The 62,900-nt window shown below is 44.6% G+C and overlaps 1 pseudogene; it reads right to left on the bottom strand.

Annotated features, from left to right (window-relative positions):
* Positions 1-11,037: 11,037 nt before the first annotated feature.
* Positions 11,038-54,989, bottom strand: LOC124094430 (stathmin-4-like; annotated as a pseudogene).
* Positions 54,990-62,900: the final 7,911 nt, after the last annotated feature.

Consider the following 62,900-nt stretch of genomic DNA (forward strand, 5'->3'; position numbering starts at 1 on the left):
TCGTGGATCCATCCAGATAATCTGAACCTATGACCAAATGCCACACACCCCATTAGATATAGGTCATTGATATTGTAAAGGACAGCTCCCGTGAAATCTCCTAAAACTTACAAAAGAGACATCCTCAGACTTCCTAGCTCTAAATCATATATTATTCTCTCTCCGTCTTACACCATATAGTAAATCAGTCCCTTTATAAATAAGACTGCTTCATATGTGGCCCAATGGATGATCAACCTATATCAGCCATTTTCCTATCCAATGTGGCCATACCCATCAACTCTAGTATCCCCATTTTACAAAAATTCACTGACAGCTGCCCTTTCATACAGCAGGGCTAAACAGATCTTGCTGGAACACCCCAACTAACACCCACACCAGCCCCCTTGCTCTCTACACCATATCATCATGGGGTCAGACTCTTCCATGAGCCCCCCAGGAACTCACTTCTTATGCCAAAATAGTTCCCTCACAATATGCATCAATACTTCCATCCCAGGCCTTTGCGTCTTGATTGTTCTTTCTTCCAGCTCACTCTCTATACTTCGTCAGAGATGGCTGTGTTCATTTTCCCTCCATCCGTGATAACACAATCTAAGTGGGCAGTCATCCTTACAGTCCTCCTAGGCATTAGTAACCCTGGGGACAGAAGAGGAAGCTCTTGGACATAGCCTTAACTTGGCCTCCCAACTTGACCAACTTGGCGAGGAAGTAGTCAGATCCACGGACACTTCAACTGAGGCTATCTGCCTCCTACAGGTTCAGCTCCTGTTCCTGGCAGAAGTCACCCTACAAAACAGGAGGGCAATAGACCTAATAATAGCCAAAAAGGGAGGCACCAGGTTTTTCCTTGGAGAACAATGTTGTCACTATGTCAACCAATCAGGAAAAGTGGAACAAAACAGAAACCTTACAGAATCTAACAGCTATGCTCAAACTCGAGTTCTCAGGCCACTCCCTGCTTCTTCTCTCACCAGCCTAGGGAACCCATCCATCCTTGGGGCTTACCCCTTCTGGGATCTCTCTCTGCCATTTCTCTGCCTGATGTTTTTATTTTATCATGTGTTTTTAAGTGTTTACAGGAATCCATCATGAAAAGAACAAAGACCTTGACCAACCAAGTGGTCAACGAGACACTTCTGAGGGAATATACTCTCCTGATAGAAGAAACCCCTCTAGGACCTGCCTCTGCCCCTGTCGCCCACCCCCATGCCAGCAGGAAGTAGCCAAAGAAGAAGAAACCTCCATCCATAAGCCACCCTAAACCCCAATATTAAAACCAAAAGGAAGCTGTTGGCATGACTACAGCCATCCTCCTTTCCCCACCCCCACTTTATGAATACTGTTCTTATCCTCAAGAAATATAAACTTGCCCATCCTTGAGATAGAAGCTTGCCAGTCTTTGGTCTTGTTCTCTCCCTGAGAGATAAAGACTTGCCCATCTCTGTTCCCAAGAAACAGAAACTTGCCTTCTGCAAAATCAGGTGAAGCTTGTTATGCCAATCACAAGGGCAACATCTGCCCCTAATGGGCAGCCATTATTCTGGCCTGTAAAAAGTAACACTTGTGAGAGATTCTGCTGCTCTCCCTCACTGTCTGCTAGTGTAGCCTTATCAGGTGCCTAACAATAATTATGTTTTCTGCCTCTGTCCTTGGTGTGTGTGTGAGCAGTCCTGAGCCAGTTTTTTTTCCAGAAGCAATGAAGTTATTATTTCTGAATGACTTTATTGAAAATCCAAAAGTGTCCAATAAATATATTCCCTATTTCTTTAGGAACTTTCTTTTTGAAAAGCTTTGTAGTTTGTGGTTTTGGACAAATGGAACTTGTTTATTTTATCAATTCTCTCAAATTTATTGGCATCAAGTTAGTCATGATAGTCTCTTATTGTCCTTTCAATAATGTCTGTGGTCATATTCTTTCTTTCACTTCTGATATTGGTAATTTGTGTCTTCTGCTTTACATGTTCAACCTTCAAAATTCTCTCAATTGTCTTTATTTTCTCAATTGAATAGGGTTTTTTGTTTTAAAAGATATCTTTCTGTTTTAAATTTCATTGATTTCTGCTCTTTATATTTTTCTTTCTTCTACTTTGATATTAATTTGCTTTTCATTTTCTACACTTTTAAGGAGAAAACTTTGGGTTTTAAGATCTTTGGGATTTAAGATCTTTCTATTATAAGAAGGCATTTAAAGATATCCATTCCTCTCTAAGCATTTTTGGCTATATCCCATAAATTTAGATACACTGCATTTTTATTCCAATTCATTTCAAAACATTTCTAACCATTCATGTGATCTATGCTTTATCTATGTGTTATTTAGAGTGTATTATTTAATTCTCAAATATTTGGGATTTTCCAGCTATATTTCTGCTAATAATTTCTTGCTTAATTCCATCATGATCAAAGAACTTAATTTATATGATTTTCATCCTCTTAAACTTTTGACAGTGGTTTTATGGTCTACATTATGGTCTTTTCTAATGAATATTCTATATTAATTTGAAAATTTATACATAACATTCTACTTTGTTAACTACTTCTCCTTTCAGTTCTATCAGGTTTTGTCTCATGTATTTTAAATCTCTATTAGTAGTTGTTCATATATTAGAATTATGTTGTCTTGATAAATTCATCTTCATGATTAGATATAATCCTTCATTATCCTTGATAATAATTCTTGCTCTGAAATCTTTTGTCTAATATGAACGTGGCCACTTCAGCTTTCTTTTGATTAGTGGTTACATGATACATCTTTGTTCATCCTGTTACTTTAAACAATCATCCTATTTATATGTAAAGAGTGTAACTTGAAATCTAGCAAATAGCTCAGTTTTGCTTCCTGACCCTGTGAGATGGTCTATGTCTTTTAACTGGAGTATTTAGACTACTTAAATTTAATGAAATCATCATTAAATATCAGCTTGCTACCTGTTTCCTGCTTTTTACACTTGTTCTTTATTCCTTTTCTCTTCTTCACTTGCCTTGTTTGGGGTTCAGCATATTTTTAGTATTCCATTTTATCTCAAGTTAAAATAGCTTGTTATCTGTACCTCTTTGTTTCTGTTGCCATCCTTCTCATTGTTGTTTTAGCTGTTGCTCTAAGTTTTGCAACATACATATTCAATTTATTTCAGTATACCTTCAAAAAATAAAATACCACTTCACCTATAGTGTGCAACTTTACAACAGTATATCTAAGGAAGTTATATGCATATGTGTACAGTAGACAGAAGTTCTACATCACAGGTTGCCCATCCCATCCTTTGTGCCTTACTGTAGTTCATTTTAGTTTTACATTGTAAATCCCACAGTGAACTTTTATTAATGTTGCTTTTAACACTTAAAAATGGAAAAAAATAATTTTTATGTATTTGTATATTTATGATTCATGATTCTCTTTAGCTTTTTGTACAAATCTAATAGCATTTTTCCTTCTGCTTAAAGAACTTTTGTCATCGTTTATTTTAGTTCAGGTCTGCTGGCAGTAAATTCTCTTAGATATTAATGCCTAAAAAATAATTTTTAGAGTACTGTTGATTGAATTCTGGCTGCTCTACAACTGAGCTCCTTCTCCACTCCACTTTTTTTTTTTTTTTTGAGAAAGAGTCAAACTAAATTGCCCATTTTGGCCTTGAACTTAGTACCACAACTCTAGCCTTGAAATGTCTTCACCTGCATTCTTGAAAGATATTTTTTGTTGGAGATGGAGTTCAATATTTTCAGGATTTTTTTTTTCAGCCCTTTAAAAATTTTGCTCTATTATTACACAGAATTTTTCAGGTTGCCATACAAAGCTCCACAGAAATTTATCTTCTCACAGTTTTTGAGATGACAAGTTCCAGATCAAGGTGTTACTAGAGTGAGTTTCTTCTGAGATCTCTCCTTGGCTTGTGAAAGGCCATCGTCTCCCTGTCTCCACGTGGTCTTCCCTCTGTGTTCCTGGGTTCTATTCTCTTCCTATGAGGAAACCAGTCATATGGAGTAGGAACCAACCTAATGGCTTCATTTTAACTTAATTACCTCTAAGGTCTCTATGCTTTCTGAAGTACTTGTGTTTAGAACTTCAACACACGAATTTGGGAGGTATATATTCAGACATGAGAATCATTTTGCAACAAGAAATGTACTATGCTTAGCTTTGAGCCTATGTGTGTAATGTTTTGTTTGTTTGTTTGTTTTGTTTTGTTTTGTTTTGTTTTCCTGTACTGGGAATTGAACCCAGAGCTTTGTACATGCTGGGCAGGTACTCTACCACCAAGCTACACCACCATAGTTTCTTTGAATATTTTGTTTGCCACTGTTTTTCAAGAATTTGCCCAAGATGTTTCTTCCAGAATTTTTTTTCTGTATTTTTTCTTCTTAGAGCTTGTTGAAATTTTAAATCTGATACTTTTATACTCTAGGAAATTATAAATATATAAGCCCTTACTTCTTCAAATATTTTTCTGTCTCCTTCCATTTTCCTTTCCTCTACTTTCTTCAACACAGGACGTGTGTTTCTGGTGACTAGTTTAATGTGTGTCTGCCAATTCCATTGGTTGTTTCTATGTTTGCTTCCATGGATATTATATCCTAATAAGTACATGTAATTCTATCCTGCCTCTTTGTAAATTTGATAGATTTGTATTGGATGTCAGATATTTTGAATTTCACATTGGGGCCTGGGTTTTGTTATTTTGTTTTGACTTGTTTTGTTTTGTGCTGGTGAGGAGCAGGTTGTGCCCCACTCTGAGTGATTCCACGATACATAAAACAGTAGTTTTCAGGCTGTGTTTAACCCTGAGTTACTCCATGTTAGAAGCACTTTGCTATAAGTTACTCTATTTTGAGTACAGGTGCCAAGATAGAAGGAATCCACACCTTGTTTATATAAGTAAACCACTGTTGTGGAGTAGGTCGCTCAGAAAACACCAAGTCCCCGTTTTGTCCAAATTGAAGAGTTTTTATCCTGACCAGCTGGGACTGCTCCCCACAGGACCACGTTGTCTCTGTGGGAAACAGCCTGGAGCCTCAGTGTTTTAGGTTATTCAAAGGCAAAATCTGCAAAAACCACATCCAGGTTGAGGAAGCTGCAAGTACAGAACTTGAATTGCAACATTAGCAAAACAATGAAATGTCCTTAATCATATTTTCATTCACATTCATTTTTCTCATGGGATTTTCCATGATCATGATCAAAAGAGAAATGGATCAAAGTGACCCTAGCCAAATACAAGTTAAAGAATGGATACTAACATTTAATCAATTATTCCCCAATAAGGTATATTGCTGAAGAAAAATGGAGACTAAAGAGAACAGGTGAGATAAAGAGATAAGACCAGGCACTCACATCACATGAATTTTATATATATATATATATATATATATATATATATATATATATATATATATATATATATATATATATGATGTATATGACATATATATGAAGTGTTTAAGATATTAAAAATTAAGATTGGGGTAATCCAAGATGGCAGGCCAGAGGGAGGCAACATTCTGTGTCACTATGTGACCTGGGACTCAAATAGTGAGAATACTGCTTTCTGCAAGCAATATTCCTGTTTCCTGTGCAGGAATCATGGCCACCCTGCCCATGCAGGGCCCCAGGCCTCAGAGTCTGAGTAGGTCTCCCAACTACATGCTCATGCAGGACTAATGGGTGCCTGAGTGGGACCATTGGCATCAGCACCTGCCAGAACTTTTGGCCACCCACCCAAGCACAAATCCCAGATTCAGCCCCCCTGCAGGACACCTGGCTGCTACCCATATGCAGGAACTCTGGCCTCCACTCCCATGTGGACCCCCATCTACCAACATGGATCCCCCCGTCTCCTCCATCTTGGGACTCTGCAGCAGCGAAGATAGTCCCCTATGTGTGGTAGCCTGCCTGTACCTGGGAACTTCACCCAGTCTCTGAAGACAGCTGACAGCCACATGCTGGTATCTCTGCCCTCAGGATGGTGGAGCTAGTCTCTGAACTCATTATCCAATGCCATCGTCTGGCTCTCCCCACCCAACTGACACCCCATCACTGAAAGCAATTGCCTCCATCTTGGGTCACCTTCATCACGACCTTTAGTGGGGGCAACTCCCACATTGGAACTCAGGCTGGTCAGGTACCAGTTACTAACTCCCCCCCCCTCTCCCCAGCAGTCTCTAACCTGGCACAGTGACTGCCCAACACAAAACAGCTCTTAGCATGGCAGGTACACAGCACACAAGAGCCCCCATAGACAAAGGACTCTTATTAGAAAGCAGTAAGGGAGATGGTGAGTGTGATACAGTTTACAGGCTAACACAGAGACCAGGAACTAGAAGGTCTTCAGGTGAGATAAAGAGATAAGACCAGGTACTCACATCACACGAGCAGGCCCAAAATGAGATCCTTGAGGTGCAATCTCCCTTTGGGGTCTGAGAGGTCCCATACCCCACTTCCAGGTACCCTCTACCCAGGACCAATCCTTCCTCCCTGGTTACCTTCGCCATCCTGAGGGCAGAGATACCAGCTAAGAACAAGCGACCCCACCCATCGGATGAGAAGGGAAGCAGGAAAGATACTGATCTCCAATAGAAACAATCCTTGTTTCTTCCTTCGAGATTTTTTTAAAATCAAGAATCAATAAATGGGATTGATTCAAACTAAAGAGCTTCTTTTCAGCAAATGAAACACTCTGTGAGGTGAATAGAGAGCCTACAGAATGGGAGAAAATTTTTACCACTTGCACATCAAATGGAGCACTAGTCTCTAGGGTATATAAAGAACTCAAAAAGCTAAATGCCCCCCCCCCTCAAAAAGCCCCACCAATAAATGGGCCAAGGAATTGAACAGACATCTCTCAGTAGGAGATATACAATCAATCAACAAATATATGAAAAAAATGCTCATTATCTCTAGCAATCAGAGAAATGTAAATCAAAACTACTCAAGATTTCATCTCACTCCTGTCAGAATGGCAGTTATTATGAACACAAACAACAGTAAGTGTTGGTGAGGATGTGGGGAAAAAGGCACACTCATACATTGCTGGTGGGATTGCAAATTGGTGCAGCTAATATGGAAGCAGTATGGTGATGCCTTGGAAAACTGGTAATGGAATCCATTTGACCCAGCTATCCCACTCCTTGGTTTATACCCAAAGGACTTAAAAACAGCATACTACAGGGACACAGCCACATTAATCATAATTAATGATTATAGCAGCACAATTCACAATAGCTAAACTGTGGAACCAACCTAGATGCCTATCAGTAGATGAATGGATAAAGAAAATGTGGTATATATACACAATGGAATATTACTCATCATTAAAAGAGAATAACATCATGACATTTGCAGGTATAAGTGGATGGAGTTGGAGAATGTAATGCTAAGTGAAGTTAGCCAATCCCCCCCAAAAAATAAAAAAATGCTGAATGTTTTCTCTGATATAATGAGGCTGATTCATGGTGGGTTTGGGAGGGGAGCATGGGAGGATTATAGGAAGTCTATAGATAGGCAAAGAGGTGGTAGGCAAAGAGAGAGGGCATGGGGCTAAAAAAGATGGTAGAATGTTATGGTCATCATTACCCTAAATACATGTATGAAAACATGAACAGTGTGAATATACTTTGTATACAACAAAAGATATGAAACATTGTGTTATATATGTATAATATAAGTTGTAATACATTCTGCTGTGATATTGCAGCACAACTTTTCATTTCTCTGGTTGTACAAGATGTAGCATTGCACTATATGTGCACTCATACATCTATCTAGGGTAATGATATCCATCTCATTCCACCATCTTTCCTTCCCTTCCCTCACTTTCCTACCCTTTTCCCAATCAAAGCTCCTCCATTTTTCCCAAGCCCCCCTCCATTATGGATCGGCACCCACTTATCAGAGAGAACATTCAGGTTTGGGGGGATTGGCTTACTTCACTTAGCATGATATTCTTTAACTCCATCCATTTCATCTCAGTCAGAATGGCAGTTATCAAGAATACAAACAACATAGCTAATCCCAAAGAAACAAATGCTGAATGTTTTCTCTGATATAACGTGACTGACTTATAGTGGAATAGGGAGGGAGAGCATGGGAGGAATAGAAGAACTCTAGATAGGGGAAAGGGGTGGGAGAGGAAGGGAGAGGGCAGAGGGTTAGCAATGATGGTGGAATATGATGGACATCATTATCCAAAGTACATGTATGAAGACCCAAATTGGTGTGAATACACTTCATATACAACCAGAGATATAAAAATTTGTGCTCTATATGTGTAATATGAATTGTAATGCATTCCACTGTCATTTATTTTTTAAAAATCAATAAAATAAAAAAAGGTTTTAAAGCAAAATTTTCATGTTCAGAAAATTTTCAAAAAGGGATATAAAATGGGTTAGTTTGAGATGTTAGTGTTTCTTCAACTGCCTAGTTTAAAATTCCTTCTCCTTTATGAAGCAACAGCTGGGAGCAGTTGAAAAAAAAAGAATACAAACAAAATAAGTGTTGGTGAGGAAGTAGGGAAAAGGCACACTCATACATTTCTGGTGGGACTGCAGATTGGAGCAATCAATTTGGAAAGCAGTATGGAGTTTCCTTGGAAAACTTGGAATGGAACCACAATTAAACCCAGCTATCCCACTCCTCAGTCTACACTCAAGGTTGTTACCCCATCAGGGGAAAAACCCAGGATTAGCAGAGCTAGAAAGGCCAGGGTTGGACACTGTTCTTATGCAGAACTAAGCTGGGTCCTGTAAGTCCTGGACTTGGATCATCCTGAACAGGTCTCTCATTTTACATTTGCAGGTCAAGGGAGACTTGAGACACTGTCTGGTGCTCACATGGAATCCCAGGCCTCCACCTGCACCTTCTCCTGTCCTAACCAAAATTGCTGCCACATTTCCAACCTTTCCCTGTCAGGAGTGCTATAGCTCCACCAAAGGTCATTGATTTAGGGCAGCAGGATTTAAAACACACCTCTGCTTCAGTCCTCCCTTCCTCAGCCCCAGTTCCTCCTTCTGCTGCATCATAATGGGGACCCCAGGCACCCTTCCTGCACACACTCTTGCTGACTGATGATGGGTTCCCTTCTAGGGGGTCAGCTCCTGCCCCAGTGCTCAGCACAGCACCCACTGTGCCCCAGCCAGCCACTTCCGCTCTGCCTATTGGAAGTGTCCTTGTGCTCCCAGGCTCCCTCTTCTCCAGGAAGGCTTCTCCCACTCCAGTTGACAGAGACCTGTCATCCTCTTGCCCTTGGATGCATTGCCTATGGCTTAGTTTTCTATTATTCAGAATGGTTCAAACTGTGACCATCACATTGTTCATGATGAATCATATAATTTTATCTGTTAATTAAAAATAAATAAATAATGTACTTAACAATTAATAAGAATAGATGGCAGCTGTCAGGCTTAAGTGACAGTCTTCAGAGGACCCCTGCGGTGCCAAAACTCTTCAGCTCCTGGACTGTGGGGAGGCCCAGAGAATCCTAGGGAAAGGGCTGTGCAGCTGGAAGGGCCCTGTATGCAGCCAAACAGAGGGACACTGGCAGATGAGGACAGGTAAAAGCTGTCAACAACGAGTTTGCCCATCTTGGTGAATACCAACTTAGTATAAATCCTGCCAATTACCAGAAACAATTTAAAATAAGACTTAATCTTACTAAGCCATTTTTAAAAGGAAAAAAATGGAAATTGATTGCTAAATTGTAGGTTCCAGGGCAGATGGGGTCCTCGAAAGACCCTATTTCAATAAGCCTAGTCAATTATTTTCATTTACAAACTTAGCAAAGAAATCCACACTTTTTCAAGCTCTCAAAGAGATTTTGATGTAAATTGGAAATTTAAAAACCATGGCCTTGCCACTTAGCTTCCTGCCCCATTTGTAAACACTTTTAAGGCAGGATTTGTTTCCTAATGCTTTGAAGGTGCCCCATGCAGAGCACATAATTTGAAATTTCAGGGTCAGGTGCTGGGGCTTAGTGGACATCCTGTCTCCATGCTCATTTAAAAGGGTCTGATTGCCACCACCAATTTAAAAATATATATTTATATATGCATATATATGTGCATATATATGTGTATGTTTTATGCAGCATGCTAGAAATACATACACAAAATCTAAAATTGAGATACAATTTCTGTGGAAAAAGTACTTATTACCTGGAATTCATTTTAATGTTTAGTTTTCTGTTCTGTTCTGAAGGAAGGAAGATTGGGTAGGGCCAATAAAGTTGAGCTCACAATCCAATGAGTCATATCTCACAGCTTCAGAAACACTGATCTAGGACTCACAGCCTAGTTTGGAAGTGTCAAGAAGCAGTACAGAAAATAGAAGGAGGCCAGTAGAGTAGAGGAAAGGGGAGGAGATAGGGAGGGAAAGGGTAAGGATGTTGGCCAAATTATAGTGTTATATTGTGTGCATGTATGAATATGAGAATGAATTCCAACGTTCTGTATTATTATAATGAACAAATAAAAAGTTTTTTTAAAAAGAAGCAGCACAGTGAAGTGGCTAAAAATACAGACCCTGGGAGCAAGTTGCCAAATTCAAGTCCCTGTTCTCCCACTTAACTATCTTTGTGAATTTGGGCAAGAGTTATGCTTTCTATACCTCAATTCCTTTTTCTACACAATAGGATAATAAGAATAAGTTTCTCCTCCAGCTGGTGTGAGAATTAGGTGAGGTAATATATAAGTTCAGAAAATTTCCAGGCACCTAGTAAGAGCATTCAAAGCATTAGCTGCCGCCTCCTCCTTCTTCTTCATCACCACCATCAATGTTGATCCTCCATACAAGGCTAAATTGCAATACCACTGGTGGAAAAAACAAAAGGCAATATCAAAGAGTTTATTTGCAACGCTGTACAAAACTCCACAGTGTGCAGGGCAGGGTGTAGCAATGCCCTGGGCCCCCGGACAGGCAGACTGTCCTCCTGCTCCTGTTTGCAGGGGAGAAGTGGGAGGGGCTTCTGTTTCCAGCCATGGTGCTTGTCCTGGAGAACATGACTTCTGGTACTGAATGGCTCTTTATGCCTTCCACTAGCAAACATTTTATTTTCTTGATCACATTTTGATTCACTGAGAATCCCAAAGCTCCCAGGGTGAGAAGGGCTTCTGGCAGGGTCTGACTGTTGAGGTTCCCCCCAAATTCCTATGTTGAAACCTACCCCCATGCAATAGTATTAAGAGGTAGGACCTTCAGGAGGTGATGAGCTCATGAGGGCTTCACCCTCATTTTACCCTTTTGCCATATGAGGACTGAGTGGAGAGCAGCTTTGTCCAGATGATCTTGGACCTCCCAGACTCCAGAAGTGTGAGCAATAAATCTCTTTCCATTATAAATGACCCAGACTAAGGTATTTTGTTATAGCAGCCTAACAGATTAAGGCAACTTCTTTCTTACAATGAATCCTGGGGACCATATTAGAATGTTAGTCCATAGTAAGGAAAATTGGGTTTCTTTTCTTATCAATTCATTACACTCAATCCAGTAAGGAACAACCCACAGGGAGAGTTTAAAAGAAGGGAAAAGCAAACCTTTCAATTATTCCAAAGGCCAGCATAATTTAACCAACCTCTCCCAGCAGCACCTCAAATACATGGATGGCAAAATTAAGAGGCACCTGCTATCAGATGGGAGGCAGATAAATTTCTAGAACTTTCTACCAGTCACCCAAAAAACAAATTCAGGAAAAAAAGAACTGGAAACTTGTAGTAAATGTTTCATTGGTCATGATGATCAAAAGATGATGGTTAACACACACACACACACACACACACACACACACACCTCATTCCTCCTGCTGCTAGGCAGAGTGACATGTCTGCCTTGCACTGCTTTGGCTGGGCTTCTTATCCTGTGGGCCCTGCAGCCACGGCTCCTCAGGACCCTGCCCATCATTCACCCTGAACTTCCACTGCCCCTGGTTCTCATCTTCCCTCAACACGTGCCTGGAGTATGCTCTTTCAGGCAGAGCTGTGAAAATCGGAGGCCTTGGTCGCCTGAGTCTGCAGTGGGTAGTTCGCAATGTCCGTGACTTCTTCTCCTTTCCAAACTCTCCTTCTCTCCCCTCTCCCACCCCATCATTGTTCCCCAGAAACAAATAGGATGGCTTCACTGGTCAATTCTTTACATGTACAAACACCAAAAGCAGAGGAAACGCCCCTGGGCCACCCCCTCTCCCCAAACCCAGCGCTGGAAGAGCAGTCGGCGGGAGAGGCTGCTGGAACCACGAGCTGCGGGACTGTCCAGCTTTCCTGGAAACTTCTTTGGCCTCTGGGCTTTACCTGGAGGCCTCTTCCTTCAGCTCCTTGTTTTCCCGCACCTCTTCCGCGTGCTTGTCCTGGGAAGAAAGGGAGGGACAGGGCAGGTCACACAGGCTGCCAGGGCCTAAAGGAAGGCAGAGGGGCGAGAGAAGGGCACAACAGGATGGCCATCAGGAACAGTGGAGCAGTGTCGGCCAAGGCGTCCCGGGAGGGGCAGAAGGCAGCAGGTGAGTGAGCCCAGGGACAGGTGGGTCCTAGCCTCCCGCAGGGCCCCCAGCCTCTTTCCCTCTCCTCTGGCTACTGTGACAGCTGGACTGGCAGCTTGGCTTGACTTACTATAGGGAGCTGCTGGGGTAGCTTGTGCGGAAGGAGCCCCTAGGAGAGCAGGACCACTGCAAGCCCCGCCTACAAGTCACCAGTCTGCGCCATCTGCCTGAATTCCTGGTCCACCCCCCTTATTGCTTATTGCCCACCCCCCTCAGCCTCCTTCACCCGCTTTCTTAAGGTAAGAGATCCTTCATTTGTAATCCAGCCCAAAGGCAGGCCCTGCCCTCTGCGGCCCGCTAGCTGCATGGCCAGCTGCATGGCCAGCTGCATGGCCTCAGCCGACTCCTCCAGGTGGGCCACGTTCTCTGATCAGGGCGGGGCCTGGAGGGCGGCTATGGCACCTCCTGAGCTCTGTGAAGGCAGCGTCCACCTGCAGCGCTGCATACTGCCTGCCTCATGCTACTGCTCACTGTGCAAACTTCCAGATCCTCATGTCTTCTAGTTTGTATTTCCCATCATGGCACCTTGCATTTGGCAGGTGCTGGGTAAATGACCCCCCTTCCAGTCCCTGGTATAATCACGTTCAAATGGCAGAATTGACCTGAAGTAGACCCATTGAGGCAACCCAGGCTCCCAAGCTAGACCTTAATCTAGAGCTCTCTCCCTAGAGAGGACCTGGAACTTCCCATGGGTTGGAGGCAAAGAGCAGTGTAGATTAAGCAGTGGTTCTCAAACTCCACCATGTGTCAGCATCACTTGGGAACCTCTATGGTCCCCAGAGACCAACCCTAGAAAGCCATGGTAGCAGGTGTGGGGCAGGGTCCAAGTATGTGTAGTTTTAAACTTTGCACCAAATAATTCTGGTGTAGACCATTGGGGACCCAAAGACTGGCCCAGAGGTTTTCCCACCCCACCTGCTGTCTCCTCCAGTGAATAAAGGTGAGTAGGATCAAGGTCCCAGAGAAAGATGCCCTCTCAAATGTCTATGCTGGCACCTTGCTGCCTGGAGTCTACCTTACCTCCACAACTCATGTTCTCCAGTGTGAACCTTTCCAATTGCTTCTCAGGTGAGCTCCCGGGCCCTGAGTTTCCAGCCTCCCTTTCCTTGTCTCCAAAGGCCCTCTCAGTGATGAAAGCCTAGTGACACAATGGTGGGCTGTTCTCTCTAACAAAGGCAAGCAAAGAGCCACCTGAACGTGGAGCCGAAGCACTGGTTTCTAGTCCCAACTCTACCCATGTTAGCTGTGTCACCCAGTGCAAGTCATCTGACTCTCTGACTGGTTTGCTCATCTGCATCAAGGATAATGCCTGTTCTGTTTACCACCATGGACTTGTGAGGCAGTAGTATAATGAGATAGAAGTGTTTGCAAATAGTCTTTCAAACTCTCTATCACCGGACCAGCCTCAATTATTTGTTTTGGACTTAGCCTCTGAGCCCATGCCCCCTCCTATTGTGACTGTAGATTTTTATTTTTTCTTCAAGAGTTTGTCTCGAGTCATCCCTTATTAATTGGGGAAGCCTGAAATCAGACCCAGATTGCTTCCCGCCCACAGGGTACTTGGTAGAGGCCTTGGTGCCCCTCATAGAATAGCATCAGAGTGAGGGGCTGGCACATGCTGACCAGAGCCAGGGCCTGCACAATGTACAGATCCCTGGAGAAGAAACCAGATCTTTCTAGTACAGTTTCTAGGTGGATGGGTGGGAAGGAGTGGGGACCACGCTGCTCACCATGGGACGAGGCCACCGATTGGGTCCGGGAGTCACCGCGCAGCAGGAGGCTCCTGGAAATAAAACACAGAGCTGGAGCTCCCCAGGAGCTGCAGGAGAAACTGGGGTGGCCTTGAGACTCAGGAAATGAGGCCAGCATGTTCTCCAACAGAGCACAGGCTGTTATTCTGCTGACATGGGGGACCAACCCCAGTCTCGCACATTTCTCATATTCAGGTGACACCATTTGGTTTATTGACAAATAGCATCCTAGTGGAAAGAACCTGAGACTCACTTGGTCTATATCAAAATGTCTGGAGAGAATTGTTTCCTGCTCAATGGGTGACTAAGCTTGTCCTACCTTGGACTTCAGAGTCAGCAATTTTCATTAAATCAGTTCATTCATGGATGAAGCCAGGTATTTATAGCCATGTGTCTATCCCTACTCCCTTGCCTTAAACAAGCTTTCTCTATTTAATGAAGGATACAAGGTCCCTAAGACAATGAGAATTGTTAGTTGTGTTACTGCAGAAAATTCCCTGAGGAAACCCAGAGCTTGGTTTGTGTTTCTTGCCTATAACTTTCCAAAACATCCCATTGGAGCTCTTTAAGGATCCTGCCTAACAGAACTATTTCCATTCCTGCTGAGGCTGCTTCCTCCTGAAACATATGTAGGTCCAAATACACTTGCCATGGAGGGAAGATGGAGCACCCCAGGAGCCTCCTTTGGAATCCAGGATCATTTATCTTCTCTTGCAGCCATTCCAACATGGCAGCAAGGTGGGCCTCCCAGTTTTCCTTATTGGATTCCATCTTCTTGGCCAGTTTTTCCTTAGCCATCTTGATGAAGTTGTTGTTTTCCTCAATGGCTTTTTGGATCACCTTTCGCTCATGCTCTCATTTCTCTGCTAGGTGCTTCAGGAGCTCAGCCTCCTGGTACTGAGGAAGCACAAAGGTAGAGAAAGGACCTTCAGGGTAAGCCTCACTGGGACATTTTTACCACCTTGGATTAAGAGTTCAGCACTTAGGACACATGCCTGCCTCACTGAGCTTGCTTTCTCACCTGTGAGCAGGAAGCAGGGACCTTCACGCACCCTCCCACTACCTGCAGAGCTTCCCACAGCCCTTGATGTTTCTCAGCTTTGTTCTAAATATCCTCAGGACCATCACCACCATCATATTAATTAGTTAATTCACAAACACTAGATGATTTCATACTAAGTTCCAGGTATTATTCTAGCAAACTAAGAAAGAAAGAAAAGGTCTAGTAGAAATAAAAAAATACCACCTAGGTGGCTTTCAACAAATAATGGATAAAAAATGTGGTGTATATATACAATGGAATATTACTCAGCCTTAAAGAAAAATTAAATTATGGCATTTTCAGGTAAATGGGTGGAGCTGGAGAATATCATGCTAAGTGAAATAAGCCAATCCGCAAAAAAACAAAGCCAAATGTTTTCTCTGATATACAGATGCTAATTCACAATGAGGGGGTTAAGAAAGAATAGAGTTATTTTAGATTATGTATAGGGGAATGAAGGAAGAGGAGGGAGTATGGGGGTAAGAAAGAAAGTAGAATGAATCAGACATTATCACCCTATGTATATATATAACTATATGACCAGTGTGAGTCTACATAATGTACATGAGAAATTATACTCCATTATATATTATGTATCAAAGTACATACTACTGTCATGTACAACTAATTAGAATAAATTTAAAATTTAAAAAATACATAAATAAAACCCAGACTAACATGTGAGAAGAGTTCTTAAGAGTGGAGAGGAAGTGCCACAGGAGTTCCAAAGAGGAAAAGATTGTTTTCTGCTAAAGGATGAAGAAGAGTTTATACCAAAATGGTGTCAGAGTTGAGCTGTGAGCATCAATAGGGAACCCAGAAGACCTACTGAGGAAAGGTACCATGGCCTTGTCCCCTCCCTCCCAGTGAAAAAAAAATTCTTACCTTAAATTCCTAACATTTTTTACTGTGTTATTCTTGTCACTCATATAAGGCCACCTCTGAGAGACAAGTGGCACAGTGCATTGTCCTCCTAACCAAGCTATGAGCTCCTGCAGGATGGGAGTCCTCACTTCTTTCTTTCCCTTATTGGAGCCTCTTCCTCTGCCTTGTCCCCAGGAGGGCCTGTCTAGATATGACCTTACCCCAGCTCACAGCCACCACCCGTCTTCTCCAGCTCCCTCCTGCCCATGCTAAGATGGAGAGAAGAAAGGAAGGGGAGCACTTACCTTCCTTCATTCCTTGGCTGCTTCTAGTTTCTTCTGGATCTCTTCCAGTGATGGGTCTCGCCGCCAGAGAAAGGAGGCATTGAACTTGGGCATCCCATCAAGGGAAGGTGGCTTCAGGATGACTTTGAAGGACTAGCCCGAGGTGCATTTGTTCAGTTCAATGACTTCCATATCTGAGATGACACACCAGTTCAGGTCCACTGTGTCTGCTGCAGGATGAGAGCCAGGGCTGCATACCTGCTGATGAATAGCTGGGCCCCCCTAAAGCATGCACACAGAACAGGAGAGCTGGGACCCCATGGCAAACCAGTGTCCAGGGGCCTGGTTCTGTCCTGAGCACTGCTACCTAAGGTCAGAGGGCTGATAGGGCCTAAGGTCCATAGCCACAGTAAGGCCCCAGGCTCCTCAATTAGGGCCCTGGGGACATGTGATGTCTGACACCAGCCACAGCAACAGCAGCTGCCTTGGCTTCTGCCTCTACCACCAGCCTCCTCTGAGGATTAGTTCTTGCACCCATTGTCCTTGCTGGTGACAGACAGTGGTGCATTTTACCCACTGCCCACCCAGGCCCCTCCTCATCCTGGTACCCACTGACCACGTGGCCTGTGGACCCTGACTGTTCCTACCCTGTTCTCTTCTTTCTGTACAGTCAGCACTGTTTTTCCGCTGGCTTTGACCTTTCCTCCTACACTGTCTCCTACATCAGCCTAAACAGAAAAGACAGTCCCAGGTCATCCAAACCCGCCATCTCCTACTGCCAGGGCAACCCCACCCCTTCCTCTCAACAGGAAATAGGAGGTGACCTGTCCCCCACACCCAGCAGGAGAACCTGGACCTCCAGTGTCTGAGAACCATCTCTGACACTGGCCCCGAGCAGTACAGCCACCACAGTGCAGGCAGGAAGCCCTCTTCCCACCTCCAAACTCTCAGAGCATCTCCTCCTTCCCTAGGAGACCCCTCAACTACCCCGTGTCCCCTCTTCCCTTCTGGTTTGTTCCCGAGGGTGGACTCTCTGCCTGGTTCCCCTTGGTGTTGTTTGTTCAAGAAATGAAAAAGGTGAAACTAAGAGGGAATGCTCTAGAGAGGGCCTGATTCAGAGCCCAGCTGCCATCTAGTGCCCCAGGCTGGACCCCTGCAACTCGGACCCTGGAACTCTGGGTGGGAGCATGTGCATGGGAAGGAGCCTCTACTCCTTTTTTCCCCAACTGAGTCCTCACTGACCTTCATATTTGTAAGATGACTTATTCAGAAGGTCAGCCAGGAAGCAGGAGCAGAACATGGACACCAGTGGGAGCTCCTTCATCTTCTCCTTGTAGGCTGCGGAAACATCAGGCAGGTGAAGTTGGGGACCCTGGCTGGCCTCAGAGACCCACGTCCACATGAGTTGGCCTGGAGTTTTCATCTCCAGAGATGCATCCAAGCCACCTGCACCCATGCCTCCCACGTCTGGAGCCACCTCCTTAGGATACTGGCAAGTGATTCAGCCCCTCATTTGTCCCCTTCCAGAGCACCCAGTGGCCCCATCTGTCCTCCAGTATTTCTCCCCTCCTAGCACCAAATGCCAGGCACCCTCAGGTATAGAATCCAAGCACTACCACCAGCCCCCAGCTTGACTCTGGGACCCAGCTTTCTGTCTCCCCATGCCCACCCTGGATGGGCCACTTCTTTGGCATTGGGATGTAGGAAATCCATGCTACCTTCTACCAGAAGCACTGGGTAGTGCCACACAAAGGGTGGAGAAGAAGACAGGACAGGGAGTCTTCACTGTCCCTCTGCTCCACACCTTGCTGGGTGCTAAGTGGGGCTGCTCTTCCTGACCTTCCCAGCACAGTGGCCAAAGCCAGCATGACTGGTGTCCATGAGGCAGGAGTGTATCTCCACCAACAACAACTCCCTCTGTGCTTGGAGGTCACAGTTCAGAGCCACCCAGGCCACAGTGGTGACCCATGTCCATCCCTCTCCACTTCCCTGAAGCTAGTAGACATGCTTTTGTGCCTGGCATTCTCAGGCCTTCTCAGCAGCAACCTGCCCAGCACAGAGCCAAGTGCTCTTCCCTCATTTTCTTTCACAATTGAAAACAAAAGTGACTGCAGAAATACCACATGGGCATTTAAAAAAACTTTAAAAGAAAAAAATACACCGATGAGCAAAAGGAAGAAAAACTGCAGTTATAATCCCATCCACCACCCGGGGACTGAGATGGTCAGGAGCCACCATGGTGGGACAAAGGCTGGGATGGGAATAAAAGCCCTTCCTTCTCATGGGAGGCATCTCCATGCTCTACCCCTTCTCTTTCCAGGCCTGTCGTTAGACCCGCTAAAAGCACAGAGGCAGAATGTTTGCACAAGAAGAAATTGTTACTGGGCGGAGAAGGGGTGGCCAAAAAACTCTAATTGCACTTATTTTTATTCACTTTCAAAATCATTACTTTAAGGCCAGGTGTAGTGGTGCATGTTCGGTAATCCCAGGGACTTCAGAGGCTAAGGCCAGAAAATCACAAGTTCAAGGCCACCCTTGGCAAATTTGTGAGACCTTGCCTCAAAATAGAATATTAAAAAGGGGCTGGATATGTAGCAGTGACACAGCACCCTGTGTTCAATCTTCAATACTACACACAAAAAAATTTTAAAAATCACTAATTTGGGAGATTGCACAGCTGGGCAATGCATTATTAGTATCCCACTAGTGTGGTTGTGGATTATCTGACAGCCGAGTTTAGATGATGATGTTGGCCTGCATTACTTTTCAGAAACTTGAAGGCCTGTTTTCATATTATGTGTGTCTCCTTTTCTGCTGAACTTTGGGGTCAGGTTCTACTTGGCCTTGCAAGTAGACATGTCTCTGTGCATCCATAAATCATTATGTGCAGAGAAATAGCCCATGCTTCCATGCCATGTGGGGACCTACCTGCAAGGGTCATGTTTGCTGGGATCTGGTGGCTGATCTGACTGAAAGTCACAGAAGGCATCTCTCACCAGCTCAGGACACCGTCAAACTCTGAAACAAAAAAGAAATAGTTTACCACTGATAGATTATCAGCCTAAGGAGGGTCTCTATACAACTGCAGAGGAACCTTGGGGTACTGCACTTGCTCTCACCCCTAGGCCCTCTTTCCACCAGCTCTCACTACCCCAAATACCCACCCCCTTCTGCTTAACTGGGTCAAGTTCAGCCACTAATGCCAATGTTGCTGTTGGCTTCCTTGTCTGGAGGCCTGAGTGTGAACTTGAGTTTCCCAAACCCCTATGAACAAGGGGTGTTCCTCTGTCTCCCTGGGCAGCTCAGTGGCCTTCCCAAGGCAAGGATGCTGGTGAGAGGCCAGTCTCCAGTAGGAATTGACTAGAGGCATTTTTAAAAATAACAACCCCTCTGAACTTCTGTCTCCACACACCACCTCTCTCCAGCCAGCTCTGACACGGGGTGAGAGAGAGTTGGACAGAGATGTTAAAACCTTTTCAAGATGGCCTCTCTCTTGCCCGCCCTCCAAGAACCACTGGCCTAGGCCCTCCCTGACCCCACTAAAAACAACCCTGGACCACGAAAAGAGAAGGATCAAGGCCCAATGTCATCATACTTGGTTGATTCAGAGACACAAATAGACACATCGGGGCTTTGTGGGAGCCAGAGTTGGGCTCCCTACTCAGCATGAGGCCAAGGGAGCCAGGGAGGGACCCCAGTCAGAGCATAAAGGACAGGTCAGAGTCTGGCAAAGAGGTCATTCTGTCAGGGAACTGCTCAGGCCAGGGTCAGGGTGAAAAAGCTCAGTGTCCTTCAGGGCTCCCTTGAGCTGGTTGGTGCTGGAGTAGAGGTGAGAAGGAGGCAGGACAGGAAAGGAGGTAGGAGGAGCAGTGAAGGCACTGCCTGGAGCTCACCAAAGACAGGAACAGCTGGCTCTGGAGAGTGCTTGTCACCCAGGCTGCTCCATCTTTGACCACTGGTCTCTCTGCCAGTGGTAGGTGGCACGAGCCAGCAGGCTGTCTGCTCACATCCTCACGTGGCTAAGTGACACTGAGGCCAAACTGGAGCCCCTTTCCTCCAAGAGCCAAGGTGCCTTCCCACTAGAAGCTGGGGTCTGAGCTCGTGGGAGTAGCAGGGCCAGCTTTGGGGTAAGAGCTAGACCAGTGCAGAGTGATTGCAGATGTCAACTCTTGACTAGTCTTGTCACATGTCCAAACCTTGCTTTTCTGACCTTAATTCTGCACAGAGATGTACCAGTTAGATGAGAAAAGCCTCCGCCCTGCACCAGCACAAAGAATGCGTCATGGATGTCAGGGTCCTTCCGTCTGTGTCAGGGTAGTCCTCCCCTTAGCCCTGCAAGGATTGCTGTCTCGATTCGCAGGTGAGGAGAATGAGGCTTAGAGGGTCTGTGTGACTAGAGAGTGCACAGACTTGACCTAGATCTAGCTGCCCACACAGTCTCGGTCTCCTTTCTCCTCATTGTGCTAGGTCCAGAGGCCCCTGCCAGGCCTCTCCCAAGACACACAATGGACCTTCTTTCTCTGGTATCAGGCTGGTCCTGATGGTGCCAGGGGGGGGCCGAGCGGGGAGGCAGGCCTAGTGCCTGGATGTGAAGTCCCCGGTCATGAGTCTGCAGCCTGCACAATCTGCTCAGGGCCGGGCTATCTGAAGGCGACAGGCTGAGTGAGGAAGCTCTTGCCAGGAGAGGCAGTGGCCTTGGAGCTTAACCTGGGTGATGGATCAGAAATGGAAGAGGGGGAAGAGAAGCCCACCTGAAAAAACAAGGGGAGCTGAGCAGGGGCAAGCACTTGGAGTCAAAGGATGTAGCCCTTGGCCTGAAGCAGAATGAGGATGAGGCTGTGCTCAGGGAGCACTTCACTCCCACAGCATCCCAGCTGAGCTTTACTGAGCTAGAGCTAGGCCCACAAAAGAGACATCATCAGCTTCACTTTCAGACAAGGGACCTGGGGCTCAAAGAAGTTAAGATGCTAGACTAAGGTCACACAGCTCTGAGGTGGCAGAGCCAAGTTGAGCATCCCCATCTTGTGACTTTTAAGTTCCTCCCTAGTGGCCAAGGGAGGAACTAGATTCCCACTACTGCTTCCTCCATGGTCCTGAGAACTCAAGCCAGCCTGGCCTAGGGCTATGGATTAATTTTAAAATGTGCTATGTATTTAAGCACATTCTACATGGAAGCTACTGTGCTAGGAGTTTTGGGAACATAGAGAATGTCAGGAGCCAGAGGAGGAAGACCAAGGAGGGAACAGGAGATGTCACAGAGGTGAGCAGCAGTGGGCATGGTCAAGGAATTGGTGATGACCATGGGATTAGAATCTGCATGATAAAAATGGTACTCATAGAATATTTGCTATGTACACACTCTTTTATTGTAGTTTTCATAACTGTGTGAAGTAGCAATACTATCTGCATTTTATGAATGAAGAAACTGAGGGCCACAGAGGCCAAGTGACATTTCCATTCAGTAGAGTGAGTTGAGTAAGATTCATCCACATCTTAATCCTAATGACTGTGAATGTGGTCTTATTAGGAAAAAAAAAAAAAGATTTCCTCACATGTCATTAAAGATCCCAAAATGAGATCATCTCTGATTACCCAAGTGGGCCTTAAGTTCAATGGCAAGTCCCTATGAGTGACAGGCCTGGAGCTGGCAAGGGCTTCATGCAGGGGTCCCAGGAGAGCATGACATCCCCCTGGCGGCCCTCAGGAGGTGTCAGCCACATCTGTGTTGTGGCATTTACTCAGGACCAGTGAGTCCTCATGGCCCACATGAACAGCCTGGGTCTACCAGAGGGAGCCACAGGTAGGAACCCAGACTAATTTTTACCCTGGAAGTTCCTAAATGTGGTGGGATCCTGGGGGAAGAGGATGGGTCATCTATAGTGCCTTCCATGCCCTCGGGGAACCCAGGGAGCCCCTGACGCAGGAGGCTCAGCTGCTCACTATCAGCCTGTGGACAGGAGAGGGCAGGTGCAGCAGGAGGATTGAGGTGCCCTGCAGAGCCGGACTCCTCCTGGGGGCACCTCCATGTGACCATCCTTGCTTTTCACTACCCAATCTTCCTCACTCAGTTTTCTTGGGAAGGACTCACTTTTAATGGTGGCAAAATATTCAAAATGTAAGTTTTGCCCTTTTTCCAGTGTGGGGAATCAAACCCAGGGCCTTGCACATGCTAGGTGAGCCCTGTACCACTGAGCCACATCCCAGCCCACTGACATTGTTAAGTATCCCATTCAGTGGCACTCTATACAATGAATGTTGTGTGACTGTCACCAACCATCTCCTGAAGCTTTTCATCTCCCTAACATTCATCTGTAACCATTAAAACCGTCCTTTTCTCCCTAACCTCTAATCTACTTTCCAACTCTATTAATTTGCCTGATTCTAAGTATATCATATAAGTGACATCATGTAGTGTTTGTCCTTTTGTTTCGGGATTCTTGCACATGACTTGATGACTTTGAGGATCATCCCTATGCAGTGTGTTTCAGAATGACATCACCACTCATCAATGTCATCATCCTCACCCTTGACCACCACACCTCTGGTCACTGAGACTGCACATAATGATTAAAGGTTACCTTGAACTCAGCCCATGCTTTGAAATCCTTTTTCTAACTCCAACATCATTGTCTAGGATCTGAAGGTGGCCTGCTGAATGTAGAGGATGTGTGGAATGTTTGCTCTATAGAGATCCCGGCATGCTTCCCACAGCTGGGGCCCAGGCCCTGCGGGCTTCTGCAGGGGGGCCTACATGGACATATGTCTCCCAAGATGACTCCTCATCAGGACTCAAGGACACTTGTCAGGGGACTTGAGCGTGTCAGAATGACCAACAGCCCTGCCTGACTTTGAGTTTGCAGCTTATGCAGCTGTCCTCTCCTGAACTCCCCCCACAGGGCTGCAGGGACAGCAGGAGAGACATCATTCAGCTCCACATTCAGTGAGTGCCTTTGAACAACACACTCTCCATAAGTGTCACAGGCCACCACCCAGGACCCTCAGGCCAAGCTGGCCTATGTCAGAGGGAACTGAAGAGCCTGAGGATAGCAGAAGCATTTCCTTCAGTGCGTGGAGGCAATGGAGGCCGCACTGCATGCCAAGTCAGGATCTGGAATCCAAGCAAACCTCAAATGTATGGCTGCCCTGGCTGTCAGGAGCCCTCCCTCCTTCCCCACCTGCCTTCCCTCCCAGCCCTGAGAAGCTGAACTCCACAGATCTGCTGGCTCTGAAAAGTGAGGGAGGGGGAGCAGAGACAGGGGGTTGCCATGGTGATGGCAGCCAATAAGAGATCCTCTGCTGCCAGGGGAGGGAAGGCCAGGTGGAGCCCCCCATGTTGACTGGGAAGGAGGGTGGGGTGGGGACAGTGGGGGTGAGGGGGTGCAGGACATCACTACCTGAGAGCAGAGACCAAGGGGGGAAGAGGAGAAGTGGGGAGGGCTGCTCCATTTCTATCTAGCTGCTGTTTGAGTGCTAGGTTGTGGTGGGCAACACACACACACACACACACACACACACACAATCTGTACAGGGAGCATCTACCCCATTTATAACAAATAGACACTCTGCAAACAACCTCACCTGTTAAGTGGTGAGGCCTCAATTTGAATGTTGGGGCAGAGAAGGGAAAATAATATTGGAAAGAGAGGGAGTGAGGGGTAGGCAGAGCTACTGCCTGGACATCTTCCCAGTGGGAGAGTCCTGGGGCTTCCTGGGGTGAGGCAAAGCCACCTGCAGCAGTGATGAATAGAAAAGCACACAGTTAGTAGGAAAGGGGACAGGCATCGAGCCCAAAGGAGAAGGGGTGAGGAGAGACCAAAGGAATCAGCGAGGTCAAAGCTAGGAAGCTTGGAAGGGTGGCACTGAGACCAGGGAGAAGACAGAGGAGAGGCTGGGCAGGGGCTGAGCTTGTCACACCTTGGTGCTCAAAGTTCCCAGGAGCCTTGCTGAAGAAGACGAGACCAGAGACTTTCCCTGCACCTGCCGAGTCAGTGTTGGGTGGGGCGGGTAGGTGTTTAATGGTCAGTGTTTGGTGGGGTAGGTGGGTGGTGTTTGGTTCCCTAGGTGCCACCTCTGGACCTCAGTCAAGGTGCGTGGCCCCCCCATGACATGCAGACCCACACCCCTGCCTCTGCACAGACTCTCACAGTTCCTCACACCTCAGGCTGCACTGTGGCAACAGCATTCAGACCCTGAATCTCCACACACTGCCAGGCTGCACCATGGGGACCCAATTCATTTATCTCTAGCCAAGAATCCAAGAGCAGCCGCTGCCCAATGACCTGATCACCCTGTAATCACACACTTGCAGCCACTGGGGCACAAGGAGTACCTCCGTCCCCAAAGGGACCCCTGCCTTTGACCCAGGTAGTTCTACTGAACACCAATTGGATAGTCTCCCTGGGGAAGTTCATTGAGCCCCTGACCTCTTTCTAAACCTCAGAAAATGGGGTGTTTGCCTCACTTCAGAAGACCTGACCAACACACGTGTGTCCGTATTACTTGCACCAATGCGATTTGTAAAAACATAAATGGGTGTTTATTTTCTGCCTTTACTTTAGAAGGAGACAAAGGTTTGGGAGATTTATGTAGAATTAGTTGAACTGACAATTGTCAGGAATTTACTTAACACTAATGAAAAACATGTATGCATGGCATCACTTTTTAAAATATGAATGCTTATTTCACTTACTCAGAAGCCCCTGCGACGCCAGTGGCTTGCATTTCTCTCAGTAAATTGAGACACAAATAAATGCAGTCAATTAGAATTTAAGCAATGTGTATTGTCCATGCTGTTTGTTTATGCCAACAATTTGATTTGTAAACAAAATTGTATTGGCAGTTAATATTTATAACAAAATATACTCTGTTTAGAAAAACAAAACATTTATCAAGTAAGCTAAGACCTGGATGTCACTAGAGAACAGTACCTGGCACAACTACAGGCTTAATAAATGTTAGCCATTATTGTGATTGTCATTAAGTACAACACAGACAACCCATAAGTCTCAGTTGTGCAAGTAGCAGAAGCCCATTTCAAACTTGTTTTTTTAAGAAAATTTATATTAAAATTTAACAGTAAAACATTTAAAAATACACAATCCTATTAGAAAATGGACAGTGGATATGAAGAGATGTTTTATCAATGAGAATATACAGATAGCATAAACACACATGAGAAGTTATTCAACAATACTAGCCATAAGGGAAATACAAGTGTAAGTCTCTGTGAGCAATCATGACACACTTATTAAAAGAGTAAAATAAAAGTAATTGAAACACCAAATGCTAGTGAGCGTGCAGAGAAACTAGATCAGTGAGATGTTGCTGGAAGGAATGGAAAATGGTACTCCAGAAAACAGTTTGGCAGTTTCTTAAAAGATTTAACACACACTTACCAGATGTGTTTGTCAGCTTTTCATTGCAGTGACAAAATACCTGAGATAACTTAAAAGAATGAAATGTTTACTTTGGCTCATGGTTTCAAAAGTTTCCATCCATGGTTGGATGGACTCATTGTCTCTGGGCATGTGGTGAAGTGGATCATCATGGTGCAGGGCCAGGGTGGAGCAGAGCTGCTTACCTCCCCGCAGCAGCTGGGAAGCAGACAGAGTGGGGGTGAGCGGTAAGGTCCAGGGACAAAATACACACTTCAAGAGCAGCCCCCAGTGACCTGCCTCTTCCAGTTAGGCCCTACCTCCTAACATATCCACTACCTTCCAATAATGCCACCAGCTGGGGACCAAACCTTCCACACAGGAAGCTTTAGAGGACATCCCAGATCCAAACTACAACACCAGGGGCCAGGCAATTGCTCTCCTCAGCATTGTTCCTGGGGAAATGAAAACTCATATTCACAGAAAAATCTGTGTACAAATGTTAGAGCAGTTTTATTCATAATAGTCCCAAACAGGAAATAATCAAGAAGGCCCTCAAGAGGTGAACAGCTACACAAACCGGTATATCCACACCATGGATACTTACTGTTGGGTGTTAAAAAGGAATAGACTCCTGATGCAGTGACTTAAATGATCTCTAGGAAATTATGCTGGGGGTGGGGGAAGGACGGCCAGTCTCAAAGGGTTACAACTATATGATTCCATGGATAGAACAGTCACAAAAAGACCAGATGACAGAGTTGAGAAACAGATTGGTAATTATCGGGGCTTAGGAATGGGGGTGGAGGCTGACTAAAGAGGTATCAGAGAAAGGAATCCTCTTGGGATGGAGCAGTTTTGCATCTTGAGGGTGGCAGTGTCTACACAAATCTATGAGGGGCGTGAAATGGCCCAGGACGTACTCTACCACTGTGGGCTCCTGGTCCTGACATGGTACTATAGTTACCTAAATTGCAACCCTGGGGGAAACTGAGAGTAGGGAACATGGGGCCTCTCTGTACTATCTTTGCAAGTCCTTCTGAATCTATGATTATTTCAATATAGACAGTTACCAAAAAAGTAAAAAAAGGAGTCAAGACTATTTCATGGAACCCAAAGATGGTTCCATCCCAGAAATGAGTCAGGCAAGCAATCATGAAGCAGCTCTGCATCTCTCTCGCCCCCCAGCCCACCCCAGCCTGCTTTGCAGAGACACCTGCTTCTTCTCTGCAGACCACCTTTCTGCTGTTTGTGCCCATGGCTGCCACTGCTAAGTAGAGGCACTAGCATCTTTGTAATCAGGCCACACAGAGAAATCCATGTGCTATCTCCTATATCCGATTCAAAATTCCCAGAAAAATAAAATCTTCCAGCCCTGTGTGGGCCAGGTTTCCATACCAAGGTCCACAGCAGAGGGAGCCCATGTGCATTTCTACCTGCCGACACCTGCTCCTCCTCAGCTCCTGTTGCACACAGAGGTGAGGCTCGGTTCCCAGGCAAGGCCTCTTTCTCCTACAGGAGAAACTCATCCAGCCTGTAGAGGAAATGATAACCATCCACCCTCGAGTCCCACCTGATGGGAACCCTGGGAGGAAGGCTGGACACAGCCATATCACTTTCCCACTTAAAAACAAAAGAGGCAACTCCAGGCCCACAGCCACACATTGGTCACCAGCTTGAGATGCAAATTAGCTCCGGCAGGACACCTGACAAAGCTCATGGCCATCTGCATGCTGACCCCTGGTGGCACCTGGAGCTGGTCCCTTGGCTAGCCAGTGGTGCCAGGCCATCTTCTGTCCATAAAGATATTGCCCTTCTCCAGGGTACTTCACAGCCACCCTGGGGCAACTTTGGGGCAGAATTAACTGGCTGTGGTTTCCTAAAGCCTTCTGAGGGGAGCTGGCAGCCTCCAGGATTGGGCCTGTGCTCTCCTGAAGGCCCAAGATGCCTGGCAGTGCAGTTGTGTCCATCTAAAGACCCTGTTGACCAGGCTACGGTTTTCTTGGCAACAAAAAACCTGTAAAATCTTAACTGGCAGCCTGTTGATTTAATTTAGGGAGTCTGCATTTGCTCAAAGCCATCTCCAGATAGCTTGCTAAGCAGGACAGCCAGAGCCGGGCTGTGCCTGTGGGCTTCAGTTCTTAGAAGGAAGCTGGAGAGCTGTGCCCAAGTTCTCTGCCTAATGAATTATGCCTTTGGGTGTGGAGGACACCAGCAAAGAAATTCTGCCTCTGCCTGGTTGGCTCTGTGAGCTTCCCAATTGCCAGAAACTCCCTGTTTCATAATTGATGTGCCAAATTTAGTTCTGGATGTAGGTTGCTGCAGAGTGTAACAGTTTCAGCTCAGTTGGTCCTGTGATTACCTTCTAGGATGGACTCTCTGTGGTCTCCGATCCTATACCATGAGCAGAGAGGCCTTCAGGAGCAGGGTTGCATAACTGACCTGATTGTTGATATACAATTGCAGCAACAGTCTCAGATTTGACACTTCCCCTGGCACCTTGCTGAAGCCCTAGGGCATCTGCAGCACAACCTGACATCCTTCAACCTGACCTTCTGAGCCTGTAATGCCTCAGTCTCATTAGAAAAATTCTCCAAGTTCCAAAACCCACCCAACAATCATTTCACTAGTGGTTTCAGTCTGCAGGTCACTGATGACCAGTTTCTGTTCCAGCATCATGGAATCCAAGTGTCCCTACCCCTGAAATGGGTCAGCTATGTGGTCATGTGCAGCTTCATTTCCTGATTGCACCTTATTCCAAGTTCATTTGGCTATAAATGAACAGGAAACAACTCCAAATTACCATGAGCAAAATCATAAAATTTATTCAAGTTTAAAGGAATATCACATAGAAACCAACAAGGACAGCTGGGTTGGAGCCAGGAATTGAAAGCTAACAGAACCTGGAAGTCTCAGGCTCTGTCTCCCGTACTTGTACTCCCCGTACACTTTCTTTCTGTATCTAAAAATGGGAGTTCATAACCCACTTAATCAAATGTATGAAATAGATATGTCAAGAGCTTTGTAATGTTTTGAACAACCAATATAAATAAATAAATAAATAAATAAATAAAAGGCTATTTTTCCTCCTACCTCATGACAGACTGATTCCCCAGCCCTGACCATTCTGTGTTTCCTAGCTTGGAAAGACAGACCAGTCTGTGGTGAGCCGTTCTAATAGACTGTGGCCGCCATTAGAAGATGGCGCCGGCTTCCACTGTGGCCTGTGATAAACAACTCCTTATATGGAGAATTGGCACGCAATCCCTTACCACCCTATGAGAAAGCTACACATGGCAGCTTCGCATTGGGGCTTGAGATGCTTTATTAAGGCTGGGAGGGGCATCCGAAGGAGAGAAGAAGAAATATCAAAGGCCTGAATAAACTGCTGAAAGAAGATTCCTGAGTTGCGTCTTCCTTGCGGGCAAGGGGTCGCGACAAGTGGTGCCGAAACCCGGGAACCAGAACTTTCAGCATTCAGGGGTGGTGCACCGGTTAGTCCCAGGTAAGTGGGATCCGCGACCAAAGCGGGGTTAGTCCCAATAAGTGGGATCCGCGATCAAAGCGGGGTTAATCCCAGGTAAGTGGGATCCGCGACCAAAGCGGGGCAGCTCCTCTGTAAAGAAAGAGAGAGCATTACATTTTATTGCAGCTGCACTGTGTACTTTCGCTTTTGTTTTCTGTGTTTCTTTTGTTGTGTCATTTCGTTTTTGTTTTTTGTGCTTCTTTTGTTGTTGTGTCATGGGTGCCGCATCTTCAAGTCCGCTTCTCCTGGCCCTAGATGGCCTGTTACGTTCCAAGGGCCTGGAAGGGAAACATAGTACTTTACAGAGATTTTTACAGAAGATAGATATCGCTGCACCGTGGTTTGCATTTTCGGGCAGCCTTACTGTACCTAGTTGGGATAAATTAGGCAAAGATCTTGACTTTGCTTCTGAGCAGGGCATATTAGAGGGTGGGGTGATACCCCTTTGGAAAATGGTCCGTAGTTGCCTTACAGATGGCAGATGTCAGGAAGCACTTACTAAAGGACAGGAAGTTCTAGAGCAATTACATGAGGAGAAATCGGAGACGGCAGGAAGTGAGGTGCCTCAGGAGGATGGGAGTGTGCGGAGCGTGAAACAGGGGAGGAGACGATTGTCTCCAGCAAGAAGTGAGGTATCTCAGAAGGATGGGAGTGTGCGGAGCGTGAAACAGGGGAGGACACGATTGTATCCAGATCTCAGTACGCTGCGCACACCCCCATGTGAAAGTGGGTCAGAGGAAGAGGAGGATGAGGAGGAAGAGCTCGGGAGGCTGTCTCGTCAGCTAGAGAGTTTAGCTATAGGAGAAGGGAACAGAAATAAACAGGGGCTCAAGAAAAGCGATCCCCCGGATCCACCGCCGTATGTTGGGGGTGTTTCGGGGAGAGCTTTCCATGCCCAAACATGGAGGGCTGTTAACGCTGAGATGGGTCTTGCTTATCCAGTTTTTCAGGATGACAATAGGGGAAGATTCCATGAACCCTTAGATTTTAAAATTGTGAAGACCCTGGCGGAGTCTGTGCGCACTTACGGGGTGGATGCCGCCTTCACACTAACTCAGGTGGAGAGTCTGTCTAGATACTGCATGACTCCCTCTGACTGGGCTAGCCTTGTTCGGGCTTGTGTTTCCCTGGGTAAATATTTGGACTGGAGAGCATTTGTGCTAGAGGGCGCAATAGAGCAGGCCGCCCACAACCATGCGGCGGGACACCCCCATTGGGACAAGGATATGCTTTTGGGGCAGGGTAGATTTGCAAATCAACAGACAGGATTTCCTCTTGAGGCATATGATCAAATTAACAACATTTGCATTCGGGCATGGAAGTCGCTTCCAAATAGAGGGGAGGTGTCTGGTAATTTGACCAAGATTCTACAAGGCCCTACAGAACCCTTTTCAGATTTTGTAGCAAGGATGGTGGATGCCGCTGGAAAGATTTTTGGGGATCCTGATAGAGCCATGCCCCTTATCAAGCAATTGGTCTTTGAGCAATGCACCAAGGAATGTAAAGCGGCAATCACTCCTTATAAAAATAAGGGCATAGAAGCATGGATGAAAGTGTGTAGAGAGATTGGAGGACCTTTAACTAACACAGGTCTTGCAGCTGCTGTCCTTCGGATTGCAAAAAGGGGCAGTCCTGGTGCCGGAACATGCTTCCATTGTGGTCAACCCGGTCATTTTAGACGTGAATGTCCCAAAAAAGACAATTTTACTGGACCTCCTCACGGTGGCCCTTCCAATGGCCTTCGTCAACCGGGGCTGTGTCCAAAATGTAAAAAGGGGAAGCATTGGGCAAAAGAGTGTAGATCAGTGAGGGATATCCATGGACAGCCTATTTCAGCTGGGCCAAAAAACGGCCGAAGGGGCCCCCGACCCCAGGGCCCACAAATATATGGGGCAGTGGAGAATGTCACACCCGAACCCGAGACATGGCCATCTCTACGCCATCGCCATGAGACGCGGAGAGCCACTACAGGTGCCGCGGGATTGGACCTCTGTTCCACCTCCAGACTCGTATTAACACCTAAGATGGGAGTCCAATTGGTGGAAACTGAGTTCAAAGGGCCTTTACCACCTGGCACTGTAGGTTTGCTAATTGGACGTGCATCCTCTATCTTACAAGGTCTTCATGTCTTTCCCGGAGTCATTAGCCCTGATACTGTAGGGGCAGTAAAGGTTATGGTGGAGGCTCCAAGGGGCATTGTGTCTATCTCCCCAGGGGATCAGATTGCTCAATTACTAATTTTGCCTAGCTTACATAATCACTTCCCTGCTGACTCAAGGTCACGGACGGGAAGTGAGATTGGTACCACCGGAGGGAATTGTGCCTATTTGTCACTAGATATGAGCAATCGCCCCACTTTGGAATTAAGCATAGAAGGTAAATCTATTGTGGGATTGCTGGATACAGGAGCAGACCGTAGTATCATAGCCCTTAAGGACTGGTCTAAGGGATGGCCAGTGCAGACTTCTGATCAATCCCTGAGAGGACTTGGATATGCCCAAGCCCCTCAAATCAGCTGTAGACATCTATCTTGGAAGGACCCGGAAGGACACAATGGCACCTTTCAGCCTTATGTACTTGATTTACCTATCTCTTTATGGGGCCGTGATCTGATGAAAGACATGGGGTTCACTCTTAGTAATGACTATTCCCCTGTGTCTCAACAAATTATGCAAAATATGGGGTATAGGCCAGGTCTAGGACTAGGAAAACACCTACAGGGGCGCAGGCATCCTGTGCAAGGTCATCAAAAGCTTAACAGATTTGGTCTGGGTTTTTCCTAGGGGCCACTGGGGCTCAAATACCCATAACATGGCTCACCGAGGAGCCTGTTTGGGTGCCTTAGTGGCCTCTTCCCTCGGTTAAATTGGCAGCAGCCCATGATCTAGTCAAAGAACAACTTGACTTGGGTCACATCCAACCTTCTACTTCTCTATAAAATACTCCCATATTTGTTATTAAGAAAAAATCAGGAAAGTGGCGCCTACTGCATGATCTACGAGCAGTTAATGCTCAAATGCAACTTATGGGGCCCATTCAAAGAGGGCTGCCTCTGCTCTCCTCTGTTCCTCAGGGCTGGCATATTATTGCTATTGACATTAAAGACTGTTTCTTTTCTATTCCTTTGCATCCTAAAGACTCACAGCGTTTTGACTTCACCCTTCCCTCGTGTAACCACGAGGAACCAGATCAAAGGTTTGAATGGGTAATGTTGCCGCAGGGAATGGCTAATAGTCCCACGATGTGCCAGATGTATGTGGGGAAGGCACTCGCACCTCTCAGACATAAGTATTCCTCCATCAAGATCATTCATTATATGGATGATGTGTTATTGGCCGCTAGGTTAGAGCAGACAGTTAATGAGGCCTACAAAGAATTAGTAAAGCTGTTAGCTCAATATGGGTTACATATCGCACCTGAAAAGGTTCAAACGGGGAATTCTATTGAGTATTTGGGAGCGATAATTGGGTGTGACAAATTAAAACCACAAAAAATAACCATAAGAACTCAGGATCTCCAAACTCTAAATGATTTTCAAAAACTGCTGGGAGATATTAATTGGATAAGGGGATATTTACATATTCCTAATGGTGTGCTCCAGCCTTTGTATGCTACCCTTAAGGGTGATCCAGATCTTGCTTCTCCTCGTAGCCTCACCAAAGAGGCTAGAGCGGCCCTTATAACAGTAGAAGAAGCTATACAACATGCTACTCTATACAGGCTCCAGAGTGATAAACCTTTCCAGTTATGTGTGCTTGCCACTATGCGGCAGCCTACTGGAGTACTGTGGCAAGATGGGCCTTTACTATGGATCCACCCACATGTATCCCCAGGAAAATCCTTAAAATACTATCCTGATGCTGTTGCAGCGTTAGCACTTAAAGGGATTCAACAAAACATTCAATTTTTCGGACAATCACCTTCTTCTCTTATTATACCCTATACTAAAGCTCAACTTAATGTTTTGTGTGCTACTCTAGACAACTGGGCTATTCTATGTTGCTCGTTTCAAGGGGATATTGATAATCATTACCCTTCCCATCCATTACTCCATTTTGTTAAAGAACATCCCATCATTTTCCCTAAGGTAACTTCACCCAATCCAATTCCGGGGGCTATTAATATTTTTACTAATGGTTCCAAGTCTGGAATGAGAGCTTATGTAATTAATGATTCTCCCCCTGTTCAACATCAATTTGCTCCTGGAAATCCACAATGGGTGGAACTGCAAATTGTTATTGAGGTTTTTAAACAGTGTTCTTTTCCTTTTAATCTTATTTCGGACTCCATCTATGTGGTACAAGCACTAAAAGTCCTAGAGGCCGTGGGAGCTATTAGTAATGCCCATAATGTATCTGCTTACTTTAATCAGCTTCAACAGCTTATCTGTAGCCGCACTGCTCCTTTTTATCCAATGCACATCCGGGCTCACACCTCTCTTCCTGGTCCGTTATCACAGGGTAATGCCTGCGCGGACTCAGCCACTAGAGGTCAATTGATATGCTTGGCTTCCTCCTTAGAGGGGGCTAAATTATTTCACCAGAATTTCCATGTTAATGCTTTAACGCTGTGCAGGCGTTTTTTCCATTTCAAGAGCGGATGCTCGTCAGAAAGTATTACAATGTCCCCATTGTGTCACATTTCCTCATCCCCCTAATTATGGAGTGAACCCACGGGGATTGAAGCCATTGGTTGTCTGGCAAATGGATGTGACACACATACCTGACTTTGGTAACCTCAAGTATGTGCATGTTTCTGTTGATACGTGCTCTGGAGTTATTCATGCTTCTGCTTTATCGGGAGAAAAGGCACATAATGTTATTACTCATTGCCTAGAAGCATGGGCAGCATGGGGTGCTCCTGCATCCCTTAAGACTGATAATGGACCTGCTTATACTGACAAACAATTTACATCCTTTTGTTCTACCATGGAAGTGCAACTTACTCATGGTCTGCCTTACAATCCTCAAGGACAAGGCATTGTTGAGCGTGCTCATTGCACCTTAAAGGAAACTTTACAAAAACAAAAAGGGGGAATAGGAGCTGAACACACTCCTAAAGAACGCCTGTCCTTAGCTCTCTTTACCATTAATTTTTTGAATTTGGACATTCATGGTCGCTCTGTGGCTGATAGACATGTGTCCCCTCAGCCCTCTGTGATTGGCTATGTTAAGTGGAAGGATGTTCTTACGGGCCAATGGAACGGCCCTGACCCCGTGCTGACATGGGCGCGAGGATCTGTATGTGTTTTTCCCCAGGATCGCTCGGAACCGTTGTGGGTCCCTGAACGCCTGACAAGAAGAGTCTTGACATCAACCGACCAGCAACAAGAGATACCACAGCAATCCCGTGATGAGGATCTTCACTCTGCTACGTGCTCTGGTTCTGGTGCTGGTGCCGATGGCACAGATGACACCAATGCAGTGGTGGGCAGTGGCACGGGCTTGGCCAATGCCGATGCCGGTTCATAGTAATTCTAGTGTCCTCCCCACTCTTTTCTCTACCTCATGTGAGATGTCTGCTCCCTGTGCCTTTCCTAGAGGGGACATGGAGAGCATTTTTAATCAATCTCAAGTTAATCTCACAGGAGTTTTTTGTTTCAGCCTTGGAAACGCTAATTGCATCAGCCTTAAGACCAAAAATTTGACTAACTGGGAGGACCCACTGCGGTCCAGTCAGGTCTCAGGGAGCATTATCAGTGCCGTATTGAGCCAAGTAGTTTCGGGGAAGCAATCAGGCTCAGGGACCCCCGCAAATAGCTCTGCTTTAAACATAACTACCTTGGCTATTATCTCCAAGGTACTAATCCCAGTGCCTCCTTCTTCTAATAGTACTTACAATGCCACTCATTTCAAGGCCTCCCCTTACTGTACCCCTAATCTTGGTTTCCCCCCAACATTTACGCATTGTCAGGATCATTCTTGGGAGAAACATCAAGTTGCTAAAGGTTTCTCCCTTTCCCCCTCTCTTAAGAGGCATGTTTATAACTTTAACAACAGTGCCAACTCCTCTACAGGAGTAGGTTGGTCCTGGTTTCAATGGCTGATTTCCAATGAGAAGGGGGCTTCAGCCAATATTTCTGCATTGGCTCAATTGCTGGGAGCCAAAAGCTGGCTGGCTAATGTTTCTGGCACTGTTAGGGAGAGTGGACGAGGTAATAGACTTACATCTGTTTCGTTCAGCTCTCTGCTATATAATGCCACATTGCCCCCTGCAATGGTCTGTGTCCAATCCCTGTTCTTGCTCCTTTTGGCTAATGACACCTCATCGGGGATGCTGGATTGTTCTAATGTTACCTGTCTCTTATCTGAGTGTTGGAATGGTTCTTGGACTGTAGCAGTGGTTATGAAAATTCCAAATTTTGTCCCAATCCCAGTCATTGCAGACCCCGATAAATTCCCCATTGTGGAGCTACTTAGAGTCCGCAGGGATTTTGGGATTACGGCAGCTATAGTGACAGCTGTGGCAGTGTCTGCTGCTGCAGCGGTTACAGCCGGAGTGGCCATGGCCAGTCAAGTACAAACTGCTGCCACCATTAATCAAGTTGTTCAACAAACTTCCACCATACTTGAATCCCAAAATACAATTAATCAACATATTTTGTCAGGGATTTTAGCTGCCAACCAAAGAATAGATTTACTCCAAGCTCAGGTAGAAGAATTGGCTGACTTGGTGCTTTTGGGTTGTGTTGACCAACGTGCACATTTATGCATAACCTCTGTCAGATTTAATGATTCCAGGAATGCCTCCCACATCATTGGTGAATATTTGGCCGGAAATTGGTCCATGGAAGCAGAAAACTTGATCCAGTCTCAACTAACTCAGATTGCTGTTTTGAATAGCACCCATGTCGAACCAGTGACTTTGGGTCAATTCACCAGTTGGCTATCCTCTGCCTTTTCCTTTTTTAAGGAATGGGTGGGAGTGGGCATTTTTGGTGCAATGTGTTGCTTCGGTGTTGTACTTTGTTTGTGGCTTCTCTGTCGCCTTAAAACTCGCCATGCACAAGAGAAGGCTATGATCGTACAGGCTCTTGCGGCCTTAGAAAATGGCACTTCTCCACAAATCTGGCTTGCACATCTTAAACAGTGATTTCTGGGCATGGCCATTGCACCCCAAGTGAGTTTCACATTGCACTGGGATTGGCATGTCCTCTTCTTTATTCTCTCCCAGTGCTGAATAGCCCTTGCACTCTGCAGGTCTTGTTACCATTGCACGCAGATGGGTTTCAGGACTGGTCTTTCTTCTCGGCTACAGACTCTTTACCTTCCTCTGGGGCTTAGGGATTGTGCTGCCAACTTAAATTTTGTCATCATTACCAGGCTACTTGTGTTATCCTACTTCTCACCGTCGTCACGATGCAGGATGCGAGGCAAGGCACTGCACTTGAGTGATCCCTCAACGGACCTCAAGGAAAGCATGTCCTATTGCATGCGGGTTTGACGTCCACGCCCCACCCTACGAAAAAAGGCGTCGGCTGATATGGGGTCAGGTCTGGGGAAGGCGCCTCCTTAGGACTGAACCATACATTGCAGCCACTTCTGTACAGTGGGATAGGACCTCTACTTTCGCCTGCATTGTTTTATAAAACAGAAGGGGGAACTGTGGTGAGCCGTTCTAATAGACCATGGCCACCATTAGAAGATTGCGCCGGCTTCCACTGTGGCCTGTGATAAACAACTCCTTATATGGAGAATTGGCACGCAATCCCTTACCACCCTATGAGAAAGCTCCACGTGGCAGCTTCGCATTGGGGCTTGAGATGCTTTATTAAGGCTGGGAGGGGCATCCGAAGGAGAGAAGAAGAAATATCAAAGGCCTGAATAAACTGCTGAAAGAAGATTCCTGAGTTGCGTCTTCCTTGCGGGCAAGGGGTCGCGACACCAGTCTTCTCTTTATCTGAGCTCCAGAATCTCTCTGGCTCAGCTCAGGACATATGTGTGTGTGGCGCCTGGGATTTGGGCCAGTGGGTTGGTATCCTAGTGCAAATATGCATGGAATGGGAGTCCTTCTCTGGGTGAGGCCAAGTGGGTAGTGGAGGGCCAGTAGGTGCGCTGCCTCAGGATTAGCAATCACAGATGAGATAGGAATGTTGTGCATATCATCTAAATGTCTTTGAACACAAGGTCAGTGCAGAACACTTGAATTAGGTTGGACTGAGAAAACTGGGGATGGGAAGAATGTTTGCAGTACCTGTGCCCTCATTTGTAGTTCTAGAGTTCCCTCTGTCCCCACACAAAATTTCCAAGGGATGAACAGTGCAAGGATGCAGAGCAGACAGCCCACAAGTGACTCTTCAGCAGAGGGTCAAGCCCTGGGACATGAGGTGGCCACCTGCCCAGCCAGCCAGTTCTGCCTGTTTACATGTTTCTCTATGCACAGGGTGCTAGAATCAGGGGGCTGGAATCAGCACTAGGGTCATCCTGACTCCTTCCCTTCCTGCCCTACTCAGAAGCACACAGAAAACATGGGGAAAGGGCCGACTTGGAATCCTCCCTTATAAAGGTTTAAGGACTTCAGAGAATTGGGAGATCATGAAAGCAGGCTTCAAAAAGTGCAGGAATAGAAACACACACAGACACACACACACACACAAAGTTAACAAAAAGCCACTGTGACTTTCACTCACCTTCCGGTGTAGTTTAGGATCTGACTCTTTCTGTTCAATGGATCCAAAATCAGTTTAGGTCAATGATAGATGAATTTAAGCACAGTACTCTTGAAAATATATTTGCCCATGAAAAATCAGTTCATAACCAAAAATCCAAGAAAATTAGAAATGATCATAAGCAGAACACAAGTGGCATTCTTGTACTCCAGCCAAATAATTAGGGCATTAGAGGAAAAATAGAAACAGGTAAATTAAAGGAAGTGTGACGAGGGAGGAGGCTGGTAGATTTGGAGGTCACTGGAATATGGTCAAAAAGTCTATGCTTCATATTGTGCTTTCCAGAGAGAATGGTTATCAGTTTTCTCATTAGGAGGAAAAAAACTCACATTTTCTGCTGATTTTCTAGAAAAAATATTAGCGTTTTATCATCTGGACAGATTGTTCTTGATTAACGTGGAATTTGCACGTATGATCCACTTCTGTGATGTTCTTCTGAAAGTGATGAAGCCCATCGGAAGGGATGGAAAAGTCATCAGGGAATGCTTGGGGCTGCTTGGGGCTGGGTCAGGGTTGAGCTTTGGTGAGGGTGGAACAGGAAGGGATTTGGGGAAAATGGAAATATGCCACATCTTGACTGTGGTAGTGACTAAATGGGTTTCTGTATTTGTCAAAACTCTCCAACTTAAAATGAATATTTTTGTTGTTGTTGGTGGTGGACTATATCTCAATAAAACTAATTTGAAAACAACAAAACGCTGTGCAGTAATGCAATGTCTGTGTCTATATCTAAACGTAGATCTATGATGAGAAAAGGAATGCTGCCCCAGGAGCACTGCGGGCACCATCATCCTGAAACAGAAGAGCTGTGCCTTCCCTCTATCCATTGAGGACAGCGGCAGGGCCAGGGCACAAGACTCCACATGGTGGCCTGGGGCTACAGGTGGGGATGAGAAGTTTGGTCAGTTATAAGATGCATGAGCTCTGAGGGTCTGTGATACAGCACAGTGATTATAGTTAATATTTGAACACTTAGCATGAGAAAGTAGATGTTAAGTGTTGGGGGGTGCCAGTACGCACATCAGGTGATGGACATGATAATTAACTTGATTTTGGAACTCATTGGACAATGGACATGTATAGCAATTCACATCTTATGCTTTAAATATATATGATTTTATTTGCCAATAATATCTCAATAAAGAAAAAAATGAAAGACTCTCCAAAGCAGACCATGTAGACAAGGCTTGCAGGTAGACTAAGGGGCAGGGTCTTTCCTCAGTGGCGGGGAAAGGAGGCGATTCAAGCCCCGAGACCAGCCTGGGCCTGGCCTGGAGGTGGACAGGGCAGACTGTAATGGGCGCTCACCTTTGTGCCTGGGGGTTGTGCTCAAATAATAGGGCACCAAACAACTGGGGCTCAACAACCCACACATCCCACCAGGTTTGCAGCTTTGAAGTTACTGGTCCCACCCACTCTGACCCGGGAGCATTTGGGGTTGGGGGCACTTCCCTCTCTGCCCTCTGCCTTGGCGTCTGCTGCTCCTACCCTCTGTACCAGGATGTGTGCAGTGTAGGGGGTGAGGGGGAAAGTATTGGTCATCTAAGGATTCACCCGTGGGAATGAATTTGTCACTCTTTGTCATGCTCTGGGCCTTGCAGGTGTCTAAAGGTACTATTTTTCTTGGAGCAAAGAGTCCTCCCCCATGTCCTGACCTTTCTTCCCTTGCAGGTCCCTTGCCAGGTGGAGGGGGGTGTTACGGTTTAGATGTGCGGTGTCCCCCCAAAGCTCCTGTGTGAGACAACACTAGAAAGTTCAGAGGTGAAACGATGGGGTCCTAAGGCATTGATCTAACCAGTGCATGAATCCCCTGACAGGGATGAACAGGTGGTTACTGTAGGCAGGTGGGGCGGGACGGAGGAAACAGGCTAATGAGGACGTGCCTTTGGGGTTTACAATTTATGCCTGGAGAGCAGATCTCCACCCTCCCACCTCTTTCTCTCTCTCCCCTCTGAGGTGATTCCCTCCACAGCACCCTTTTGCCATGATGTTCTTCCCCACTTGGTCCCAGAGCAATGGAGTCAGCAACCATGGAAGGAACTTCTGAAAGCTTGAGCCCAAGTAAACTTTTCCTCCTCCTCTATGTTGTTCTTGCCAAGTCATCTGGTCAGAGCGACCAAAAAAAAAAAAAAAAAAAAAAAACTAAATCAGAGGGGTGAGTCCATCTCTTCTAGCTAATCGCCAGGTTCTCTAGCAGTCCCTGTGAGTTGGGGTGAGGGTACACCTCAGCTTCTTTATGTGAGGTTCCTCTCCTCTTGGGGCAGCCCCCCCGGGTCAGAATCTAAGTATCATGACTCAGGCCACTTCTGATTCCCGTGGGGATCCTAGAATCCATGTTGCTCTAACAGAGCTTACAGGTGCAACCCAGCAAGGTACAACCCATTTGGGGCGGCCTTCCTAGACTCTGACATGGGCACTGCCAGTCAAACACCAGCCCTCCGGTGTGATTCCTCAAGCCTTGGTCACACCAGTCCACTGTAACCTGCCAGCTCCTGAAGTTGTGCAGCAGGTGTGCCACGTAGTTAATTAGTCATGGAGCTGGAGAGAAACATGTCCTTCATTCTCCAAGGCTGTTCATGCTCAGGGTGGAAAGAAGTTGGGGTTGGTGGCTTGGGAGGAACATGGATCCACAGCACAGCAACAAGGCACCTTCAAGAAACACTCTCTCTGACCTCGGCTCTCCCCTTTGGTTTTTCCATTTGTTATGGGTTGAAGGAGGGAGGTCATCCACACCCCTCCCACACTATCCTTCAGGGTCCTGCTCCTTTCTTTAAAATAGGAAAGTGGTTGGTCTTATTTTCTTAGAATCTCAGCCTGAAATGACACCACTAAGAGCTCAGACATACTGACTCCTACACAAATCAGGTCCTCTGCTAAGTTCTTGACATAGATCACCATATTTAATTTTAATGACAAACCAACCTGGTGGGAATGACTATCACCATCCTAAAGATGAGGACACTGAATCTCAGGGACATTAACCAACTTGGCCAAGGTCATACTGCTATGTGGCAGAAGTGGTCAGTATACCCAGGAGTGTTATTCTATGTAGGTGGATGCTGTGAAAGGAAACTGGGTTGTGCACCAGCCTTCAAGGAGTGTGCAACTCAGAGAGGACATATGTTATCACTTCTCCTTCTCTTCTACATTTCTGTGCCTCCTCCTTATAGAACCCCACCCCACCCCACTCCTCCTCTCAGGGCTTAAACACAATGTTGACACTGCACTTTCACTGTGTATTTTATTTATTTGTCTCTCTCATTTGAGTATGAGGTCTTTGAGGGTAAGGACTGTGGCTTTGTAACCCAACATCCTCTCTGCATGAATCTCAGTGTCTGGTAGGGGCTCAAAAACTGGAATTAAGGACAGAATGAAAAAAAGGGAGTAAACTGGCCATTGATATCTCGACCTGGTCTCAATATGGTTATAGTAGAAGATACAAAGACAAACCTACAAAAATACAGTTATCTCATACTAGACAAAGGCACCATAGACATATTTTGGAGAAAAGATAGCCTCTTCACAAATGGTGCTAGGAAAACTGGAAATCCATATGTAGCAAAATGGAATTAAACCCCTACCTCTCAACCTTCACAAAACTCAACTCAAAGTGGATCAAGGACCTAGGCATTAGACTAGAGACCCTGCTCCTACTAGAAGAAAATGTAGGCCCCACTCTCCATCATGTTGGCTTAGGAACTCAATTCCTCAACGAGATTCCTAAAGCACAAGAAGTAGAATAAAAAATCAATAAATGGGATGGTATCAAACTAAAAAGCTTATTAACAGCAAAGGAAACCATCAAGAATGTGAAGAGAGAACCTAGAGAATGGGAGAAATCTTTGCCACCTTCAACTCAGAGCATTAATCTCCAGGATATATAAAGAATTTAAAATAACTTCACACATACACAAGAAACATAACCCCATCAACAAATGGGCAAAGGAACTGAACAGACACTTCACAGAAGAAATATGATAGGTCAACAAATATATGAAAAAATGTTAAACATCTATAGCAATTATAGAAATGCAAATTAAAACTACACTGAGATTTCATCTCACTCCAGTCAAAATGGCAATTATCAAGAATACAAGCAACAATAAATGTTGGTGAGGATATGGAGGGAAATGTACACTATAAATTGATGCAACCACTCTGGAAAGCAGTACGGAAATTCCTCAGAAAACTTGGAATAGAACCACCATTTGACCCAGTTATACTACTTCTCAATATATACCCTAAGGACTTAAAATCAGCATATAGTGACATGGTTACATCAATATTTATAGCAGCTCAATTCACAACAGTTAAGCTATGGAACAAACTGAAGGGCCCTTCAACAGATGAATGGATAAAGAAATTTGGCATATATACACAATGGAATATTACACCACCATAAGGAAGAATGAAATTATGGCATTTGTCGGTAAATGGATGGAACTGGAGACTATCATACTAGGTGAAATAAGCCAATCCCAAAACACTAAAGGCCAAATGTTCTCTCTGATATGAGGATGCTAACACACAGTGGGGGGGGGGGGGTGCAGACAGGGAACAATAGAAGTACTTTGGATTAGAAAAACAGGAATGAAGGAAAGGGAGGGGGGATGGAAATAGGAAAGATAGTAGAATGAATTTGACATCACTTTCCTATGTGCATACATGAATACACAATCAGTGTGACTCCTCATCATGTACAACCACAAGAATGGGAAGTTATACTCCATGTATACATGATATGTCAAAATACATTCCACTGTCATGCACAACTAACTAAAAATAACAAATGAAAAAGATTTTAAATAAAGAATATGGTTATAGAACTTGATATGTGTAGGGCATGATGTAACATGGGGCATGTTGCATCAGAAGAGAGGAAACTTAACTTGCTGGCTGCTACCCACTTCCCAGTCCTGGGGCCACATGTGGCTAAGAGAGCACCTAGCGATTAGCCAGAAGGCATTGCCATGGGTTGTGATGAAGAATCGGACCACCTCTAGGATAGGCTCAGAACCCTTCTGCCCTCATGGACAGCTCGTGTATCCCATTACTGCCTGTAGGATAGGTATAGATGTAAATTCTCCCTACCCTGCTGACCTTTACCCTGATTGGCTCCTGTACATTATATTAGCTGTGTGTGTTTTCTCATTAAATGAGATCCTGCTTTGACTATTCTCCCTGGCGTGTCTGATTGTCCTCCTGCAAGGGAGGGCTGGGTGTGAGCGGCCAGTTGACCTTTACCTTTCTTGTTTCTCCTGGTTGGAGCATGCTCTCCCAATCTCTCCCACAGATCAGGAGGGAACAGGGAGCTAAAAACCCCAAGAGATATGCAGGATGTCTTAGGTGTTCTCTGGAATGGAGAAAGTGGGTTGAGAGGGCGTTGAGCTGGGTCATCTCTAAGGCCCCTTTCCAAGTTGTTACAGCAGCTCTCAAGGAGCCCAGGAAGTAGAAGGCAGAAGGAAGAGGGTACCCACCTCTGACCCTTCTCTCCTTGGACTCTGGTACATTTCAGTAGAAACCCAAGGGCAGCCATTGGGAATCAGCCCAGCAGGCTCTGAGCTCAGCATGAAGGAAGCATGCCAAGAAGAGGGAAACAAAGAAGATGAGGACTCTGGAGGACAGAGCTGAGGAAGAATTTACTCCAAGACAACAGAAGCACACTTACTGCTTCATGGTGATAGGTTTCTAATTTTGCACAACCACTCCCCAAATGAGCTCTTGGTCCAATCCATTATAATTTTAGGTCCATAGACTCTGAGGGAGGGTATAAGGAAGTCTGTGGAAGATGAGCCTCTGCTTCTGGGATATATTGTGAAAACTGACTTCAGAGTGCACCAGAACTAGGAAAAGAGATTGTCAATCATCTTTACCATCGTGGTGCTATTTCCAGCTATCCCTCAGCATCCATAGAGGATCGGCTCCAGGACCTGTACAGATACCAAAATCCACAATGCTCAAGCTCCTAATACAGATGGTGTATAATTTGCTATAACCTACGCCCATTTTCCATATATTTTAAATCATTTTTACATTACTTGTAATACCTAATCAATGCCTACATATAATTTCATTTGTATGGATTCATTGTAGTATCCAGCCCATGGAAAAATTCAGGCTTTATTTTTTGGAACTTTCTGGAATTTCTTTTTCAAATATTTTTGATTCACAGTTGGTTAAGTCCATAGATGTGGAATCCACGGATACAGAAGGCCAGCTGTGTGTGTGTGTATGTGTGTGTGTGTGTGTGTGTGTGTGAGAGAGAGAGAGAGAGAGACAGAGAGAGAGAGAGTGTTTATTACTTGGTTGTCATTTTTTATAGTGTCTTCACTGAACTGGGCCAAGTTCACCCTCTTGGACCAGAAGGGCCTGATACCATAGTGATAACTCACCACCTCAGACCAGAGCTGGTCTGGAAAGTGAAATGCCCCAAAGCCAACAACCACCTGGCCTTCCCAGCCTGAGGGCACACCCTCCCTGCCTAGAGAGAGTTCACCAGACACAGGCACAAAGAGTGCTGTCCTTGAGGCAGGAGGATGCAGGTCACATTGGGCATGACATCACCCTGGCTTGCTGAGCCTCTAAGGTCTCTAATGATGCTCTCAGACTCCGAGGGATGCTGTTGGACACATACTCCAGGGACTCAAGGCAGCTACAGGTCTTTAGGTAATGAGTTAATGGCTGCAGAAGTCAGGTGATTACCACAGCCTATCCTCGTACAAAGAATGAATTCACTGGGCTGGGAGCCAGGAGAACAGAAAAAAGAAACCTGTTCCTGATCAAACCTTGAACCTCCTTAATCACATTCAATGGATCCCTTCCTCCCAAGGAGGAGCATCAAAGAATTTATGAATCCCCCCCAAAAACAAACAAACAAAAACTCAAAAACCCACTACATGGGGTATAGGACACTTTTTGAAAATTGGTTATATACAAAACCACAAAGCATCAACAATTACAAATACGAGACATTATAGACTGTATTCTTTGACTTCAATAAAAAAAATTATTTGACTAGAGTTAACTAAAGATACCACTAGACCAAAAAGTAAAATCTTCTGAATCCTCAGAAGAGACAACTACATGCTCAGGAACAAAGCAAACAGACATAAAATAAAATCTAAGAAATTTAGAAGTAATAAAAACAGAACTCATAATATGAAGTTGGCACAAAATTAAGTCACCAAGCTTATCTGTCATGCTATTTCTTATAAATAGGCTAAACTTGCTTAAAAAAGAAACCACTAACATATTTGATTGATACATGTAAATTTAGTTATCATAGTATTATTTGTAATAGTAAATATTAGAAGTAATCCTAATTTCCTTTGAAAAATCAAGTGACCAAGTAATAAGTTCCATACAGTGGGACATCACACAGCTCTTCAAAAGAATGAATTAACTCTACATGTGCTAAATAAGACATGCTCTCCAGTATGTATCATGTTTTAAAAAAGCAAAATGAAAGTATTTGTAACCTGTGATTATTTTGTGGATTTTTTTTAAAGGAATGTGCTTATTTTTAGGATATCTCTGGAAAGGTCCACAATAAACCAGCATTGGGGGTTGCTCATGGGAAGAGAAAATAAGTGGTTGGAAACAGAGGAGAAATGCTTTTCACTATCCTCCTTTTGAATTTTGCATTTGTACCCAAGTGACTATTACTAATTTTTAAAAAATTTAATGAAGACATTTTAATAAACTTTTAATTAAAACTCTAATTATTTTAACTGACATAATTAAAATTAAACATTTTAATAAAGAATTGACTAATTGAATTGGATTGACTAGAAATTATGCATAATGTTTTAAAAGTGATCAAAGAATTACCACTAGTGACGGCTCTGTTTCTTTAAATGTCCCAAGAACATGCCACATAAACTGTGCAAAAGCAAAGAGGAAACAGGAGCAAAAGTAACAGAACCCTGGAGCAAAAGCTTGAGGATAAGATGCATAGTAGAAGAAAACAGTATGTGCATCAAGAAAAGAGTCCAGATAATGCTGCTGGGCTGAAAACAGAGGTCTTACAAAGGGATTAGAAAAAGATAATTGCCCTGATTTTGTTAAAAATAGGTAAAGAACCTATATAATCCAGAAAGAAATAAAAGAGGCCATTGGGTACATGAAAACATAATCAAAATCCCAGTAATGGAGGAAATGAGAAAAAATAGATTCATGGCTACCATCCTGTACTAGATCATCAAAGATGGAAAATAAGTCCCCTATGGTATGAAGAACTGAATGTTCTATGAGACAGTCTACCACATTTCTGAAGGGCAATCAGGCAATGTTTGGGTTTTTTGTTGTTGTTGCTGTTGTTTGCTTTGTTTTGTTTGCAGTGCCTGGGATCTAACCCAGGGCTTTACTCATACTAGTCAAGCATCTTCCCAGTGAGCCACATCCCAGCCCCAGGTGATGTATATTTTCATCTTTGACATGGGAGTTTCCCTAAGGAATTGATTGGACAGGAGTTCTCACAATACAATTGCATTCATTACTGCTTTGTTTATGATAGTAACCTGGGCATTTAAAAAAATATGGTATTCCCACTACAATTCCTTGCCAGTAAAACTGAGGACATGTATTTATATGCTGGATAATGATGCACTTACGAACTGTCCATTTGGTTGAAAATTCTGCAGCCACTAAATACTTGAAGTCTTCCTTCCCTCTGATACTGAGGATTGAATCCAGAGGTGCCCTACCACTGATCTACATCCCTAGCCCTTCTCATTCTTTTATTTTTGAGACAGGGTCTCGTTTAATTGCCAACAATGCCTTTGAACTTGCCATCATCCTGCCTCACCCTCCCCAGCCGCTGAGAATGCAGGCATGAGCCCCCAAGCCTCCTACAGTTGAAGACTATTAAATGCCAAAGGAAAATTCTAACAGTAAATGAATAAAGATGGCTACAAGAAATAAAATGTGATCTAATTTACCTAAAAATCTTATGCTTTTACGTTTAAAAATATAGGAAAAAACTGCATCAAAATGTTTTAAAATACTACCCTATAAAGTGGAATTCTGGATCAACCTTTTTAGAAATTTCTAAATGGACATCCATTACATTTACCCACTGAGTGTGAGTCTCCATGTCTATACCTATATCTACAACACCTTGGCACCATTTGTTCTTATTTGCTTTATTTCCATCTCTAACTCCTCACTTCTCTATCTAGGGAAAGAGAAGTCAAAAAGGAGGGACATTTTTTTTCTGGCTTCCAGGGTTTGGGAAGAGGTAATTAACCCCTAACTACCTCCTTAGCTTAAGCAGAGCACTGACTTTATTGGCTGATGGTGACATCATGCCAGTGGCAGCAGCCTATCCTGGCGTTCCTACCTAGGAACTCCAAGATGCCTCGGTATGGGGGGGGGGCACTGTGACTTGGCTCTGGAGAAGGGAGTCCCCCTGTGCTTGGTGCTCGAGGGTCCCGCTTACCTGGACCTTCGGGGCTTGGGCGTGTGTGTTGTGCGCACAGCCTCCACTGGGCTCCCCTCTAGGCCTTGTGTCCTCTCCCATCCCTTCTGTTGCAGCTTCACCAGTTGCTTTCAGGCCACCGCTGTTGCTTGTTTTCCAGCGGGTGACCCTGGCTCCTGCTGACAAAACCCTGGTTCCTAATCAGTGAAGGCGACTGCTGTCTTTTGTTGCCTGGTGCTTGGCATCCTGTGTTGGGATGCAGCCCAGTGGTTCCATCCCTGGAAAATATATATATATATATATATATATATATATATATATATATATATATTCATTTATATACAAATATGAATATAAATACATAAAAATATTTATAATACATATAATACAAATATAAATACATATAAATATTTATATAAATATTTATATTTTATATAAAATATATATTTAATATATATTAAAATAAATGTTTTGGTATTTGTTAAATAAGAAAATCCTTTTATATCCCACTTTGAATTCCTATCTGAAATTATTGTCAATCCTGTTTTCTTTCTGTTTGGCTCTGTATTGTTCAGAACCAAATTTCTTGCTACTGTGGTTCATTTGGTCATTTAGTTTGAAGTATTTTTGTAAACAGTTGATTATAATTTGTCTTAAAACTCTAATTTGAGAACCTTAGTTTTTAAATAAGACCATTTTAAAAATGTTTATTTGTTGGCATAGCAGCAATGACTTTATTTTGTGGATCTTTATTTACTTGATGTCAGTCTTAATGCATGCACTCTTTTTTCTTTTATATCTTTCCTGTTTTGGAAGTACACTGTGCTATTTTAAAAGTCTATCAGTATTTTAATATTCCCTTAAATAAATGTTCAGTGAATACTTGTTTCAGCATCAGAGTACATAATAAAACAAAATATTTTTCCTATTTGTGAAGTAGTTTAGAAACTCTATAATTTCCTTGCCTCCAAATGTTCAGGGTCTGGTTAATATGACCTGAAGTTATCTAATCAGATCATTGTTATTAAATTTTACTTAACAGTATACATCATTTCTTCCAAGAAATATTTTTTGACTAAGTTAAATTATTCCAAGTACAGTTCATTGGCGGTTTTATTTTCTGAACCTTTACATATTTGAAATCTTTTTTTTTTTCTTTTTGTCTTCACAAAACTCGACTAGGTATAAAATTTCAATGATTCACAATCTTTGATCAAGATTCTGTGCCTTCTTCCCCATTTATTTATCTTTTGGTAAACCAAACTCATTTTTATTCTTTTGCAAATAACTAAATTTTTGGTTTTTGTTTGTGCCATCCTGGATGTTAGAATTTACTTTGTTTCCTGTAATTCGGAATGTGTCCCATGGATTTGAATTTAATTGTACCCATTATTTTAGTTCCACACTGTTCTGATTTTTTAAATTGATGTTTATTTTCTGCCTTCCATCTTTTTTCTTTCTTAAAAAGAAAAGAAAAGCCCCTCTCCCAACTTCTCGCAATGCTGCCTGAATTTGCCTCCATGTTTCTTTCCCAGTTTCTGGCTTGTTACAGTTCTTTAGATGCTCCCTCCACCGGCTTTCAGGGATAGCACAAAGTTCTTTTTTACTTTGTAAAAGTAAAGTAAGTGAATTTCTTACTTGCCTTCTATGGTTTGGGTCTGGAATGTTCAACAGCTCACTCCCTTCTATCTTCAAAAAAAATTTACAGAGTAAACTCTGCTAACCAGGATGGCACAAACAACCCAACAAAAATTTAGTTATTTGCAAAAGAATAAAAATGAGTTTGGTTTACCAAAAGATAAACCCACTGGCCATCAGTAGGACCCATCGGATGAGGATATGCATAGGGCTGAGGGCAGGTGGATGCCCAGTACCTTCCCAGCTCCGCTCAGCATCAAGTAGGATGATCTGTCTGGAGGTGGGATCTTCTGTGTCTACAGCTCTCACAACTATGAAAAAGCAGACTGATTAGAATAAAACATAAGGAGCTGGGTTGTGGCTCAGTGGTAGAGTGCTCATCGTTGGTTCTCTCTCCTCTGACCACCGTTTTTTTGGACTTGCAGTAACTGAATGGGTACAGCAAGACAAACAGAAGGAAACAGTATCCCTGACCACTTAAAAAAGCAGTTCAGACAAAAAGTTGATCTCATACAAGTGGAGAGTATAAAGGTGGTTACCAGAGGCTGTGGAGAGTGGGGGCAGGGGATGGGGAGAGGTTGGCCAAGGGGGACTAAGTCACAGTTAGACAGGAGCAAGAAGCTATGCTGTGCCATGCATAGTAGGGTGGCCATAGATAACAATGATGTATAATGTCCATTTCAAAAAGCTAGAAGAAAGGAGTTTGAATGTTTTCCCCACAAAGAAATGATAAATATTTGAAGAGACAGAGATTCTTACCTTCATTTGAAATAATACAATGTATGCATCTATTGAACATCACCCAGAAATAGGTACAACTTTTGTGTATCAGATAAAGTGAAAAAAATGATTTTAAAAAAGATAGCATGGGATCAGTAGAGTTAGGACACGTACGGAAACTCCCCCAATTAAAATGATGCTGTGACCCTAACCTCAACCACCAGCAGGTCACTTTCTAGTGAGCAGAATGGCCGGCTTCCTCAACCTAAATTTTTGTTTCCCAAATTCACTTTCAACCTGAGGGGTTGCTTCATTTGTTTACACTCAACAGACATTAATCTCAGCAAGCTTCTCTGTCACCTAGTGTCGATGTCCTTTCCTGTTCATTCCCACTGCTGAGACCAGGCCCTCTGAGAGCCATAGGGAAAACTCCAAGGACTAACCTATAGATTCAATTCTGCAGCACAAAAACCACCACCTTGCTGGAACCCCAAAATCTAATGTCAGAACCTCAGTAGCACCCACTCCTCAGGATGCAGAAGTGGGCATGGGTCTGTTTCCAGGTGGGCACTAAAACTCCATCTCCCATGGCTTTACAGTTAGGGGATTCCTCCCAATTTTTGCCAATATGTTGGACATCTGCCACTTTTGTGGGGGACAAGGGTTTTCATCTGTCTTCATTGGAATTGGGAGCAGCTGCACCAGGGCCGCCCACCACACACACCACCTTACAGTGGAGTCAGTGAAGTATCTCCCAGCTCTGTCTCATGTGGCTCTCCGGCAGCTCACTCCCTTCTACCTTCAACATGGTTTTTGTCATTACTTTCATTTTTTTTCCTTGTCACATCGCTTTCTTTGGGTTCCAGTTCTGCCTTCAATTTACTTCTCTAACCAAACCCCTGGCATACTTCTTAAAGGGTCATTGCTCCCCAGGTTTTTGTCCATCTCCTTATTTAACTTCCCATATGAGAGCCCAGACTCCTGTGACCTCAACAGGACCATGTACCAATGGCTCCTGACCCTGTTCCCTCACATCCAGACCCTGAGTTACAGTGCTCTTGTGACCAATGGCCTTCTCCAGGCTTCCACCAGAAAGTCCCACAAGCACAGCACAAACTTACCTGCTTTCCTCTAGTCCCTACCTCAGTAGCCACCACCAGTCACTCAAGCCAGAAGCCTGGCAGCCACCAGACTCCCAACTTTCATCACCTAGAGCACTCTGTCCATGACACAGCCTGGCAATCCCACCCTCCTTCAGTATTTCCAATAGCATCTCTCCTCTTTATCCCACACTCCCTACCTAGGGTCAGACCCTCAAACTGAATTGTCCCAGTTAGGTCACATTTACTGGTGTACAGCCTAGAAGGTGCTCTGGGATCTGGGGATATTAACTCCAGGAGATGTATTTAAGGTCTGGCTTTATGAGAGATCACTCAAGGGGCTTTGATAAGCTTCCTGCACCTGTCTCACATGGTGGTTGGCTGGAAGCAAGGATTAAAATAGAACATACTTGGAATGCCTTCTGAGTAAACTGCAGGTCCACACAGCAGGTGGTCATGGAAGAGCAGCCTTTGCCAGTAGTGGAGTTCAGGGGAGGAAGCAGAAGAGCCCTGGATTGGTTGAGCCCAGTGTATGCCATGCCCTGTGGGGGGCGCTGTTCACATGCCTCCCTCCTTCCTCAGGCTCCATGCTGCTGCTGTTCAGGGAGCAGGGAGGGACAGACTCCCTTCCCTAGAAGAGGGCTGAATGGAGCATGGCTACCCTGGCCCTCTAACTCATTTCCACGTGCCTCTGTGTTCCTCTCTGGTCTACAGTGTTCCCAGACTGTCTGTTCTCTGCACTACATTATGCAAATCCCAGCCAGCCAGTATCCATAGAAACCAAATCTCCCATCTTCCCCAGCCTGCTCCCTGGCAAAGGAAACCCACCGGAGCAACACCCACAAACAAGGACAAACACCCCAGAGCAGGAAGGATTCCCTTGCCATCAGACTCAGTCCTTACTGACCTGTCTTCCCACCCTCTGGTTACTGTTGGAAGGAGCAGGTGGGACAGGCCAGGGCACAAAGTTCTGTTCTTTCTTAAAACCTGAAGGGAGATATTAATAAGCTCAGCTTTTCCCAATACTAACAATTGTCTTGTCCAATCCAAATCACTATCATTAAGATCATCTTCTCTGGGCATGAGTCAGTATTTGACATCATCTTTAACCTCATGCATATAGCTACATGAACCATTTTGGAACTTGACAACACAATTTCATTGTGTATGATACGATGACTAATAAAGATCTGTTCCTCTCTAGAATTTTCTGCTATGCCTAAAACATTATGACTTTTTTTCTCCAGGCTCAAAACATGAGGGAAAGCCTCTGGTACCACACCGAGATTTTTGAATACTGGTAGGCAGCTGTCTTCTATTCTGTGGGACACACAGCTCTTGCCAATGACATGGGTTGACCTGGGGAAAACCATGCAAGTGTCCAAGTTGCCCTGTTTACAGAAGTTCGATGCTCTACGAAAGCTTCACAGCTATGTAAGGAGCAGGGCCAGGAGTAACGATAGAGAACTTGGCTACTAGTGTTTGCCCAACTTCCAGAGTTCTACACACTTGCTCCCTTAAAGTCTATAACCACCTTAAGAGACAGGAACTCATAGGTCTTTTCCACATGATGACACCAAGAGGTAGAGGGGTTGTCTCTCCCCAGGGTCACAGTGGTGGTCAGTTTAAACTCTCGGCGTCCAATCCCATATCCAGCCTCTTAACCAATTGGCACATTTGGGAGGATAGAGATTTAAAAAAATCTATGTTGAAGTATTAGGTTTAAGGTTTCCATTTAGCTTTTCTCTTCTTGGTTTTAAACACCAATTATAATGCAATATTTAAACAAAAACCTAAAGTAAAATCCACCAATTGAATTGAGTGCATAAAAACATCCCAGACAAACCTCCCCCTTCAGAAGGGAAAACTATTTTAATAACATGCTTGGAGTTTTCTCCTCGTGGCTGGGTTGCTTACAGATACAGTATGGGACAATCTGCATTTTAATTATAGTGAATACTCTTATAGGCTATGTGCCATACACAAAATTTCTCTGTAAAGAGAAAAAACACTGATAGGAGGGACTGCCTACTAGGAGAGCTGAATGTGCAGAGGTGTGAGATTGTTCTAGTACATTTTGTACCTTTGGGTTTACTGCCATGTAATCAGATTATCAAACATACACAAGCACACATGTACGTGAGCAAGTGCCACACACACACACAAAAAAAAAAAAAAAAATTAAAGGCAAATTACTGCTTGCCTTTTTTTTGTAAGAGCATTCCAGGTCTGTATGTTTAACTCTAAAACCTATTTTTCTTGGTTACTACAACCACTTTTCCACGTTATTGAAACATTTTTACAAATGTTAAGTTGTATAGACATACTCTTGTCAAAAATCTGAAGGAAAGTAAGCGTTCCCAACATAACTTCCACATCTCAGCTTCTCACTTTTCTTTGGGATTCATCATGACTGTGAATCAGAATTTCAACATGCAGAACATCCCATTTGCTGAAGAATTAGCCAACAGTAATAAGCCTATACTAGGTTTAGGGTGGAATACTCGGCATTTTTCCAAAGTCTGCCTCACTGGATCCCTGAGAAGTCTGAGGTAGGTACTATCACCCTCTTTCTACTTACAACAGATGTCCAAAAGCCTCAGATAGCTTCTCCATCACAGGGTTGGAATCTGGGTCCAGTATCCTGACCCTTGTGCCTTACCAAATGCTGCCGGTAGTTTTGTGGAGTAGTTGAGGACAGCTTGCCTGACCTGCAGGTCATACCTCCAAAAGGTTGCATGTTGATTAGTGACAGAGATATGTTCTGTGACGTGCACTCTTCAGCAACTTTGTCACTGTGAACACTGAGTGTGCTTACCAAACCTCGATGGCATAGCCTACTGCACACCTGGGCTGTGTGGTACAGCCCCCTGCTCCAAGGCTGCAAAACTGTGTTCACGTTACTGCAGTGGCACTGTCAGCCACCATGACACAGTATATATCTAAACACAGAGACGGCATAGAAAGATGCTAATCAGAATTTTTCAGCCCCATTATTATCTTGCCCCTACTTTGTATTTATGATCCGTCATTGACATGATGCATCCACACAAGAACTGCCCACTGTGGCCCAGGACATCCCTGGACCTAGGACAGCAAAGGTAAGAATGATGTGGTCCCTGCACTCAAGCAGAGAAGACAGGCAGGTGCCTTCCAGCAGGAGGGGAAACATGCAATAGCAGCCCCAGGAACCCTGAGCAGGATCTACAACAAAGGAGGCAAAGCAGGCAGAAGCCTACTGGGCAGAATTCTGTTAATATCTCTCTAAGGTGTTGGGAACACTCCTGCCCAGCAACAACACTAACCATGGGGCTCACCAGACTGCCATTTTTGATAGTTAGCCAACAATAATCTCATTCTGCCAAAACTTTACCCTTCAAAAGCAAGAAGAAAGGAAGAAAATGGCTATTACACACTGTGTTATGACCAAGTAATCACTGGTGCCAACGTGCAAGTTCAAGGAGCCAGGGGGGACTCTCCTGCTATTTGCCTTGGCACTCACAAGTCTGCTCCCCAGACTCCAATCTAAAGGGCACACAGTTAGGGGTTAGGGAAGATCTGCAGATGAGGACATAAGCCCAGGCAGGTAAGGAGTGTGCACACAGGTGGTGCAGCAAATATAACCAGAACAGTCCGAGTAACCAACAGCAGGTCACTGTGATACAAATGTCCCTGTGAGTACCAGGCAGTGTGTGTGACATCCAGGTGTGCCTGGAGCCATGTGAGATGGAGCCAGGACACCCAGTAGAACAGAGTCCAGCCACAGTGAGCTCTGAAAGTTGCATTGCAGAAATGCACATGAGCAGGTCAGGAGTGGGGGCCACTCTGGGTGGCCACTGGAGACCAAAGATGGTGCATCTGGTGGCAGCACATAGATGGATTCAAAAGGAGAATAAGACAGGCAGTGTACAGTGGGCTGCTGCCTCCAGGGTGGATGCTGGAATGGGGAGAAAGAGGCACAGGTGGGAGAGTATTCAAGGAAGACCCTTGGAGAGGGGCTCGCTGCCAACAGGATAGCCACCTTACCCTGAGCATATCCAGAACCGAGGCCAGATGCTCTTAAGGGCAGTGTCAAAAGGAGGATTTCTAAGATCTGTAAGTAACCGAAAAAAAAAAAAAAAAAAAAAAAAACCAGACTAGACATTATCCAAATTAAAAAACTGGGGGTTTCAAAGGATGTCACCAAGAAAGTGAATGGACACACCTAGAATGAAGAGGAAAGTTTATCTGACAAAGGGACTAGTCTCTAGAATACATAGAGAACCCTTAAACTTAACAATAAAGACAACCCAGCTAAAATGGGGAAAGGCTCAAGACAGTTCCCCCAAACAGATATATAAATGGCCAATAAGCACATGAAAAGCTACTCAGTGTCAGCATCAAGGAAATGCACATCAAAGCCAAAGCCATACCACTTCACCATCACAGGAGGGGTAAGTCAGAACACAGATCACAGTGCTGACAAGGGTGCTGTGCACCCAGAATCCGCACACACTGCTGGTGGGAGTCAAAGGGGTACGGTTGCATCAGAAAGCAGCTTGGTGGTTCCTCAAAAGGTTAAGAAGAGTCACCATAAGACACAGCATGTCTATGCCTGGGTGGACCCAAAGAGAAAGGGAGACAGGTCCACACAAAAATCTGTACACAGATGTTCCCAGCAGCACTACTCAAAACCAACAAAATGTGGAAACAGGCCAAATACCCATCAACTGGCGAACAATAAAACACAGTACATCATTTCATACAAAGGAATATTACAATAAGAATACACACTACAACATGGAAAAACTCTGGCTTACAAGAACACCAAAAGAAATAATGTAAAAAGAAAAAGCACATCATTTTTATTTCTTTGAAAAGGAGGCCTAGGCTATCCAAATTATCCTATATCTTAAAACAAACAGAGGGGATCCAACATGGCGGCTGGCAAGGAAGCAGCACTTTCAGTATCTCCACATTAACCGGATCAGAAACACCCATTAAAACAGCTACATTCTACCTACTGAGGAACTTCTAGCAAAATTCCGCTGAAAGGAGACCTGCCAGGAATTAGTAAGCTATATTAGAGGTGACAGTTGGCCCCAGACAAGTGAATCTTGGCCGACCATGTGGGCGCAGAGGTCCAATCCCACAGTCACCGCCCAACCGGCTCTGCAAGCGGCCCCCGGCGGCCCGGGGCAGCGAGAAGGGTCCCCCGCCTGGCCCGGCAGACGGGCCCCGCCATCCTGGCTCTCCTGGCGGCCCCGCTAGCTCTGTGATGGGCCACCCCGCCCGCCCGGCTCTTAGCCACGAGGCCGCTGCCTACCGGGTTCTACAAGCGGCCCCCGGCGGCCGGCGCGGCGAGAAGGGTCCCTGCCTGGCCTGGCAAACGGCCTGCGCCCTCCTGGCTCTGCTAACGGCCCAGCCCACCCGGCAAACGCCCCCCCCCCCCCCCCCCCCTCCCGGCTCTGCTGGCGGCCCCGCCCCCGGCCAGCGCAGGCTCGGCTCTGCAGGCGGCCCAGCAGCGAGAAGGGTCCCAGCCTGGCCCGGCAGACGGCCTGTGCCCTCCCGGCTCTGCTAAAGGCCCCGCCCCCACTGCGAACAGCCCCGCCCACCCGGCAAACGGCCCCCCGCCCTCTGGGCTCTGCTGGAGCCCCGCCCGCGGCCAGCACCGCCCGGCTCTGCAGGCGGCCCCCAGCGGCCCCTGCGCAGCGAGAAGGGTCCCCGCCTGGCAGACAGCCTGTGCCCTCCGGCTCTGCTAACGGCCCCGCCCCCACTGCGAACAGCCCCGCCCACCCAGCAAACGGCTCCCCCCCCCTGAGACGACGTGAAGGAAATCTAACCAAGCCTTTATGAAATAGCGAACTGGGAACTAAAACCAGAGATTGTGTCAGACCAGAGACAAGGCAGTTCCACCCCCCTGCCCCTTCAGACACTCCAGCAAGGAGGCAGGGGCCCGCCATAGCAGAGAGGGGAAGTCACCAAAGTTTGGCCAAAGAGATTCCTTCCAAGCGGAATCTACTTTAGCAGGTGTGTGACTCCCACCGGCATCAGATACAAACAACCGGGAAACTTCAAAATCTCTCCATGGGCGTGACCGTAAGGGCCAAAGGACTCTCAACCCCCAACTCCCAATACTGCCAGTGACGTGGGCGTGACTGTAGGGGCAGAGGGACGCAGAGAAGACTCCCCACCGCCAACTCCCCCAACCGCCAACTCCCCCAACCGCCAACTGAGAGGGCGTGACGGTAGGGGCGGAGGGAAACAGAGGACACTCCAGACCCCCAACTCCTCCTACCGCCAGCGGAGTGGTCGTGATTGTAGGGGCTGAGGGAAGCAGAGGGGATCCTCGACCCCCAACTCCCATTACCACCAGTGGCGACACCAATGGTCTTAGCCGCCAGACTCCGAAGGTGTGCCCACCAAAGGGGTCCGGAAAAATTAAACTATTGACTCCCAGAACACAGCTCCACAGCACTGGGGCTTAGATGAATGACAGAGAGAGTGCTCAGTCGTTAGGGAAATAGAGCACCCAGAGGGGCTGAAAGTGTAACCAAATCCTTGGAGAACCGCCTCCGGTGAACAGGACCTGGCTGGCTGGCAGGAGGAAGGGGAGGAGGGGCCGTAGAAGTGAAACGGCTCTGGACCAACAGGATTGAGAGACTCCCAGGAGCCGCCTTACAGGGATTGCTGTTGACACATTGAGGGCAAATCTCAGCCCGGAGGGCACAGCTTTGCCTACGGGAAGAGAAGAAAACGGATCTCTAAGACCTAATTTTATTCCTTATTTTATTTTATTTTTTCTCTCCCTTTTTCCCTCTTTCTCTCCCCTTCCAAGTTTTATTGTTCTTTCCATTCTCCTCTAGGCTATCTAACTCCCCCTCCTTCTTTCTTTTCAAGAGCACCTTCCTTCCCCTTCCCCCCAACTTTCATCCCAAGCATTACGTCCTCCATTTCGTGTAACTGTCTAAATGCAAACAGGTGAATGTTTCGAGGCCGTCTATAGTGCTCCTAAATACCTAGCTACTACCAACACCCTGATCCAATTGACGGTTAGCATCCCCCTTCAGTAGAGCAATCTTCTAAAGTAGCCAAGACATACTAACCCTTATAATTTCATAGCACCTAACCTAAAGTCCTAAGAACAAAAAACAAATCACTATGTGCATACAAAATCCGGAAGCCCTTTATAAATTGAATGAATCAGCTCTAAAGTACAATAAATCCCAACATCTATAGGCATAATCTCCCACCACAAAGGAGAGACAACAGATATAAACAAAGCCAAAACAAATGTATAGGAGAAAGCAGTTACAAAGCAGTCAAACAGAGCTGGAAAGCAACGTGAACAACATGAAAAAACCAGGGAAAAAAGGAGTACAGATAATGCAGGACAACTTAAATCTACAGGAGGACCTAGAAGCATCAGAAATATGGACAGGGAAAGAAATCAAGGCATACCTAACTCAGATGTAACGGAATTTTAGAGAAGACATGAGACAGCAAATCCAAGAATTGAAAGTATATTTCGAAAACCAACTAAACAAACAAATTCAAACTGCAAAGAACGAGCTTTACCAGGAGATAGAGATCTTAAAAAAAAACAAACAGTGATTTTAGAAATGCAAGAAACCATAAACCAGATTAAAAATGCTAACCAGAATATTACAAATAGACTAGATCAAGTAGAAGTCAGAACATCAGATAATGAAGACAAAGTTTATCAACTTGAAAAGAATATAGTCAATACTGAAAAGATGCTTAAATCTCACGAGCAATCTATCCAAGAGATATGGGATCTCATCAAAAAACCAAATTTGAGAGTCATTGGGATAGAAGAAGGCACAGAGATTCAAGCCAAAGGAATGGACAACCTATTGAATGAAATAATCCTAGAAAACTTCCCAGAGATGAAAGATGGAATGGATTGCCAAATCCTGGAAGCCTACAGGACCCCAAACATCCAAAACTGTAATAGGCCAACTCCAAGACATATAATTATGAAGATAGCCAACATACAGAACAAGGAGAGAATATTAAAAGCTACAAGGGAAAGGAGGCAGATTACATTCAGGGGTAAACCAATTAGGTTAACGGCTGATTTTTCATCACAGACTTTGAAAGCGAGAAGATCCTGGAACAATGTATTTCAAACGCTGAAAAATAATGGATTCCAACCAAGAATACTGTATCCAGCAAAATTAAGCTTCAGATTTGACAATGAAATTAAAATCTTTCACGATAAACAAAAGCTAAAAGATTTCACAGCCAGAAAACCAGCACTGCAAAGCATTTTGGGCAAAATTCTACAAGAAGAGGAATAGAAAAACAGTGCCCAAAACCAACAGCGGGAGGTATCTCAGTAAAGGGGGAGGAAAACAACCAAAAAGTAAAAACTAGCCAAACTAAAATAAATAAATAAATAAACATGACTGGAAATACAAATCATATTTCAATTGTAACCTTAAATGTTAATGGACTAAACTCACCAATCAAGAGACACAGGCTGGTAACCTGGATCAAAAAAACAAATCCAACAATATGCTGCCTTCAGGAGACTCATATGATAGGAAAAGACATACACAGGCTGAAGGTGAAAGGTTGGGAAAAATCATACCACTCACATGGCCCTCGGAAGCAAGCAGGAGTGGCCATACTCATATCGAATAAAATCAACTTCAAACCTAAGTTAATCAAAAGGGATAAAGAAGGACACTATATCCTGTTAAAAGGAACTATTCACCAACAAGACATAACAGTTATCAATTTATATGCACCAAATAATGGTGCAGCAACGTTCATAAAACAAACTCTCCTCAAGTTCAAGAGTCAAATTGACCACAACACAATAATTATGGGTGACTTCAACACACCGCTCTCGCCATTAGACAGATCCTCCAGACAAAAGCTGAATAAAGAAACTATAGAACTCAATGACACAATCAATAACCTAGACTTAACCGACATATATAGAATATATCAACCATCATCAAGTGGATACACGTTCTTCTCAGCAGCACATGGATCTTACTTAAAGATAGATCATATATTATGCCATAGGGAAACTCTTAGTAAATATAAAGGAGTGGAGATAATACCATGCACCATATCTGATCATAATGGAATGAAACTGGAAATCAATGAAAAAAGAAGGAAGGAAAAATCCTGCATCACATGGAAAATAAACAATATGTTACTGAATGATCAATGGGTTACAGAAGACATAAAGAAGGAAATCAAAAAATTCTTAGAGATAAACGACAATTCAGACATAACATACCGGAATCTATGGGACACAATGAAAGCAGTTTTAAGAGGGAAATTCATTTCCTGGAGTTCATTCCTCAAAAAAAGAAAAAACCAACAAATAAACGAACTCACACTACATCTCAAAACCCTAGAAAAGGAAGAGCAAAACAACAGCAAATATAGCAGAAGACAAGAAATAATTAAAATCAGAGCGGAAATCAATGAAATTGAAACAAAAAAAAACCATTGAAAAAATTGATAAAACTAAAAGTTGGTTCTTTGAAAAAATAAATAAGATCGACAGACCCTTAGCCATGCTAACGAAGAGAAGAAGAGAGAAAACTCAAATCACCAACATACGGGATGAAAAAGGCAATATCACAACAGACACTACAGAAATACAGAAGATAATTAGAAAGTATTTTGAAACCCTATATTCTAATAAAATAGAAGACAGTGAAGACATCGATAAATTTCTTAAGTCATATGAGCTGCCCAGATTGAGTCAGGAAGACACACACAATTTAAACAGACCAATAACAAAGGAAGAAATAGAAGAAGCCATCAAAAGACTACCAACCAAAAAAAGCCCTGGTCCAGATGGGTATACAGTGGAGTTTTACAAAACCTTCAAAGAAGAATTAATACCAATACTTTTCAAGCTATTTCAAGAAATAGAAAAAGAAGGAGCACTTCCAAATTCATTCTATGAGGCCAACATCACCCTGATCCCGAAACCAGACAAAGACACTTCAAAGAAAGAAAACTACAGACCAATATCTCTAATGAACATAGATGCAAAAATTCTCAATAAAATCCTGGCGAATCGAATACAAAAGCATATCAAAAAAATTGTGCACCATGATCAAGTAGGATTCATCCCTGGGATGCAAGGTTGGTTCAATATACGGAAATCAATAAATATTATTCACCACATCAATAGACTTAAAGATAAGAACCATATGATCGTCTCAATAGATGCAGAAAAAGCATTCGACAAAGTACAGCATCCTTTTATGTTCAAAACACTAGAAAAACTGGGGATAACAGGAACTTACCTCAACATTGTAAAAGCTATATATGCTAAGCCTCAGGCTAGCATCATTCTAAATGGAGAAAAACTGAAGGCATTCCCGCTAAAATCTGGAACAAGACAGGGATGCCCTCTCTCACCACTTCTATTTAATTTAGTCCTTGAAATACTAGCCAGAGCAATTAGACAGACAAAAGAAATTAAAGGCATAAAAATAGGAAAAGAAGAACTTAAAATATCACTATTTGCGGACGATATGATCCTATACTTAGAAGACCCAAAAGGGTCTACAAAGAAACTACTAGAACTAATAAATGAATTCAGCAAAGTGGCAGGATATAAAATCAACATGCATAAATCAAAGGCATTCCTGTATATCAGTAACAAAACTTCTGAAATGGAAATGAGGAAAACCACCCCATTCACAATATCCTCAAAAAAAATAAAATACTTGGGAATCAACCTAACAAAAGAGGTGAAAGATTTATACAATGAAAACTACAGAACCCTAAAGAGAGAGAGATAGAAGAAGATCTTAGAAGATGGAAAAATGTACCCTGTTCATGGATAGGCAGAACCAACATCATCAAAATGGCGATATTACCCAAAGTTCTCTACAGGTTCAATGCAATGCCAATCAAAATCCCAACGGCATTTCTGGTAGAAATAGATAAAGCTATCATGAAATTCATATGGAAAAACAAAAGACCCAGAATAGCAAAAGCAATTCTAAGCAGGAAGTGTGAATCGGGAGGTATAGCGATACCAGATTTCAAACTGTACTACAGAGCAATAGTAACAAAAACAGCATGGTACTGGTACCAAAACAGGCAGGTGGACCAATGGTACAGAATAGAGGACACAGAGACCAATCCACAAAATTGCAACTTTCTTATATTTGATAAAGGTGCTAAAAGCATACAATGGAGAAAGGATAGCATCTTCAACAAATGGTGCTGGGAAAACTGGAAATCCGTATGCAACAAAATGAAGCTGAACCCCTTTCTCTCGCCATGCACAAAAGTTAATTCAAAATGGATCAAGGAGCTTGATATCAAACCAGAGACTCTGCACCTGATAGAAGAAAAAGTTGGCTCCGATCTACACATTGTGGGGTCAGGCTCCAAATTCCTTAATAGGACGCCCATAGCACAAAAGTTAATAACTAGAATCAACAAATGGGACTTACTCAAACTAAAAAGTTTTTTCTCAGCAAGAGAAACAATAAGAGAGGTAAATAGGGAACCTACATCCTGGGAACAAATCTTTACTCCTCACACTTCAGATAGAGCCCTAATATCCAGAATATACAAAGAACTCAAAAAATTAAACAACAAGATAACAAACAACCCTATCAACAAATGGGCCAAGGACCTGAACAGACACTTCTCAGAGGAGGACATACAATCTATCAATAAGTACATGAAAAAATGCTCACCATCTCTAGCAGTCAGAGAAATGCAAATCAAAACCACCCTAAGATACCATCTCACTCCAGTAAGATTGGCAGCCATTATGAAGTCAAGCAACAATAAGTGCTGGCGAGGATGTGGGGAAAAGGGTACACTTGTACATTGCTGATGGAACTGCAAACTGGTGCGGCCAATATGGAAAGCAGTATGGAGATTCCTAGGAAAGCTGGGAATGGAACCACCATTTGACCCAGCTATCGCCCTTCTCGGTCTATTCCCTGAGGACCTTAAAAGAGCATACTATAGGGATACTGCCACATC

Source organism: Marmota monax, unplaced genomic scaffold (assembly GCF_021218885.2).
Source record: "Marmota monax isolate L192 unplaced genomic scaffold, Marmota_monax_Labrador192_F-V1.1 WCK01_AAM20220418_F8-fsc00799, whole genome shotgun sequence".
In the NCBI taxonomy this organism is placed as follows: domain Eukaryota; kingdom Metazoa; phylum Chordata; class Mammalia; order Rodentia; family Sciuridae; genus Marmota; species Marmota monax.